The sequence below is a fragment of the Pinus tabuliformis genome, chromosome 8 (genome assembly GCF_031772625.1).
Source record: "Pinus tabuliformis cultivar Carrire ecotype Pingquan chromosome 8, CPIR1, whole genome shotgun sequence".
NCBI classification, from domain to species: Eukaryota; Viridiplantae; Streptophyta; class Pinopsida; order Pinales; family Pinaceae; genus Pinus; species Pinus tabuliformis.
In genome coordinates, this window is record NC_142294.1 from 550,956,076 (window position 1) to 551,028,164 (window position 72,089).

The following is a 72,089-nucleotide window of genomic DNA, read 5'->3' on the forward strand; positions in this document are numbered from 1 at the left end:
AAGGTCGAGACATCTAATGAGGAATGGTATGATTGTCCATTCCTCATATGTCCCCACCACCTCTCATGAATGTCGCCCCAACTTTGGTTTTAATGTCATTGAATTTCACCCCCCGACACCTCCTCGAGCCTCTCCCTTCTTATCCTTCCATTTACTCCTTATCCTTTCATTAACCTTCAGGTGGTACATCTCCAACCACCCCTTATTAATCCAATAAACGTTGCCATTCCATATCATTATTTTAATAAATTATCATCATTAAATAACATAATGTTATTATAATAAATATCATCATTCAATAGTACCTATTTTAATCCATATCAACACTTAATAAAATATTGTTATTCTAAAAAATATCAACATTCAATAATAGTATTTTAGAAATATTAATCAAACTTGAAGAATGTTATTAATTTAATAATTTAAATGAATCATGTTTAAATGTAATCAGTAGATATAAATAATTTTTAAGGTTAATTAATCACTAATCACAATTAACCATTTATTTAATCATCCAACACTTTAAGATTTAGAATACTAATGTATGTGTGAGAGGTGTGGGTTTATAGCTAGCATACACATACCTCGTACATATACTAATAATACTTGGTGTGATTAGGCACAAAATCAATCACTTAGTAGGGAGGCTAATAAGATAATGTAAGATAATACGTTCAAGTAGGATATTACATACACCCATCCTTAAAAAAAAAAAACTTTGTCCCAAAGTTAGACTCAAAGGTTACCAACAATCTATAAGTAGTATGACAACAAGGCATATCAAAACATAAATAGATATGGTAGTCAAATTAAGTAATTCAAGCAAGAATTCCTCTTCCCCTCTAGAGTCTCCAACTAACCTATAGCCTCCTATCCTCCCTAACCTACTTCCGCTCCCATCCGATCCACCCTCTGCTGCAATATACTATGGCATCAACTATATCGATCTAACCAATGATAGAACCAAGATGATAAAAGCATCGACTATATCGACCTAACTACCCCATCAAGCAACTGGAAATCATCATCACACTATAGGGTAGTGTGTCCATCACTTCCCTCCCATGATTCCATGCTTGGAGGTTACATGGTGGGAAATGTATCCACCCATCCTCAAAACTAGGGTCAACACCCTGATATGGACCACACTACGACACTGGTTAGATACTTTTCATCGAACAATTCAGCCAGGAAGTCATATCACCTACAATCTTCATTGTACCGATTTCATAATAGTGCATGTCAAGTAGATACAAAATGTAATAAAACATTGTACATAATACCATTCCTCGGATTTATCGCCATCCCCCAGTTACTAGCATGGATCTTAGTTATCAGATAGTACCTTCCAATTCTGCAAGTTAGTTCTCATCCATGCATATATATAATAAAAATATATATATAGAAAAATGATCATAATCATCGTTTTATTAAGTCTGGTATCTACATACGCATTTTGTAATTAATATCAATACACTAGAGGTAAATCTTTCATCAAATAAATCATGACTTCGATTTAAGTCATTCACTAAATAAATCATATCCAATTAAGCCATACATCAAACAAATCATAAATTCGATAAGTCACGCACTAGATAAATCATATCCTATTAATCCATACATCAAACAATTCATAACTCTGATAAGTCATGCACTAGAAAAATCATATTCAATTAAGCCATACATCAAATAAATCATAATTCTGATAAGTCATGCACAAGATAAATCGTAACCAAGTAAGCCATGCATTGGGTAAATCATACATCAGATAAGTCATACATCAAATACTTTAATCAACAAAACCTAATCCATCAAGGTTTTGTATAAGTAAATATCATTTGTCCAACTAAAATGTATCAATATTACATAGTGTTCATAAATAAAACAACAGGGAAATACAATTAGAGCCTCAATATAGGTAGTTATTTAGGGAAAAATAGACACAACAAATGGTCAAAAAGTGAGGGTTAGTATTGTATAAACACTTCCAAAGAGGCTAAATATCTTTCACGTCAACTCCTAATTAGATACACACCTTATATCGTACATAGAATATTTTCTTTTAGATGAATGGAATATAATCATTGATAAACCTTATCCACCCATATTCGTCCAATGGACTACAAGCACATCAATATGGATAAAGTATGTATTGCATTTCACTCCTATCAATGCTAAAGTTTCATTTCTAGTTCACACCATTCTTAGTGGGTTGGCATTTAGTAATCATCATTCCACAAAACACACAATCTCCTCCATATGAATGAACTTAGAAAGTTTCTCATCACTTGATCATTATAGAACCTAATCACTTGTACCTCACTAGGATAAACAAACATATTCACGTGGGAGATGTTATTTTTTTATCTTAAAACACTTCAATACCATCTCAACCTTCAACTAGTTAAAATTTACCTAATATTTCATGAACATCTCAATGCTATACCTTTCACTAATAAATAAATGATCTACCTTATCGTGGATTTATATAACATCTATTCAACCATAACATGATTGTTTCTAAGTTCCATGTATTGTAGAACCATTGAAATTAATATCACTAATTTTAAATTTGGATGTGATCTAAGTATTAAAATGAAGACATCAAATATTTTTTTGATACACCTAAAGTTTATATAATCTATACATTCAACTATATTATAATGGACTTTCCTTAAATTATCCCTTTAAACTAGTAGGTATCTAGTTCAATGGTGGTTTGAAATTTCAAAGTGGCTATTAATATTATATATAAGTAGAACTCATGTAACAACCCTCATTAAAAATTGATGTAAAAATATATAAATACCATGGATGATGGGACACGTATTTCAAGCTAAATGGTGGGCAGGACATCCTAGTGGGTGTTCATTTGGTTGTTTATGTCTAAGGAAATTGGCAAAGGCAATGGCTAAGACATTGAAGAGGCAAAAAGATATTTTGGCACATTTATTTATGAAAATAATGGAAATTAGGAGAAAAAGAAGGTGAAAGGTCACAGGTTGCATGTGAGGAGGAAAATAATGGAAATTGAAGAAAATAGAGGCCTCGTCCATAAAGAGGCTTTTGAGGATCAGTTGGCAAGCTTGGTCAGTGTTATGGCTTGATCAATTCAGTTTCGAAGCATTCTCATTATTCTCTCTCTCTCTCATACTCTTAGACACTTAGAGTTTTCTTGGAACACTTTGGCATTGGAGCAAGAAAAGAAAATAAGGTAAGAGGAAGCAAAGATCAATCAGGGAAAAGTAGGATCAAGCAACTACAACAGGCTTCATTGCAGGTATCGACTTGCATGTGTATTTTCCTTGCTATATTTGGCATGCATGGGATTGCATGTGTTTCTTTTCTACCATGGCATGGGTTTTTCCAGGTGTGACAGTATTTTCAGCCTAGCCTTGCCATTTCCTGATAGCTTTGATGAGATGGGTTCTCTCATTCAGTTTATGTGGGATGGTTGGATTGGATTCAAAGTTGAGTGGGGTGGATATCCGAATTGACAAACACATGGTGTAGTGGTCCCTGAACTAGACTGAGGATCATGAAGCCACTGGCCTAGTAACCCCTGAACCAGACTGTGGGTTGCGGTAAAGCCAGATTGTGTGCCTCAGTAGGCCTAGGAATCCTTGTTGGTGAATGGCGAGATATATGGTAAAGCAAAGAGGTGGATTTTCTTTAACTTCCTCCTCTTTTGTACTATGTGAGACCCTTTCTTCCTTCAATAATGATGCACATAAACATAGTGCATGTTCAAGCTCTTCGTGAAAAGTTTAATTTAAACGGATGACATATTATTTCATCAATTGGTTCGTATTCTTCTTTTCCTTAAAGGGGAGAATAAACATTCAACATAATAAATATATAAGGTATTTCAGTATAGATTCATCTTAACTTTGAATTTATCATGTGCAAAGAGGGATTATTGACATGCAAATATTAATATTCATGTTATTTCTAATAAACATTAATAAGCATATATATGTGATTTTTGTAGGTTACAAGTTCTATTATAAAGAACATGGGTATGTATAGCTCCATAAATTAAGTATCTAAATTGCTACACTAAAGAGGTTTATTGTTAGACAATTGAAATATCTCATGCATCAGTGTAACAATTTGACATTTAACTATTTTGTAACCTTAAACCATTGTAGATCCATCTTAAATATGGATCTATCTTGTATTGAGGAGGATCAAATCGCTTAAGGTGCAAATATTTCTTCAAGTTTTTGCAATCGAAAATGGGGTTGCACCTTGAAGGATTTGATCCTACTCTATGCATATTGATCATGCTTTGGAGCAAAGAGTTGGTGTTGTGGCTCATTTTAGCTTCCACCAATGTTCCCTACTCTTAGGTTATTCTCCAACTTTGCATTGTGTTGTGGATCTAGTCTTTATTATGGTACTTGTAGTCATTGGCTCGAACCAACTAGTTTGCATTACAAGCAAACCACAAGGGTATCACATTGCATGTTTGGACGTGCTTAAATGTAACGTGCTATATGTGTGTGTGACCATGTGCACTATATATATATATATATATATATATATATATATATATATATATATATATATATATATATATATATAACGTGCTATATGTGTGTGTGACCAAAATCAAGAACATTTGAACTTGGCAGAGGCTCCCAAAACATGAGTTTTAAGTCCTATTTTCAGATCAAAAGACTCAAATGTAGAATATGGGATAGATTTCCATGTTAGCAATCATTAGAGTTATCATGTAAAATGAAATCAACTGTATCAACTTACATTTAGCATATCAAAAGTGCATTAAAACTTAAAATAAGTAGGTAGAAAATAGCAACAAGTTTTGATAAGAGTAGTTAAGAGCATTAGCAGCTTCAAATTAGGAAGTCATGCAGATTAAAAAAGGGAAAATCTTTGAATGGGCTCATAAAACAATTAAAATGCCTCAGCTTCAATAGATAAGAAAACAACAAAATTGAAACTCAATGTAGTGTAAAGCAACTAAAATGCATTGCTAGACAGACTAAATTACAATAAAGGCTTTATATTGACAGATAGTGGCCACTGTTAGCAAAAATTGTAAGCAGCTATACTATGATCATTGAAAATTTTTCAGCAGACAGTGAAGACCTTCCACCCTTTGGTGAGAATAAGCGTATATAAGAGTCATAGATGCCCAAAGCATGGACTTGTGTATGAGCACTAAACTTCACCAGCTCAAATTCAAAATCACAAGCATTTTGGCAGATTCTCAACATTGTAATTATAAGATGGGCAGGTGATAACAGAGTGAGGATTCAAGGGTATATGTTTAAGTTGGGCATGATAAAAATAACATCGGAAAATACATAAAACATTCCAGATCCATAGATCCTGTCGCCCCAAAAAATGTGGTTAAACTGGCAGGGACAAACAAAATGAACAAATTATATTAGGTGTAAAGCTATGAGAAGTCACCTCTATGAATAGGATGGTTAGGATACATCGTCATGAGATCTAATTTTGGTTTTAGAATTGATGATCATATTCACTTCTTCTGTCTCAAACATAGGAGGTGCCATTATAACCCTCTCATCCACTTCTATGTGCAATGTTTTCTAGGATTTTCATTCTCACAGTTAATTGTAAGCATGGGTGGACATGTATGTTTATGTATTTATATGAGGCATTCTTCTATGTTCCCACAAAATTTTCTATGTTCAATGTCAGTAAGTGGTGTTTGCCTACAAACATCTAGTCTCTAGTAGTTCCACCCTTCCCAGACTCGAAAGGTCAGTGCGGGGATTTTCAATCATATCCCACATTGTCAAAACTAAATAAACAAACCACGAAAATTCACTCCATAAGGTTAAAGAGTAACTACTTTAACTAAGAGCATCTTAAAATTTCTTACATGTAGCATTTAAGCAATAAAATTTCTTTATCAAAAGTAGCATTTAAGAAATAAAATCAACGAGAATCGATCTCAGGTTGCACGGCTAAGGGCAGGAAACGAACCACGGCTTATTACTCGACTGGCCTAATTAGAGAAACCAAAGGCTTGTTACATGAATATCACAATTCATCCCAAGCTAGCCATAACAGGCATGATTCCTCGTGGTCATTCTGGTTCACATAAATCCAACAATATAAAATTAGTGAAAACCTATCTTTGAGATCTGCGTTTCCAAATTTTGCTAAAATATTGTTTCTGTGAAATGTAAACTGTAATAAGTGGAAAAACCTTTGCAATAGATCATCCTTGAGGCCTTTACAAATATTCTTTAATAATCTGGTTTAGCGACGTGACCTGTGCAGGAAAAATGCAGAATTTGGTCTATCTGTGAGTGGTGAAAAATGCAGAATCTGGTGTATCTGTGAGTGGTTTAGGCTCTGTCTGGTTGCAAGTTCTGAAGCACGATGGGGGCTCTCGAATAGTCCGGACGGGAGGATCTGTCAGACAGATACCAGTCCGAGTTAATGCAGAAGGGTGGTGGAGGAATGCGGAGTTGGCGAAAGTGGTGGAGGGTGGCGGAGAGAATTCCCGATTGTCGGAGCTGGAATTTTTTTCAGGCGGCCCCAGAAACCGGGCAATTCCTCTGCCTAGTTAGACTCTATGCATATTGATCATGCTTTGGTGCAAAGAGTTGGTGTTGTGGCTTATTTTAGCTTCCATCAATGTTCCCTACTCTTAGGTTATTCTCCAACTTTGCATTGTGTTGTGGATCTAGTCTTTATTATGGTACTTGTAGTCATTGGCTCGAACCAACTAGTTTGTATTACAAGCAAACCACAAGGGTATCACATTGCATGTTTGGATGTGCTTAAATGTAATGTGTTATATGTGTGTGTGACCATGTGCATCATATATATATATATATATTGGAGAAAGAAAATTTCTTATTTTGCATGTGAATGCTTTGGTGCTTTTTTAATTTAGGAGATGTGTGATTCTTTCAGTTTTTAACATGGAGTTAACAAGTGGCATTTAAAAAAATATTAATAAGAAAAGGAAATTTCAATATTCACTTTATTTATTTATCTATCTAACTACATATAAAGAGATTGAAAGTGACAATTTTCTTATTACACCAAAAGATAAACAACCTATTATGAGAAAGATGAAAGATTCCTTTTATATTCAATGTGGAATTAACACGTAACATTTACAAAAATAATAATGGAAGATAATATTTGAATGTCCCCATAAATAAATAGTATTTCTATGTCCACTTTAAGTTAGTTATATATATATGACTTGAAAGTATATATATATATATATATATATATATATATATATATATATATATATATATATATATATATATATATAACTTTGGGATGGGTAACCCTCAATGCTTCTAAGTGAAATTAGAAAAAACATATATTAATAACAAAAAAATTATTTGAATATCCACATCGAGTATATATATATATCATTTCTTATTGATCATATATGTACTTTTTACATTTAGTATGAGAGGTGTGTGTTAGTGTTTAATATATAGTTGAGGAGTGACATTTAAAAGATATATTAATAGCATTTTTTTTTTAAATGTCCACCATAAATAAAATATTTCAATGTTCAAGTTAAGTAAAATATTTCAAAATCCACTTTACACACACGTCAAACAACTAAAAATTGGAAATTTCTTATGGATAAAACATTTTAATAGTGAGTTATAATATATAACAACTATTTGTAATATATGTATAAAGAGCCAACATAAACCCATTTTAACTTTATGTGGAAATGGATCAAATCTTTCAAAGTGAAAAATAATAATAATAATAAATAAAAATAAAAATAAATAAATAAATAAAATGAAAAAAGAAAAAAAAAAATGAAAAACATGAAGAAATATATGCATCTCTATAAATTTGATCCATCTAAGTACATGATAAATATTAAGATAAAATTGCAAATAACAATCTCATAGACACATTTAAATTCAAGTTCACACAAAATGATTTTCAAAAATGAAATACAAAAATTTTAAGATAAATGGACAAATATAATATTAATAAGATATAAACTAAGACCATAAAGTTATTGCCATTATATTTTATTTCACTTAAACATTAAAATTACTATTATTAAAAATTATATGTTTAGTAGAATCATACCATTATAGAAAATTATATATTTAATAAAATCAATTTTCATACAATTATATTTTTCATATAGTAATTTTTAAAATTTATTTGTATTAAAAATTTTTTATTAATATTTTCCACAACATGTTTTGGCTTTCTAACTATTTTTTAAATATTATTAATATTTTTGTTGTTAAATTTTTCTAATTTTCTTTATATTTCTTAAAATAATATTTTTGTTAGAAAATACTAAATATTAACATTAATTTACTCATGCAATGACTAATGACTTATAGATGCGTTTACTCATTCGAACAAATAAACATAAAAATTACTCATATAAAAATAAATATATTCATTTATTTCCCTTACTTTCCTCCGAACCATAATTCTCACCCGAAATAACTCAAATAATAATTTGATTAAGAATTAAAAAATAACGATATATATATATATATATATATATATATATATAAAATGTTAAAAACAAATGAAAATATAACGCAGCTACTATGTTTATGACCCTTCATGGACCGTTGATGTGGTCAATTCGTAGAACCCCCTTGTAGCAGCATATAGTCAAACCCTCACATGTCAGAACCCTCATTCACTTCCTCGTCACCCCATCCCTTTGGCCACTCGCTAACGACGGCAATGATATCTAAATGGGCCCTTTCCCCTTTGATTTCACGTATGTAACGACATCTAACATTGCATGTTTTATGTTAGGATTTTTCACTATAGCGTAGTATAGAAGAGATTACATCTCTTGTATGGGCTATTAAATATTTTAATTTAGTTGAATTATATAAATAAATCAAATAAAATATTTATATTTATATTTATAAATATAATTAATAATTAAATTTATTTTTAATTTCAGATTTATTAAGTTTAAAGAGATCAAATTTCCTACAGGCGAGTGCATGACGTGATGGTCGGGCGGTTTGGTTTACTCGCCCTCGGTCGCGTTTCGATTCCTGCCGAGCTGCAGATACTGCAGCGTATTTGTTCCATGGCGACTCCAGTGATGTTTAGATGTGACGGCTGTCAGGTTCTGACGCACATTTGTACCCATATATATGTAAAAAAAAAGAGGGCCCATAATGCTTCTAAAAGAAACTAGCCCCTCCCATTTTTTGAAAAGAGATCAAATTTCCTAAGACCTAATTTTTTTTAGAATAAAATTTATAATTTAACACCTAAAATTACAATGTATTAAGTTTATGATACTTCATAAATACTATACAAAACTTCCTCCTTTCAAAATATTTTATAATAAAAAAATAAATCATTAATATTTGGATTATTAGAAATTTTGTATTAATAAATCACTTAATTTATATTAATAAATAATTAAATTTTAAATAATTAAGATTTAATACTTAATTTTTGTTTATTATAATTTATTAATTTATTTTAATAATTAAAGATTAATACATTATCTATTTATTAATAATGAAAGAGTGAAATATATTTATCATTGCTTTTTTTACTCACTCTATATTTTCATTGAATTTGGTTTTCTCACTCACTCTATGTTTTTATTGAAATTGGAAACAAAGCATTACCCATATCTGTTTCATTTTGATGTTTGTAATGGTTTTTTTATTTTTATTTTTATGTAAAACGAAAATATTATTTGACATATTAAATCATAGAGTTTTTAATTTAATATTTAAATGTTATATTATTATTTTTGATATTATAATTAGAAGAGATATTATTGTTTTTACATATTAAATCATAGAGTTTTTAATTTAGCATTTAAATGTTATATTATTATTTTTTATATCACAATTAGAAAGAGATGTTGTAATTTCTTGTTTTGTTTATTAAATATTTTAATTTAGTCAAATTATATTAAAAAATAAAATAAAATAAAATAAATAAAGTGTTTATATTTATAAGTATAATTAATAATTACGGCCTGGAGTATGCCGTAAAACTGCTTCTGCTTGGCTAAGAGCTCGTCTTCCTCGGACGTAAGGAAACAGGTTAACAGCCCAAGACCCAGAGGCATCTGGCAGGAGTGAAAGCCTGCTCCCTTACGGACCACCAGCGGGTTATTACAGGTGGCGTGGTTTTCCTTGATAACGGTGATGAGTCAAATCGACATTCACGGATAGCAGCCAGAGATGGTTGTCCTCACTGTTGGTTTGACACCTGAGTTTGATAGGTTTTGCCACCTTCGGAAAAAAAAGTATAATTAATAATTAGGTCGGCTCCTATGATGGCAATTTATCCTAGCTGTGGATACAGTTAACTGCGGACGGTTTACCTCTGTTACTGCAGACATCATAACCCGCAACCATAACCCGCACTCGTTGTCACCCTCCGTTACCTGCTGCCCTCCCTCAGTGCCCTCGGTTCGCTAACCCGTTGGTTACAGTTCCCCGTTTCTGCTGCAACGTGGAAGAGATGGCTTACAAGGCGGTGGATTACTCATCTAACCCTAATCCCGACCAACCAATCTTTAGACACCCTAACCCTACGCCAGCCCTAATCGCTCATTGCTCCCCAACTATACCTTCTCACTTCCCCTCGTCTCCTGTGATTACTCTACCTGGGCTGTCTGCATCCACTCTCCCATTTGCAACCCTCTCCATCAACTCCCCGGAGTTACACTGCCCCCCGCTCTCTCCAGCGACCCTCCACCTTCTTGCTGCTTGCTCGCCCCCATCTCCGCCCTTCGAACCCTCACCCCCCGGCGACCTTCTCCACTCGGTGCACATAGCCACTTCCCTTGGTCTAGATCTGCCCGCAGTGTCTGTGCAACATCCCTCAGCGTCTGGCTCCCCCCTCACAACTGCGGCTGCGGTTTCCTCGGCTCTACCACCTGGGTGTTTCGAAACCCTGGTCATCAAGGTCCGGCACGCAACGCAACATCTACAACAAGAGCACCTGAGTCCTACAGACCCTCTGCAAGACCATCCTACAACGCCCAGATCTGGCAAAAGAAAGACAAAGTGTGTGAAGGCCTCTGGGAAGGATTTCACCCTCAAATTTGGGGAAGGATTAAACATGGGAGAGGTCGTAAACATGGCGGGGAAGGTTCTGGTCGATAGAGTTTGAGGCCGTGCCTACTCTGCAGAACGTCTCATCCTTTGGGTAAAGGAAATCTGGGGCAATATCTTCAAAGAACTCCCTGAAGTACAGACCCGGCCTCGAGGCTGGTTCGCGCTCCATTTCACACAAGAGGAATACAACAACATGGCTCTCACCCGATACTGGCACATAGAAATGGCCTTGGTCATGTTGAAGTGATGGAGCCTGCTCTTCGATCCTGAGAGAGAGCAAATTGGGGCTGGACCATTATGGGTTAGGCTACCTGGCCTCCCTCTGCACTATTGCTCCGAAGATGTATTTGTTCGTATCGGGAACGCTCTGGGCACATACTTGGACTATGACAAGTCCTACATTCAATCCAGGAACCGAACATTTGCTCGCATCCTGTTGCACCTTGATACATGAGAAGGTTTGGAGGAAAAAATAACCCTGCAATGGAGGAACTACACAAGGATACAAATTCTGGATTATGAGGGTGTCCCCTTCAGGTGCCGCAGATGTCACAAGGTGGGACACCTATACAAGCAATGTCCATTAGTGCGAAAGGCTTTGGATTCTCTACTGGGTCCTTAAGGCGTGGCGGACAAGACTTCAACATCCATCCCTGAGCAGACTCCACCAGTTGTAGAGACCCCGACCGGGAAGGAACCTCCATCTCACCGGGTACCTACCAACGTTCCTCGTCCTCCCTCCCTGTCGATGACCAGATCATGGGCTGCTGCAGAGGCTGCTTGCACCTCGGGGAACATAACGAGGGTGCTGACAAGCTTTCCAAGGAGGCCACGACACTACCTCGAGGCCTGTGGATGATCCAGGAGTAGAATGGCGCAGAACAATACCAATTCTACCATCGACCCTACATTGACAGAGCATATCCAAGGGTGAACATGCCCTAAACTTTTTGGAAACTTTTCAGTGGATGCATAGTATCGTTTCATGTATATATTTATGTTTTTACTTTTTCTATGCATACCAGACTTGATGAACACCCTGCGAGGTGAATATGTATAGCTTTTTTGGGAATGGCTTCGGCCATAACTTACATTTTTTGACAGATATCTAGACTTGGCCATGGGCCAACAGTTGTGCATATGCCATGGGCATCTACTATATGTAATTTTCCAAATTAATGAAAGATTGCGATTTTCCCCGGGAAAAAAGTATAATTAATAATTAAACTAATTAAAATTTATTTTTAATTTCGGATGTACCAAGTTTAGAGAGATCAATTTTTTTGAAATGTAAATTTAATCATCTCATAACTTAATACTTAATATTACAATAGATCTAATTTTATAATGCTTCATAAGTATTATACAATTTTATTTTATTTAAAAAAAATAAATAATAATAAATAAATAAATTATTACAAATTTTGTATTAATAAATTACTTGATTTATAATAATTTATATAAATAAATAATGACATTTTAAATAATTAAGATTTAATACTTAAATTTTTGTTTAATAGAAATTAAAACATTATCTATTATTAATAATCAAAGAATGACATAGGTTTATCATTTGTATTCGCACTCACTCTATATTTTCATTTAATATGGAAACAAAGCATTACCTATCTCTATTTTCATTGAATATGGAAACAAAGCATTACCCATGTCTTTTCTTCTTCTTTTCTTCCTTTTTTTCTTTTTTCTTCTTTTTTCTTAACGAAAATAATAAATATTATTTCATCGATTAAATCATAGAGTTTTTAATTTAGCATTTAAATATTATATTATTGCTTTTGATATCACATAAACACTATGAAAGAAATATATTCTGACTATGAGAATGAATTTTTTTTGAGAATTAACTCTTTAGACATTACTTAAAAGATCAGTTTTACTTCCACTTAGAAACCACCGACGTGAATTCTTTTGAGAAGCTTGTTCGGCCTATCTAAAGTGGGGCAAGGGATTTATGGCTCACTTGACATTAGGAAAGCAAGGGTCATTAATATTCATTAATCAATCTTATGAAATGAAATGAAATGATATTTTAAGGTCCATGAGACTAAAAATAGTATATGAGACCATTAGTTCCCTGTTTTTCGCTCTTTGCAATTCAGTCCTTTTCCTATTCAAATTGATGATGAGCTGACCCAACCTTCCAACAATCCCCTCGCTAAAAAGACAATGCCAAGAAACTGATGCTAACATGTTCTCATAACTTTCTATGATGTCTTTGAATGTATCACATTCCAAAATGAAATGTTTTTCCGATTCCACAACCTCAGACGTGCAAAATGTACACACACTTTCTTCCCAAGCTTCTTTAGGCCTTTTCCATCGTCTTGTTTCACACCGAAGTTGATGTGAGTTGGTCCTTAATTAAGCAATAATAACCTTTGCCCTCCACAAAATGTTAGCTCCAATGAACTCTTTTTGTTGTAACTCACACGTAGGGTTGAATTCCTCAATGTAATATTTCTTCTTTCTACCCAACTCTTTTCCCCATACCTTTTTATGAAACTTCTCCATAACAAAATCCTTTAGCTCCTTGCTATTTGTGGGACAGGCATTGAGGTAGATATTCCATTTTTGCTTCCATGTGTAGTTTTGTTTCATCCATGTTTTCTTTCTTTCACTGATGCCTTCATTGAAGATAACATTAGGTCATCTACCTACTCTCATTTGTTCAATTCTTTTTAGGTATCTTATGAGTCGCACCATAGCAATTGCTTCAATGGAAGTTGCTCTTGTTTCAGTCAACATTATCTCATAAGGTACCGAACTTTTTATTTTGAACTTGCTCATGATCAAGCATTTTTGGATTTTCTCAATTTGTTTCCATTTTGAGATGGGAGTGCTGCTAGCCCACAAATCACACCCATATAGCATCACTGGACAAACTAGGAGTCCAAAAAGCACTTTAATCGTTTTGAAATCCCATAACTCTGCCTCTCTATATCTGTTTTGAAGAGCATATAATGCTTTCCACCTTCCTAAAATTCTCTTCTTTCTGCAGTCCTCCCATTTGAGTTTGTTGTTGAAATCAATCCCAGGGTACTTGTACTCCTTTACTTCTTCAAGAATGTTGTCTTCAGAGAAGAAAGTATGCTGGCTCTGCTTTCTTTTATTAGAAAAAATCATTATTTTGGTCTTGCTAGTATTGACTTGCATCCCCACTGCTCTACAAAAATGCTCAGGGGCATATAAGTGCATTTGCAATCCATGGGACGATTTAGAAATAAATACAATATCATCAGCATATAAAAGAAGCTTTATCACAAACTCCCCCAACTGAACACCATCTCCACCTTGCAGATTTAGCCACTCTTCCAATTTATCAATATATAGACCAAAAAGAGTGGGGGATAGAGGGCAACCTTGCTTGAATCCAATGTCAATTCTAAAGCTTTCTGAAATACCTATTGAGGTTCTAATTTTGACTTTCACTTCTTCATAAATTCTATGGACATCGACTCTATAATGCACAAGAATTTCAAGTTCTTCCATTCTACGCCACAACTTATCCCTAGGGACTGTGTCAAATAATTTTTTGAAGTTAACAAAGCAGCAAAATACTTCTTCTTTGTCCTCCCAAACCTTTTTAACAATGTGTCTCAACGTGATACCATGATCAATTGTAGAATGTTTCGGCCTAAAACCCGCTTGTCCTCTTGCCCTCTTTTCATTTACTTCTACCCACTTGCTAATTCTATCTTTTACCATGTTGCCGAAAAGCTTTGCAAACAAAGGATTGATCATAATTGTTCTATAGTTGGATGGATTATTAATGTCTCCACTTTTAAAAAGGGGTATTGCTAGGCTAGTTGTCCAATCTCTTGGGAATCCTTGCTGAATGATGTTGTTGAATATTTTCATGATGTGCGGTGCAAGAGCGTTCATTCCCCATTTTAGATACTCTGCTTGAAGTTCAACCAAGTCCTTTGCCTTTCCTGTTTTCAACTTCTTAATTCCATTCTCCACCTCCTGTAATGTGAAGAGCTTTGAATTTGTGTTGATCCTAGGGGGGACTCTGCCTCAGATTCTTTCTCATAGAGTTGCCTTGCATATTCAAACCATTGATTGGCTGTAATATTATTTTCAATTTGCTTCTTCCTTGGTTGCAGTTCCTGCTAGAAAAGCTTTGGATTATTCTTGCTTAAATATATTAACTCTTCTCTCCTTGTTTGCATGAACTCATCTTTTTTCCTTTTTAGTATTTGCTTATATAACTTTACATTCATCTTCTCTTTTCCTACCTTTTTCAAGGTTCTCCTTGCCATTTTGCATTCCTCATCAAACCAAGCATTTATAGGAAAGAAATTTGATTCTGAATTCCTATTTTTTCCTCTTTTGCACTTCTCAAGTGCACTTTGGATTATATTTGTTAACTCATGGCTGCTGAAGCGTTTGAAACAAATTTTATCCTTCTGAATTAATCTCTCTAACATTGTCTTGAAGATAGTACAATTTTCTTATGTTAGAAGAATTTTGCCCCTTGATAGTGATTGTCGAGAGCATGGGGTTTTCCTCCTATGCTGCCTTTCTTCTAACCATAATAACCTTATAAAAATGGGTTATGGTTTGATTTTAAGTCCCAAATATGCTCTCCAATACTAACTTCATCTCTCTTTTCTATTAAGCTTTGTGAACGCATCACATAGTCAACGACACTTGCCCCATTGTATGTGTTGCAAGTGAAGTTCCCAAACCTTTTCCATCTATCTAGACCATTGCAAATAATTAAGTTGAAATCCCCACACAATGTAAGCAACTCATCTCCAAAATGATTGCTAACTTTGTCATCTTCTGAACACCTCACCCATTGGGGATTCTCCTCTTCAGTGAGCCAAATAGGATTGTTATCCTCTTTGCAACAAAGAATGCTAGCTTGATTATTTGTTGTTCTAGCATTGGAATCTCCCACTAAAATAACTTCTCCCTGTTGAGAGTACACGACAATATCTTGTTTTAAAGCTGCATATGGATCCTTGTTGTCAAGCCCCTTAATTTTGTAACTTTTTGAGACTTGAGGGGCAAAATAGCATGCTACAATTCTTATGTGATTCTCATTCTCTGATATTTTCAACCATAGATATTGTTTATTTGCATCTCCTTTAATTAATTGAATGTGACGGCCTTATTTTTCCTTCACTAAAACTAGTATTCCCCCATACCCTTTCCATTAACTTTTGAATAATATTTCTTTCTCTATTGATTTAGTAGCTTGAGCAGGTAGCACCTCGCCTACAATGTAACATTGTTTGTTTGAAATTTTCAAATATATATATATATATAAAATAATAATTTTAAAATATAATATTATTGATTTGCAATTTTTAATTTTTTTTTTATTACACCATTTTTTTTTATTGGAATTTTGAAATTTCATAATATTTTTTATTTATTTATTTATTTAAATAAATAAGATTTTTGTTTATATTCCTAAAATAAAGTGTTTAAAATATATATTATGTATTATACTGGTTAATAAATATGTTATATATATATTAGTTTTGAGGATTAGTTTAATTGATCGAAGTCAAGTCGCTAAAGCACCTTGTTATTGGGAGGTCACAGTTATTGGAAGGTCACAGATTCAATTCTCTTTAACGCTCTCGTGGTTAGCCTTTGATTAATTTAGCTAGTGGTGTGGTCCCTTCAGGAGGGCCTCACCTAATTTTAGGCGGAAAATTTTAAAAAATATAATAGATTTGATGTTGATCGATTATTAAATGTTATGTTTTAAAGGATTTTAGCAATTCAACATTCAGAATATCATTTTTGAGATAAATGACCTATTTTATACATATAATCACAAAAATAATAAAATCAATCTAGATAATATTTTCGAGTAAGTCAATATCACTTATAAATCATCACCAAGACTAATAAAGTGGGGAAATTATATGCTTACAAGTAGCATTTAACATTAAAATCATATATAAACCTAGATACCAATCTTAATTGTAATTTAACCTTATATCAGAGAGATAGTTTGTAAACTATCTATTTACATATCATTATTTTATTATTAACTTATTTATTTTTTATTTAATTATTATTAGTATTATTATGATTGTCTTAAAAGGTAGACAATGAATTTTCTTTTAAAAGAAAAATATACTTGAGTTGAGGAGAGGATAACAAAAGCTTTAACCAAATTGACAATTTATGATATTAAAATTTATGCATTGAAACAAGTTAGGTCTACATAATATTCCCCTTGATGTATTTATATATTATATTCTTTTTATTTCTATGAATTAATTTGTAGTGAAAAATTACAAACTAAATAGCAATATAAAATGGTTAATAGTTTATCTATAATAAAATATATGATGACTTTTTATTCACTAAAAACTTATATTGAAAAGTTGAAATTCATTTTATAATAATGTCAAGCACAAAAACCTTACCATGTAAAAATTCCAACGTTCACATGATTGGGGTTTAACAAAAATAATGAAATCGAAAAAATTGATTTGTGTAAGAAAAAAGCCTTATTATTAAGATTATAAGTTTTTAGTAGAAACTATTATTTGTATCTTCTTTAAAAAAAAAAGGAAAAAAAAAAAAAAAAATTTACTCTAAAAACATAACTAACTTAAAAATATATACACAAAAAAACTCTTAAAAACATACATAAATAAAAAAGTTATTTTGACATAACCTTAGATGATGACTTAAATCAATATTACCCAAACCTTAGATGATGACTTAAATCAATATTACCCACTAACTCTTTTTTTATACCAATTAAATTACATTAAAATAAATTTAAAATTGAAATTATATCTCACTTAACTTAATTATTCTACCATTATAATAGAAATTTAAATAGAACTTGAATCCCTTATGGGTATACCATAATAGTGACTTTGGTATGATATGAGTGAAGAAAGAAACTAAAATTCATTTGTCACAAAAACTCATATCGAAAAGAAACTAAAATGCATTTGTCATAAATTATTTTTAATGGGTTTAGTAGGTTAGTATGTTTTTTTACGTGTTTATAACCTTTTGGTTTTTTCTTAATTAAACAACACACTTTCATCCCAAAAAAATAGCCATTTTCCTTAATTGATATGTGTTTCGAGTAAATTTTCACTCATACAAAACATTAAAAATGTTTAAAATCTTTAGCTTAATTATGGAAAAATTATGGAAAAGGATAAATATCATTTAACAAAGAGCATTAAAAATGTTTAAAATCTTTAGCTTAAGGAAAAGGATAAATATTTTTTAATATCTTTAGCTGAAGGAAAAGGATATTTAACAAAGAGTATTATTTGTACATCAATAATCTTAAATGTATGCATGATAATATAAGGCTTAATATAATTTGTATTATTTTTTTAATGTTTTATTTAATTTTATTATATTAATTTTTATTAGTGTTTAATTAATCTAAAAATATTTGCTTATAATTATTAAGAAATATTGGTATATATCTACATTTGTGAAATTATAATTTTATTTTACTCATATGACTTTTATTATTGTTATTATTCAAATCTCAATTTGTCTTTTCAAATTTAATTTTGGATAGGATATGGTCTCCTCCAATTAATTTCCAAATTAAATATCCATATCCCAAGGTGCCTTCTCAAATCTACTTGGGAGAAGATATGGTCTTCTCTAATTTAATTCTAAATTAAATATCTATATTTTATTCCCAAAATGTCTTCTCAAACCTACTTTGAATAATATATGAAAAGTCAAGGATACTAAAATTAAAGGATGAGGGGGTAGTCATGACATTAATGATAGGTGGCTCAAGTAGATGGGAGGAAGAGACATAAAAGGGGAAGGATGATGGGAGGAGAGGGGGGAATCCTTGGTCTTAGTTTTGGTTTTGGATGATTTTGTTTTGGGGAAGAAATGTGGAGAAAGAGAAAGGAGAGTGTTGCTTTAACTTGGACACACTACAGTTGGTTGGACTTGGGCTCAGAGGGCTAGGAATCCTGCGGAGGTTTAGAAAATCATTCCTAGTTCGCTGGGAGGTAAATTCAGTCGGGTAGCTGAGAGGAGCATCCCAACAGAGTTGAGAGCATCTCAACCAAGCTATTGGAACAGGTATTTCTCCATTTATTGGTTACTTATGTAAAATGTTGTAATGAACAAAAGCGGTGGGAAATTCTGACGAAAATGCTTGCACAACACCACGTTCTCCAACAAGATTATCTTTGACAAAATACGTTATAATTGAACACGTGTTGCTCACATGATTTTTTTATATATGTCCTGCAAATGCCGCATACATCATTGAGATGTGTAGTTTTAATAGTAAATTTATTTGAAAAAAAAAATAATTTACAGAATTAATATATTATTATTATTTTAAAAATGAGGTTCATAAGTATTTGGTTTTAAATATGAAGTAATTTCAAAATAAATAATTATATTGTTTCATAATAATAATATGGAATATGAGTAATTAAATTCCGTTTAAGAATTTATATATTTGAAAATTTATTCACATATGTTTCAATTATTTTAATATAAACATTTTGAAATGATTAGAGTTCTTCTAAAATAAACTAATTGCACATTCCAGCATAATGAAAATCATTAATGTTGAGCCATTCATACCCCTGATTCCCTTGACACAGTAAAAAATAGTTCAAGTATGAAATATGGTGGGAGGAACCACTTTTATACCGTCTTGGATAAATGTAATGTACTTCTTTCTATTGGTAAGGAAATGTTATATAAGCTAAAAATAGTTGAAGAGCTAAAATTTAGTAAGAGGAGCAACTTGTACACAACCTACTTTCAATGGTAGAGTCCAAGCAAATAGGATCTGAGGGAGATTTCCATACAGTTGGAACATGAGAAAGATCAAGTATGGGTAACAGGGAAAACGGGCACACTTGCTTTCTAAAAAAATAGAATTATATTTGAATATATATATATATAAAATGTGTTTTTAAATTAAAAATATTTTTTCACACATTTTAATGAAAAGAAGCAAGGTATACATTTATATTTTTAATATATAATTAAAAAGAAGTAAAATATGTATTTAAATTTTTAATGAATAATTAATTGTAAGTTAGATATTAATATTATTATAAAATTTAATATATTATTTTTATAGAATTAAAAAAAAATGAAAGAACTTCATTTAATTAGAATTAACAAATTTATTCATGGGTATTTAAGGAACTAATTTACATTAATATGAGATTATTGATAAGATGTTAGTTAATTACATCTTTCGTTAACAAAATGTTAATTAATTGTAAATTTAATTAAGATTTAATTAATATTATATTTTATTAATATTAATTAAGGTTACCAAAAGGTAAATTGATGTTAGGAAGGCATCTAAGGGTGACTAACTAGTAATGTATCATAGTGCTCGCTTAGTAAGCGATGGAAGAGGATTTAGTAGATCCATGAGGATTTTCTTGGTATTAGTAATGCTCGTTTACAAACATAATAAAAGGAAAACTTACGCCTATCATTTTGCAAAACATGTGTGAGCCGATTAAGAATTGACAAGTCCTGAGTAGCATTAATAAGTCTCGTTTGGGATATATAATTGAACATTTAAAAATGGTGAAGACGCGGGGAAATCGAGGTTGAGGAGGATCATCCCAAAGACCTCCTACAAATAACCCATTGCCATCGCCAGAGCTAGCTCTCATCTTGCATTCCCTAGAAGCAATTAATGAGACTTTAAGAGGGTGTCAAACAATTGAAGTGGAAGTGGAGCACCTTCCATTAGGGTTGGGAAATCTCGAGGGATCAAGAGACTTTGATAGAGGACCTCCAATCAAGGACATTACTAGGGAGATCCAAAAGATTAAGCTCCTAGAGTTTGCTAGAGGTCGTGCCAGTGAACGAGCAGAAGCCTGGTTAGAAGGAATGAGAAGGTGCTTCGCACTAAGAGATTATGCTTCCAATTCAAAAGGTAAAATAACAATATTCCAACTCAGAGATAGTACTCTGAATTGGTGGGGTAACTTAGAGCGTCAACTACACCTCACTCCGAACACGGTTACCTGGGAGTTATTTGAGGAGAGATTCAGGAAAAAGTACCTACCAGCATATTATGAAGAACAATAGGTAGGAGCCTTCAATGCTTTGATGCAGGGAAACTGAACGGTAGAGGAATATGAGATTAGATTCATGGAATTGGTCAAGTATGTCTCCTACATGGACATTAATCAACGTCAAGCAGATCGTTTCATTTACGGATTGAACCCTAAAATTAGCGCAATGGTGTGGATGTGGAAACCATCCTCAGTTGCAAAAGCTGTTGAACATGCCCGTTATGTTGAAGAGCACTTAGACTTAAAAGGTGGAAACAAAACCATTTTTCCACAACAGCCAAGTTTTACGGGTAAGGCCCCTCGTACCTTCCCCAGGGGAGGAAGTTTGAGGCCATCGCCATATGGAAACAGGGTTGTACCTAGAACACTGACAGTGGGGATTTCAATGGTTACTAGTGCAACTTCACCCGCAACTTCAAGGACGCATGCAAATCAAGGTCATACGCGAGGAGCAACAAGTAGGGGTAGGGGTCCCAAGGGAAGGAACTCTTTCCAAAGAACTCCACAACAGTTTGTTCGAAGTCTACCATGCATCACTTGTTGGGGATGCGGGGGACCTCATTAGCAGCGTGGTTGTCCTGAGTTACAAACTGGTAAAAATCGTAGAGAAGGAAAAGCACCAATGGGAGGAGCAAGTAGCCACCATCGAATTTATGTAACAGTTGATAACCAACAAGTTGAACACCAATCTGTCGTGGTAGAAACCTCGGGTATGATAAACAAAGTAAAAGTTGAAATTTTGTTTGATTCGGGTGCTACAAATAGTTTCATTTCACCAGTTGCATTAGAAAAATGTGGGTTGGCAGCATATGAGCACGATGACTTTAAGCAAGTTGAGATGGCTTCTGGGATAAAACAAGCAGTAAGACCTAGTGTTGACCAATGTGAGGTAAACCTCAGGGTGTGTATAACTAATTTGAAGGCATACGTCACAGCATTGGGGACGTATGATGTAATTATTGGAATGGACTGGCTAGAAGCTCATCGAGCTTTGGTAGACTATTTCAAGAAGAAGGTTATTTGTTTAGATGATGAAGGTAGGTCAATTGAGATTTATGGAATCAAGAGAGGAGTGTCCCTACGATTCATATCCATGATGAAGGTAAAACATTGCCTCCGACAAGGTTGGAAATTATATGTGGTCGAGGGTGTAAGTGACCAAAAAGGACCGTCCCTAGATCAACACCCAATTTTGTCAGAATTCAAGGATGTTTTTCCTAAGGAATTGCCTCGATTACCTCCTGTAAGGGAGATTGATTTCACAATCAACCTAAAACCTGGTGCAGAACCAATATCTAAGACACCCTATAAGATGAAAACTCCATAACTTTGTGAGTTGCAGATGCAGTTAAAAGAGATTTTAGACTTGGGATTTATCAGACCTAGTATTTCACCTTGCGGTGCAACAGTGATTTTTTGTCAAGAAGAAGGATGGTCCTTAAGGCTATGCATAGATTATAGGGACTTTAATAGAGCCACAATAAAGAATAGGTACCCGATAACTAGAATAGATGACCTATTTGATCAAATGAAGGGAGCAACGATTTTCTCAAAGATCAATCTATGATCTCGATACCACCAATTGAGGATTAAGGAAGGTGACATCTCAAAAACTGCATTTCGAACTCAGTTTGGGCACTACGAGTTCGTAGTTGTTCCATTTGGTTTGACCAATGCACCAACAGTATTCACGAGCCTCATGAATGGTGTGTTCAGGAAGTATTTGGACCAATTTGTGCAAGTCTTTCTAGATGACATTCTTGTGTATTCTAAGAATGAAAAGAAGCATGAAAATCACCTAAGGGTTGTATTGACCTTCTTAAGGGAAAATCAATTGTGTGGAAAATTGTCAAAATGTTCCTTCTTTCATAAGAAAGTTCATTATCTTGGGAACATAATTTCAGGAAAAGGGATTTCAGTTGACCCAAAAAAGGTAAAGGCCATAATGGATTGGCCAGTACAGAAAAATTCTCATGAAGTGCATAGTTTTATGGGGCTAGCAGGTTATTATCGCAGGTTTATGGAAAGGTTTTTGAGGATTGCAAAATCCATCACCACAATACAGTGAAAAGGGGTCAGGTATGAATGGGCATATGAATGTGACACTGCATTCACTGAACTAAAGAGGTTACTAACTAGTGCACCAATCCTTCGAGTACTAGACATGGAAAATACTTCATTGTTTGCACCGATGCTTCGAAGCAAGGATTGGGAGCAGTATTGATGTAAGAAGGTGGAGTAATAGCTTACGCATCTAGAAAATTGAAGAAACATGAAGAGTTGTATGCTACCCATGACTTAGAGTTAGCAGAAATGATGTTAGCTTTGAAATTGTGGAGACACTACCTCATTGGGAGAAGATTTGAGTTAAGAACATATCATCAAATCCTGAAGCACCTCTTCACTTAAAGGTATTTGAATGCTAGACAAAGGCGGTGGAGTGAATTCATGAGTAAGTATGATTTTGAGATCTCATACATTAAGGGAAAGGAGAATGTTGTGGTCTATGCACTAAGCAAGAGGCCACGAACCTTCTCCATAGTACCCTTGAGGGTCAATTTGAGGGAACGTGTGTTGGAGAAATTGTTTGAAGATAGTTGGTATCTAAAGGTTATATCAGCACTCTAGAGTGGGAAGCAAATAGAACCAAAGTTTGAGGGATATGTCCTTGAACTAGATGGACTATTGAGATTTCAAGGGAAAATGTACATACCTAAGGAAGGGGGTATAAGAAGGACCATCCTCAAAGAGTCACATAAAGCACTCTATTGTGCACATCCTAGAGTGAAGAAGATGTATGCAAACATGAATAAAGTCTTCTTTTGGGCAGGCATGAAGCACGACATAGTCCAATTTGTCACCAAATGTCTTGAATGTCAAAGAGTGAAGGTTGATCATTGCCATCCAGCAGGACTCTTACAACCACATGACATCCCTATGTCTAAATGGGAGGTAATTTCTATGGATTTTGTTGTGGGTTTGCCACTCACTTCACAGAGGCACAATGCTATATTGGTTGTAGTTGATAAATTGAACAAAAGTTCCCATTTCATCCCAGTAAGAGACACTTATGATGTTACCGATGTGGTATGAGTTTTTATAAGTGAAGTTATTCGACTACATGGGTTACCCACAAAGATCATTTCTGATAGAGACTCTTGATTTACATCTAGGTTTTGGACAAGTTTGCAGTCAGCACTAGGGACTCAGTTGAACCTGAGCACTGCATATCATCCAGAAATAGATAGGCAAACTGAAAGAGTAAATCAGGTTATGGAAGACATGCTTAGAATGTATGTCATGGATAATCAGACTCAGTGGGAAAGGTACTTACCATTGGTAGAGTTTTCCTATAATAACAGTTACCACAGTTCAATTGGGATGCCTCCTTATCAAGCTCTATATGGGAGGCCATGTAGGACACCATTGAGTTGGGAAAGTTGGAGGATCGAGTAATAGTTGGGCAGGAATTAGCTCAAGAAATGGAGGAACAGGTAAGATAGATTTGACAAAGGTTAAAGGAAGCACAAGATAGACAGAAGAGTTATGTTGATTCACATAGGACTGATTGAAGTTATTAAGTAGGAGACCAAATTTTTATTCGTATCCGACCCAACAAAAGCACCATTCGGTTTGGGAAAGGGACGAAGTTGTCACCTCGGTTTATAGGACCTTTTAGGATCAAGGAGAAGATTGGACCAGTTGCCTATCGTCTTGTACTGCCACCCCATTTGCATAAAACTCATGATGTTTTTCATGTATCTATTTTACGACATTATGTTTTTGATGAATCTCACAAACTGGATTGGAGGGAATTACAAGTCTCGGACATGGGAACCATAATGGTCGAACCATTATGCATATTGGACTGTAGGGTTTGACAGCTCAGATGTCGCATGGTGGACCAGGTTAAGGTCCAGTGGGACAAGTATAGCCCAGGATCTGCTACCTGGGAGGATGCAGAGACTATACGTCGTGACTACCCCTCACTTTTTGAGCATCTGTGATGCCCATTTTGACTTAGATAACTACCTATGCTAAGGCTCTATTTGTAGTTCCATGTTATTTATTTATGAACACTATGTAATATTGATGCATTTAGTTGGAAAAGTGAAACTACTTATATAAATCATTAGATGGATTAGGTATTGATGATTGAAATGTTTGATGTATGACCTAATGTATGACTTACTTGGTTATGATTTATCTAGTGCATGACTTATCAAAGTTATTGTTGTTTCATGTATGGCTTAAGTGGATATGATTTATCTAATGAATGACTTAGTGAAATTATGATTTATCTAATGTAATATTTATTTCCAGTATGAACTATAAAATTGACATGTGGATACTAGACTTCATAACATGATGTTTAAGATCACTTCTCTATATATATATTTTGTTGTTATATATATGCATGAAGGAGAACTAACTTGTAGATTGCAAAGAACTATATGATAACCAAAATCTACTCTTCCATTGGGTAAGGTCGATACATCTAATGAGGAATGGTATGAATGTCCATTCCTCATATGTCCCCACCACCTCTCATGAATGTCGCCCCAACTTTGGTTTTAATGTCATTGAATTTCACCCCCCGACACCTCCTCGAGCCTTCCCCTTCTTATCCTTCCATTTACTCCTTATCCTTTCATTAACCTTCAGGTGGTACATCTCCAACCACCCCTTATTAATCCAATAAATGTTACCATTCCATATCATTATTTTAATAAATTATCATCATTAAATAACATAATTTTATTATAATAAATATCATCATTCAATAGTACCTATTTTAATCAATATCAACACTTAATAAAATATTGTTATTCTAATAAATATCACCATTCAATAATATTATCTTAGAAATATTAATCAAACTTGAAGGATGTTATTAATTTAATAATTTAAATGAATCATGTTTAAATGTAATCAGTAGATATAAATAATTTTTAAGGTTAATTAATCACTAATCACGATTAACCATTTATTTAATCATCCAACACTTTAAGATTTAGAATACTAATGTATGTGTGAGAGGTGTGGGTTTGTAGCTAGCATACACATACCTCGTACATATACTAATAATACTTGGTGTGATTAGGCACAAAATCAATCACTCAGTAGGTAGGCTAATAAGATAATGTAAGATAATACGTTCAAGTAGGATATTACATACACCCATCCTTAAAAAAAAAAGCTTCGTCCTGAAGTTAGACTCAAAAGGTTACCAACAATCTATAAGTAGTATGACAACAAGGCATATCAAAACATAAAGAGATATGGTAGTCAAATTAAGTAAGTCAAGCAAGAATTCCTCTTCCCCTCTAGAGTCTCCAACTAACCTATAGCCTCCTATCCTCCCTAACCTACTTCCACTCCCATCCTATCCACCCTTTGCTGCAATATACTATGGCATCAACTATATCGATCTAACCAATGATAGAACCAAGATGATAAAACCATCGACTATATCGACCTAACTAGCCCATCAAGCAACTGGAAATCATCATCACACTATAGGGTAGTGTGTCCATCACTTCCCTCCCATGGTTCCATTCTTGGAGGTTACATGGTGGGAAATGTATCCACCCATCCTCAAAACTAGGGGCAACACCCTGATATGGACCACACTACGACACTGGTTAGATACTTTTCATCGCACAATTCAGCCAGGAAGTCATATCACCTGCAATCTTCATTGTACCTATTTCATAATATTGCATATCAAGTAGATACAAAATGTAATAGAACATTGTACATAATACCATTCCTTGGATTTCTCACCTTCCCCCAGTTACTAGCATGGATCTTAGTTATCATATAGTACCTTCCAATTCTGCAAGTTAGTTCTCATCCATGCATATATATAATAAAAATATATATATAGAAAAATGATCATAATCATCGTTTTATTAAGTCTAGGATCTACATACGCATTTTGTAATTAATATCAATACAATAGAGGTAAATCTTTCATCAAATAAATCATAACTTCGATTTAAGTCATTCACTAGATAAATCATATCCAATTAAGCCATACATCAAACAAATCATAAATTCGATAAGTCATGCACTAGATAAATCATATCCAATTAATCCATACATCAAACAATTCATAACTCTAATAAGTCATGCACTAGATAAATCATATTCAATTAAGCCATACATCAAATAAATCATAATTCTGATAAGTCATGCAGAAGATAAATCGTAACCAAGTAAGCCATGCATTGGGTAAATCATACATCAGATAAGTCATACATCAAATACTTTAATCAACAAAACCTAATCCATCAAGTGTTTTGTATAAGTAAATATCATCTGTCCAACTAAAATGTATCAATATTACATAGTGTTCATAAATAAAACAACAGGAAAATACAAGTAGAGTCTCAATATAGGTAGTTATTTAGGGAAAAATAGACATAACAAATGGTCAAAAAGTGAGGGGTAGTATTATATAAACACTTCCAAAGAGGCTAAATATCTTTCACATCAACTCCTAATTCGATACACACCTTATACCGTACATAGAATATTTTCCTTTAGATGAATGGAATATAATCATTGATAAACCTTATCCACCCATATTCGTCCAATGGACTACAAGCACATCACTATGGATAAAGTATGTATTGAATTTCACTCCTATCAATACTAAAGTTTCATTTCTAGTTCACACCATTCTTAATGGGTTGGCATTTAGTAATCATCATTCCACAAAACACACAATCTCCTCCATATGAATGAACTTGGAAAGTTTCTCGTCACTTGATCATTATAGACCCTAATCACTTGTATCTCACTAGGATAAGAAAACATATTCACGTGGGAGATGTTAATTTTTTATCTTAAAACACTTCAATACCATCTCAACCTTCAACCACTTAAAATTTACCCAATATTTCATGAACATTTCAATGCTATACCTTTCACTAATAAATAAATGATCTACCTTATCGTGGATTTATACAACATCTATTCAACCATAACATGATTGTTTGTAAGTTCCATGTATTGTAGAACCATTGAAATTAATATCGCTAATTTTAAATTTGCATATGATCTAAGTATTAAAATGAAGACATCAAATATTTTTTTGATACACCTAAAGTTTATATAATCTATACATTCAACTATATTATAATGGACTTTCCTTAAATTATCCCTTTAAACAAGTAGGTATCTAGTTCAATGGTGGTTTGAAATTTCAAAGTGGCTATTAATATTATATATAAGTAGAACTCATGTAACAACTCTCGTTAAAAACTGATGTAAAAATATATAAATACCAGAGATGATGGGACATGTCTTTCAAGCTAACAGGTGGGAAGGACATCCTAGTGGGTGTTCATTTGGTTGTTTATGTCTAAGGAAATTGGCAAAGGCAATGGCTAAGACATTGAAGAGGAAAAAAGGCATTTTGGCACATTTATTTATGAAAATAATGGAAATTAGGAGAAAAAGAAGGTGAAAGGTCACAGGTTGCATGTGAGGAGGAAAATAATGGAAATGAAGGAAAATAATGGAAATTGAAGAAAATAGAGGCCTCATCCATAAAAAGGTTTTTGAGGATTAGTTGGCAAGCTTGGTCAGTGTTACGGCTTGATCAATTCAGTTTCGGAGCACTCGCATTATTCTCTCGCTCTCATACTCGTAGACACTTAGAGTTTTCTTGGAACACTTTGGCATTGGAGCAAGAAAAGAAAAGAAGGTAAGAGGAAGCAAAGATCAAGCAGGGAAAGGTAGGATCAAGCAACTACAACAGGCTTCATTGCAGGTATTGACTTGCATGTGTTTTTTCCTTGCTATATTTGGCATGCATGGGATTGCATGTGTTTCTTTTCTACCATGGCATGGGTTTTCCCAGGTGTGACAGTATTTTCAGCCTAGCCTTGCCATTTCCTGGTAGCCTTGATGAGATGGGTTCTCTCATTCGGTTTATGTGGGATGGTTGGATTGGATTCGAAGTTGAGTGGGGTGGATATCCGAATTGACAAACACATGGTGTAGTGGTCCTTGAACTTGACTGAGGATCATGAAGCCACTGGCCTAGTAACCCCTGGACTAGACTTTGGGTTGTGGTAAAGCCAGATTATGTGCCTCAGTGGGCCTAGGAATCCTTGTTGGTGAATGGCGAGATATATGGTAAAGCAAAGAGGTGGATTTTCTTTAACTTCATTCTCTTTTGTACTATGTGAGGCTCTTTCTTCCTTCAATAATGATGCACATAAACACGGTGCATGTTCAAGCTCTTCGTGAAAAGTTTAATTTAAACGGATGAAATATTATTTCATCACTTGGTTCGTATTCTTCTTTTCCTTAAAGGGGGGAATAAACATTCAACATAATAAATATATAAGGTATTTCAGTATAGATTCATCTTAACTCTGAATTTATCATGTGCAAAGAGGGATTATTGACATGCAAATATTAATATTCATGTTATTTCTAATAAACATTAATAAGCATATATATGTGATTTTTGTAGGTTACAAGTTCTATTATAAAGAACATGGGTATGTACAACTCCATAAATTAAGTATCTAAATTGCTACACTAAAGAGGTTTATTGTTAGACAATTGAAATATCTCATACATCAGTGTAACAATTTGACATTTAACTACTTTGTAACCTTAAACCATTGTAGATCCATCTTAACTATGGATCTATCTTGTATCGAGGAGGATCAAATCGCTTAAGGTGCAAATATTTCTTCAAGTTTTTGCAATCTAAAATGGGGTTGCACCTTGAAGGATTTGATCCTACTCTATGCATATTGATTATGATTTGGAGTAAAGAGTTGGTGTTGTGGCTTATTTTAGCTTCCAACAATGTTCCCTACTCTTAGGTTATTCTCCAACTTTGCATTGTGTTGTGGATCTAGTCTTTATTATGGTACTTGTAGTCATTGGCTCAAACCAACTAGTTTATATTACAAGCAAACCACAAGGGTATCACATTGCATGTTTGGACGTGCTTAAATGTAATGTGCTATATGTGTGTGTGACCATGTGCACCATATATATATATATATATATATATATGTTTGGAAAAAAGAAAATTTCTTATTTTGCATGTGAATGCTTTGGTGCTTTTTTAATTTAGGAGATGTGTGATTCTTTCAGTTTTTAACATGGAGTTAACAAGTGGCATTTAAAAAAAAATATTAATAAAAAAAATAAAAAATTAATATTTACTTTATTTATTTATCTATCTAATTACATATAAAGGGATTGAAAGTGAAAATTTTCTTATTACACCAAAAGATAAACAACCTACTATGAGAAAGATGAATGATTTCTTTTATATTCAATGTGGAATTAACACGTAACATTTACAAAAATAGTAATGGAAAATAATATTTGAATGTCCCCATAAATAAATAGTATTTTTATGTCCATATTAAATTAGTTATATATATGACTTGAAAGTAAAAAAAAAATTCCCATATATAAATACTTTGAAATGGGTAACTCTCTCAATACTTCTAAGAGAAATTAGAAAAAACATATATTAATAACAAAAAAAATTTATTTGAATGTCTACATCAAATAAAATAATTTATGTAATATAAATAAAATATTAAAAAAATATACTTAAAATATTAAAAAAAATTGAAAATATAATGCTTTTGTCCCCTCTGGCCCTCTGACCTCACATGTCAGAACCGTCATTGACTTCCTCGTCACCCCATCCCTGTGCCCACTGGCTAACAAAGACAATGATATCTAAATGGCCCCTGCCCCTTTGATTTCACATATGTAACGGCTCTAATTTCTTGTATAGGGTGGAATATATTACACACTTAACCTTGCATGTTTTATATGTGAGGCATTTTTAGTCGAGTTTAGTATAGAAAAGATGAAAAGATGTAATTAATTTTTTTGGTAAGAAATATTTTAATTTAATTATATATTTTTTTTTTATAAGGAAAAATTGTAATTTTATTAAAGATAACAAAATTACATTTTGTAGACGTTGAGGCGCATATGCATAAAGCAGATCAAAAGACTATTGTCAAAAGAAAAACCAGAAAAAAATAAAGTACAAATGGGGAGGAGATCATGCTCTTCTCCCTTTTTTCTTCTCAACTTTTCGCCATTCCCCTTGTGTTGGTGAGGACGAATAAAGTATGAGAGAAGTGCCCTCCACAGGGTGAGGATTTTCCTTGTCAGAATCGGAGTGATCTGGTGTATGCTGTCTTTTGGCTCCACTGGTGTCCGTTGTTTCTGGTATCTTCTCCGGCAAAGAGTCCATCAGTTCCTGTGCTACAAATTCCTCCGTTTCTGGCGCCTTGTGTGTCTAATTGTTTGCTTTGGGGATGGTTCCCATAGCTTCCTCCTCAATAGGGACATCATCATGATCTGGTGGAGGGATAGTTGCCTCCTCATCCACTACTGCTTCATATGGGTTCATTGTGCTCTGCCAGCCTCTTGGTTTTTGCGTTTGTTTCTTGTTTCGTTTGGTTTCTTTTTTGGCTTGTGGGCAATTACTAAGAAGGTGACCTGTTTTTTGACAGCCACGACACCTGAAGGCCGTGTTCTCATAATCTAGTGGTTGATTCCACCATGTGTTGTTATGGATCAGAATTATGTTCTCAAGTAAACCTTGGCTAAGATCTACTTCTACACAAATTCTGGCAAAATTATGTATACCTCTTGTAATTCTTTCCATGTCTTGTTTGAGGTATTTTACCATCGCATTCCCCATTGCTTCGAAGACTTTGGGAAGCTAGAAATGTAGTGGGAGGTTGTGTAACCTGACCCATACTGGCATCTTGGAAACCACCATAGTATTGGCGTCAAAACCTGGGAACCAGGGAGTCATGAAGAGTCCTGCATTGCCCCAGAACCATGGGCCCTCATGGAGGGCATGTTCCCTTTCCATGACCATGTCGAATCTGACAATAAAAAAACCCTTGGAGCATAAATGGATATCACAGTTTGTTGTCCATGTGGAGTAGATCCATTGTTGTAATGCATCAGTTTTGGGCCAAAAGCCATTGAATCTGCATATGACAGCCTTTGTAAAGAAATCATTATAAAAAAAATTTACCTCAGGCAAAGCGATTTTTAGTACTGGAGTTTGTATTTTTTGCTCCACAATATAGGGTCCAGGTAGATCTTGTGTTGGTGTTTGCTTGTTGTTGGCTTCCCCCTTCCCTTTGATAACATCCTTGAAAGAAGTTGTACCCTTTGAGCTGGATCCGGAGCTTCCACCTCTTAGCCTCGTGCTTAGTATGATGGTTGAGTCTCGCACAATTTCATAGTCCTGCACTGTGTATTGGTCCTGTAAAATTTTTCCTGCATATATCAAGCTTTGCATGTTTGCTGATATGCCTGTATGTGCTTGTATTTCATACTTTATATCTTCTATCTACTTCCCCTTCTAGGTTTGCTTGCAAATCGTTTTCCCTGACAGGGTTCTGATAAAAATTTGTATCAGTTCCTGGCCGGAGTCCTTGGTGGCTAGTGTTGTTCTTGGCCAGGATATTTCTGCTATTTGGGCCACCAAAGCAGTGAGATGTTCAGGCTCTCTGAAGTAATTTATCAGATGCTCATTCATTATGCCCAGAGTTCCTGTTTGTATCAAGGAAGCCCTAACCTCCTGATGTATGGCAGATTTGCTAAGGAGAGTTCCGGTCAGGAGTTTCATTTTCCCCTTGATGTTATCATCCCTCGTCTGTCCGGAGGAGAGCAAGGGTGCAACAAGCTGCTTGACCCCCGACCCTTTACTCACACCCCTTTCATTCTTGTTGGCCTCTCCCTTATTGATTTGCCTGAGGAACGCAAATCAGTCAACACGGGATAGTTTGAAAGGGGGCAGGGGTTCAACAAGCCGCATAGCTTTCCACCCATCGCGTGCAGCCGTACCCTATTTGACTGATCCTCCCTCGACGTTTTGTACAACAGCTCGAGCAAGGGTAGGGTCTGATCAAACCCTTGTAGCTCTGATCCATTACGGCTCAATTCCCTGGTTTCCTAAGCAGCGACGACACAATACGTTCCCTTTGAAACCCTAGCCATTGCGTGTCCTCTTTGATGACCACCTATGTTACAATGATTCCCTCCAAAAATTATTTAATTATATTAAATAAGAAATAAATAAAAAAATATTTATATTTATAAGTATAATTAATAATTAAATTTATTTTTAATTTTTGATTTATTAAATTAAAAAAATAGAATAAAAAATAAAAAAAAATCTCTCACAATTTAATATCTAAAATTATAATATATCTAAATTTATGAGTATTATACAAAACTTCCTTCCTTCAAAATAGTTTATTAAAAAAAAAAATTAATGTTTAGATTATTACAAAGAAAAAAGTGTATTAATAAATCACTTGATTTATAATAATTTATATTAATAAATAATGAGATTTTAAGTAATTAAAATTTAATATTTAATATTTTGTTTATTAATTTATTTTAATAGTTAAAAATTAAAACATTCTCTATTATTAATAATTAAAGAGTGAAATTTGTTTATTATTTGTTTTCTCACTCATTCTATATTTTTATTGAATATGGAAACAAAACATTACCCATGCCTATTTCATTTTGATGTTTGTGGTGGTTTTTTAAATTTTTATATAAAATCAAAATATTATTTGACATATTAAATTATAGAGTTTTTAATTTAGTATTTAAATGTTATATTATTGTTTTTTATATTACAACTAGAAGAGATATTATCTTTTTTACACATTAAATTATAGAGTTTTTAATTTAGCTTTTAAATGCTATATTATTATTTTTGATATCATAACTAGAAGAGATGTTGTAATCTCTTATCTTGTTTATTAAATATTTGAATTTAATCAAATTATATAAAAAATAAAATAAAACAAATAAACAAAATATTTATATTTACAAGTATAATTAATAATTAACTAATTTAAATTAATTTTTAATTTCAGATCTACTATATTTAGAGAGTGATCAAATTTTTTGAAATGCAAACTTTTTTTAGAGTTAAAAAAACAAAATTAATCTTCTCATAACTTAATACCTAAAAATACCATAAATCTAAACTTATAATCTTTCATACATACTATACAAAGTTTCCTTTCTTCAAAACATCTTATAATAAAAAAGATAAATAATTAATATTTAGATTATTACAAAATTTTATATTAATAAATCACTTGATTTATAATAATTTATATTAATAAATATGAAATTTCTAAGAATAGTGATGGTTCCCTCTCCCACCAAGTGTTTCGAAAGAAAACACATATGGAGCAGTATCTTCATGCCAATTCCCACCATTTCCCGGCTCAGAAGTTGGGTGTTCTCAACACCCTTGCTACTCGTGCCCTTAGGATCTCTGATGAAAAGAGCTTCGAGAAAGAGAAATCCCACCTCCTTAATGTCTTTGTTGAGAATGGTTCTAGTAGATACCTGGGTCAGAAAGCTTTCCTCAAAGCTACCAAAAATTCATTAACTAAAAGATAACTGAAAGAGCGGGTCCCAGGTGTCCATCTTCCATTTGTGCAGGGGACTACTGATAAGATTGCAAGGATTCTTAAGAGGCATAATATACCCTCGACCTTTAGACCCCTCAACACCATTCGTAAGTCCCTCAGATCTGTGAAGGATCCTATCGACCCTAAGGACATGAAAGGGGTATATATTATTCCTTGTTCCTGTGGGACCCCCTATATTGGTGAGACTGGTCGCTCCATTAATCAAAGGATTAGTGTGCACGCGGCTGACCTGAAGCATAGGAGATCCAAGTCTTCCGCTTTAGTTGAGCATGCAGAGAATACCAAACATCATGTTTGTATCGAGGAGGCGAGTGTTATTGCTAAAGTTTCGCAGTTCCATCACCGCAAATTTAGGGAAGCCCTTGAGATTGAAAAAAGACCAAACAGTCTCAATAGAGAGGATGGATGGAAGATCAGTAGTTGCTGGATCCCAGCTGTCACCCCCCCCAGGCCTGCAGTAGTCTTTCAACCGCACTTGGCGAGGTGCGGCACCACCAAACACTTTCTTTTCACTAATACTTATGTTCATGGACTACGCTTAACCACTTGTCTACTTAGTTTGTTTTTCTCAACCAAGTACTATTATTGTTCCTTTATACTAATGAACACCCATACACATTCATTATCCACAACAATTATACATGAAGAACATAATTGCACAGTATAAAGGGAGGGGCAACTCCCTGAACAATGAGTCTGCCCAATTTCAATATATTATACAACTTTACAATATTTACAAGTATACTTGGGAAACACCAAGTTTCATATTTAGCCAATTTTACAACAGGCAACACCTCCGTGTGCCAACAGAGTTCCTTGCCCGAGTTGGGCGGGCGTGCCCTCACACAGACCGCCAAACGCACTCCTCAACCGAACTTCGTGTCGTGTCGTTCACCTTTGCACGACGGGCGGGCAACCTCACCCGAGTCTCCACTGCGTTCACCTTGCACGACGGGCAGGCGACCTCACCCGAGTCTCCACTCGTTCACCTTGCACGACGGGCAAGCGACCTCACCCGAGTCTCCACCTGTTCACCTTGCATGACGGACGGGCGACCTCACCCGAGTCTCCACCCGTTCACCTTCACCGAATAGTGGGCGCCTTCACCCACGCCTTCACTCGATACACAAAACTCATGCTGCCCAAGAGCAGGCGCATATGTGCTCGCCTCCTTGTTGCGACTTAACACCTCTTTGCATTGCCTTTGTGTTCACCGAATGATCATCGTTCGAATGCTTTTCTTTCGCTCCAACACATCCGCTTACTTATACAAGTGGTTGGGCGAGTCGAGCTGCCCAAGCCGACTCGTCCACCGCGTGCCAAACGCCCTCATATTACTTGCAACTTCGTTTCTGTTGTTCGTCGGCCAACAATCCATCGCCCAAGTCGCTATAACATGTGAGGTCGGTCCGTGGGTTATGTAACTCGCTCCCCACGCTATAAAACATCCATCGCTCATCCACCTATGCGCGTTTCACATATGTAACTTCGCACATTTGGACTTAAGTTGCTCGCACTTCGCACGGAGGGAGTCAACCGGACCGTAGGTCCTTACACCAGCCCTCTCTTCCTAGTCGTTTTCTTCCCTTCCTCCCCTCCCTCCTTTTTTAGCTTGTTCTTGGTCTAGTTTCCCCTTGTTATCCTGTATCCTTCTCTTATTAGCCTTTAGTCTTTGATGCGTTATTTATATAATATGAGATATTGTATTAGTTATATTCTAATCATTTTAACTTAATTAATAAAAACAAAATTTGTCACTTTTGAAAATGATCTAAATTAATATTTTTATTAATTTATAGTTAAAATAATTAAGCAATTTATCAATTAACTAAACAACTAAATAAATCTATGAATTTAATACATTATAGTTTTATTCTATATAATACTTAAATTATTTTAATATTTAAAGGTATATATATATTTAGAATAAAAATTAGAACATATATAAAAATAGTTAATCCCTCTTATATTAATTTAATAATCATTTATTTTAATTTAATATTTATTCATAATAATAAATTATTAAAACTTTTATGTAAATTCTTACGTCCTTTTAATTGACTTATTTTAATTTTTAATTTTACCGAGTGGTGTCTAACTAGCCGTTTCCCAGTCAAAGTTAGCCGTTAGTCAATAAATCTATGAATTTAATATAATAGTTTTATTCTATATAATAATTAAATTATTTTATTTTAATAGGAATAAAAATTAAAAATAAATAGAAAATAGTTAATAGCTCTTATGTATAACTAAATATTAATTTAATAACCATTTAATTTAATTTAATATTTATATAGGTGTATATATATTTATAATAAACATTAAATTAATTATAAAATTATTATAACTTTTAGGACTCATTTTAATTTTTAATTTAATATAGTTATACCCTGGGTCTTATCTAACTATCCGTTTCTAGTCAAAGTTAGCCATTAGTCAATAGAGCCGTCAAAGATTATAGCCGTTGGATGTTTTGCTCTGAGTATTTAACATGCCTGGTCAAAGATTATAGCCATTGGATGTTTTGCTCTGAGTATTTAACATGCATGCTAGATTTGATTCTTCAACTTGTCGTATTAACCACACTAGTAGATTCGAAACGCGGTAACAAATGAAATTTCATGTGATTTATGCCAAAAGATTAAAACATTTTTTTATTATCAATAATTAAATAGTGACTTATATTTATTAGTTGTTTTCACACTCACTCTATATTTTAATTGAATACGGAAACAAAGCATTACCTACTTCGGTTTCATTTTGATGTTTGTGATAGTTTTTTTTAATTTTTATATAAAATTAAAATAATAAATATAATTTGACATATCAAATCATAGAGTTTTTAATTTAGCATTTCAAGGCTATATTATTGCTTTTGATATCACATAAAGATTCTGAAAGAAATATATTGTGACTATGAGAATGAAAAGTTTTCGAGAATTAATTCTTCACCGTGATATTTCATATAAGATCAGTTTTCCTTATACTTAGAAACCAGCAACGTGAATACTTTTGAGAAGCTTGCTCGGCCTATCTAAAGTGGGACAATGGATTTATCGCTCACTTGACGTTAGGAAAGCAAGGGTCATTAATATCAATTAATCAATCTTATTGAGGGGTGGGGATAGGCTCTTTCCATTAACTTTCGAATAATAAGGGCGATTGCTTTCTCTATTGATTCGGTAGCTTGAACAGGTAGCACCTCGCCTACAATGTAACATTGTTGGTTTGAAATTTAAAAAAAAATTGTTTTTATTTAAAAAGTATTTTTAAAATATAGTATTACTGATTTGAATTTTTTTAATTTTTTTTATTACACCTTTTTTATTTTATTGGAATTTTGAAATTTCCTAATTTTATTTTTTAATTTTATTTATTTAAGATTTTTTGTTCATATTGCTAAAATAAAGCGTTAAAAATATATATTTATTAATAAGCATTTTATATATATTAGATTTAATGTTGTTCCATTCTTAAATGTTATGTTTTAAAGGATTTTAGCAATTTAATATTTGAAATATTATTTTTAAGTATAATGATTTTTTTTTTCTAAGGAAAAAAATGAATTTTTTATTGAGCATAATAAAAGTTACAAGTATATGCCAAGGCATTCTGATTGCTGTATGATGATCTCATATAGCTGTTACAAAAAAGACAGTCTTTTCTGCATCTCAAAACTGGCTAAAATATCTTCTGAAAACGTATGAACTTCCTATCAGTTTACGTTTTCAGCTTAACAGTCACTGTAAACAGTCCAAAAATGTTATGCATCTAGAGATGTCAAATCTATTTCTTGGACCTCCTCTTAAGAGGAAAACAGCCCAAAACGAAAATAGATGGAACATTCAAAAAACTATGTGAAATATGTTCCCATAAAGCCTCAAAGTGTAAGTATGATTTCATGCAGGATATTGAAAATACATAAATGTCTTTTAGTACTATAATGATAACAAAAAAAAACCACTATGTGTGAGGTGGCTGATCCGACACACGGATCTGTCCATGAGATTCTTCCGCTATTTTCCAACTGCCCATAACCTGCTGTAAACCTTCCTTAGAAAGGTTGTTTGCTTCGACATTTCGCTCCCTGTAAATATGGCATATTGAAAACACATTAAAAGAAAGTTTCAAGGACTGAACTTCTTCTAATAAAGGTCTGAGCAAATAACTGTGACATCTACTTTGACCATTGACCCATTTTATGACAGATAAAGAATCTCCAAAGATCTGAACCGTGAGTATGTTTCTGTGAATGAGCCAGCATAAAAGGAGTTTTAAGGCTGAGAGTTCGGCGAAGTTGTTTGTCCCCGTGCCTAAACCCACTGAAGCTTTTAAAGACTGGTTTTCATTAATGTGGATGATCATCCCTGCTCCTGCTATGTTGTTCTGTGAAGCCCCTTCAAAAAAAGCCCATGGAATTCCTTCTTTGAGTTGTTCATCCCTTATCTGCCTAAGATTCCTTTCCGCCTCCTCTTCAGGAATATTTGACAGGATACTAGTGCGTTGAATCGCTATTGACTCCGTTGTGGTTTCCTTTTCCATAAATATGCTCATGTTCCTTGCAATCCAGATACCCCAGCAGATAATGGGTGGTAAATTTTGCATTTTCCCTTCAGGGTAATTGCTCCACCATTTGTCCCATACCTCCTGGAGGTTTTCCCCTTCCCAATCAACCTGTTTATCAATAAGCTTTCCGACCTCCGCCCAAACTTTTTTGACAGATGGGCAAGCAAGAAACATATGTCTTATAGTTTCTGATTTTGATTTACATAGAGGACATCTCCCCGGCCCTTGTTTGTACCTGGCTTGAAGTATATCCCATGTAGGAATTTTCCTTTTTAGAATACACCAAAAGAAAAGTCTGGCTTTTGCTGGGCATTTGAGTTTCCATATCAGCTTGACCCACCATTCCGGATCTCCCCATCCTTTTTTTGTCATTAGGAATTTGTACCCAAATTTTGGGGAGTAAGATCCATTTTCCGCATGTGCCCAAACCAGCTGATCCTGTCTGTCTTTTATCCTTACATTTGATCGAGTTAGCTCTTCAGTGTATACCTTCCATTCATTCCACCAGGCTGGCAGCAGACCAAGTTCTTCTCCAGATTTCCAAGCTTGCCCCCATATAGAAGAGAAGCCAATTTTCTCGACCTGGCTTAGATACAAGATGCCTTTTGAATCTAGTTGTCTGATTAACCCAGGGGATAGGGCAAAATTTTCATTGCATCCGACCCAAGGATCTTTCCCTATCCTCAGATTTTCCCCATTTCCAATCTGCCAGGCTAGACCTTGTTCAATCACTTTGAACGCCTCCACCGTGGCTTTCCAAACCACCGAAGCATTTTTCTCCTTCTTGATTGGGTTCCTAATCCATTCTTCTAAGGGAGAAGGGTCTATGTATTTCCTTTTTACCACCTTTGTCCATAGATTTTCCATTGTGATTATTCTCCAACCTGATTTTGCTGCCAGAGAGATGTTGAAGTCATAGAGATTTTTTATCCCCCATCCTCCCCATTCTTTAGGTCTCGCCACTTTTTCCCAAGCTACCCATGGGAGAACAGAGTCCTCCTTTGAGCCTGCCCAGAGAAATCTACTGCAAATTCTTTTTATCTTTTCTAGAATCCCTTTTGGGACCCATGTTAATGCAGCCCAATAGACTGGCATGGCTAGTAACACTGATTTGATTAAGGTCAGTCTTCCTGCTCTGGAGAGCCATTTGAAGCTCCAATGTGAGATTTTGGCTTCAATTTTTGCAACCAGCCAGTTCCAGTCTTGTTTCCTGTAAGCGTTAGGTTTCAGCCAAAAACCTAAATATTTGAAAGGATTCTCCATGCTGTGCACATCAAGGGGGAGGATTGAGGTGATCTGGTTTTTCTCATGCCTATCTAATCCTTCCGTGATTAGTTGGGACTTCCTGTAATTAATTTGCATACCAGTTTCTTTCAAGAAGAGGTCAAGAATGATTTTTATTTCCTTGATTTCATTTAGGTTTCCACTGGTGAACAGTAAAATGTCATCTACAAACAAGAGATGTGATATGAACATGTTGATTGCTACTTCCAGACCTTTTACTCTTCCCTCCCTTTTGGCCAAACGGATCAATTGACTTAGTCCTTCTGCCACCAGAAGGAATAGAAGGGGTGATAGAGGACAACCTTGTCTTAATCCCTTGTAACCTTTAAAGAAAGGAGAGGCTGCACCGTTTATTAGGATTGCGAAGCTGACACTGGATATGCATCCCATTATCCACCTGATGAAATCATATTTAAATCCTAAGTGGGTAAGGAGCATCCTTAGATAAACCTAGTTTATTCTATCATAAGCTTTCGACAGGTCAATCTTAATCACTGCTCCCTTCCTCTTCATCTGTTTGACACTGTGAATAGTTTCCTGTGCCACTCCTATAGCTTCGTGGATTTGACAACCATCTAGAAAACTGAACTGCTCTTCGGAGATACATCTTGAAAGGATTGGTTTTATTCGAACAGCAATCACTTTGGCAATGATTTTGTATATACAGTTACAGAGGGAAATTGGCCTGAAGTCTTCAAAAGAATCTGGATCTTCCTTCTTTGGTATAAGTGCTATGAAGGTTGCATTGAATGGACTGTATACCTCTCCTTTTTTCCTAGACTCTTCCACTACCTCTGTTAATTATGTCCCAATCTGATCAAAGAAGTGTTGGAAAAGTTCTATGGTCCACCCATCCGGGCCTGGACTCTTGTCTTTTGCCATTAATTTGATAACACTTTCAACTTCCTCCTTTGAAACTTCGTTCATTAAGATCTCTGCTTCTTCCTCCTCTACATACCTAGGGAAACATTGGGCAGTCCTGATTACTTCTGCTATAGTGATCTCACCTTGCTCAGCAAACAGGTTCTGAAAGTGATTTCTCCCCAGAATCGAGAGTTCCTCAAAGGTGTTTGCCTCTCTGCCCTCCTCATTCTTTAATTTCCAAATTGTATTCGAATTTTTCCTCCCTTTTGCATAGTTGTGAAAGAATCTTGTGTTTTCATCCCCGGCTTTCAGCCATATTGCCCTACTCTTCAACCTCCATTCCTCCTCTCTTGCCAGTAGAATTTGGTCCCTATGTTTTTCAAGCAGTAAGATTTTCTCTTTTGACTCCTGTGATGCGTAGCCATCTGCCTCTATACATTCCATCCCCCGAAGATCTTCATTAATTTGGGCTAATTCCTCGTTCTGTCTATGCCTCCTAGATTTTGCCCATTCGATAGTTTCTTTCTTTAGCCTTTTTAAGTTTTCCATGAACAGGAATCCTTTCCCTTCCTGAGAGCTTCCATCTGGATGGTTCCAAGTTTCAATAAAAAGCTTATTGAAAGATTCCTCTTGCAGCCACGATGCATTAAATTTGAAAGGTGTTGCTGGTTTCCTGGGAGGTTTGGATAGCTCTAGAAAGATTGGGAAATGATCCGAATTCCCTCCCTCTCCCACCCATTGCCTGAACATAGGGATATTGGTAGTCAGATCTTCACTTAAGAGGAAACGATCCAGTCTCTTAGCAATTCTGGCTTCTCCCACTCTCTGATTCCTCCAAGTTGGTTTTAGCTTGATAAGATTAACATCTATCAGGTTATGGGAATTTATGGCATTCAGAAAAAAGTCTGATAGAGGATCCTCTCTTGCCGCAGGTCCCCAGGCCTCGACGCTCCCTATTGAGAAATTTAAGTCACCCCCCAAAACCATATTGTGGCATCCCATTATAGATTTTGATAGAAGATCGTTCCAGAAATTCATCCTCCCCTGACAGGGCCCATAAATATTTAGGATCGTGAAAGGGATGCCAAATTCTGGAGATTGAATCTCCATTCCCATTGCATGATCCAAGCCCCATTGGTTTATGGTTCTCACTCTTCCTTCTCTGTATCCGATTGCCAGACCTCCCGAGTGGCCGACTGAATCCATTGCTATAAAATGCCAGCCCGGGAGCAGAGACATTAGTGCTGTTTCTACTTCTATACTTTTACCTAGGGTCTCTTGTAATAGAATAATATCCGGATTCGAACTCTTGACCATCTCCTTTAAGGCCAGTTTTCTGGGTTTACTGGCTAAACCTCTGCAGTTCCAGGATAACAAAATCATTTTATAACATTCTCTAGGGGATGCACTACTCTAAGCGCCCCATGGATTGACATCTGTTTCCCGTCTGCCACATCAAACTTTGCTCTAACCTGTGCTTTGGATAAGTTGGATTTCCTGCCCCTCACTTTCCTTTCTTGGGTAGATGTTCGACCTATTCCGCCAATGGATTCTAAAAGCACAGGTTTTTTATCTAGAGACCGAAGATTATAGTGGCGTGTTTGAGAGGTTGAATGAGGTTTAACTTCCTCATTCGGATCATCATCCTGGTTCAAATCTATGGATGGGATAGTAGCCGTGAGGTTTTCAACTTGGTTTTCAACATGAATATGGTCATTAAGCATTCGTTTTTTATGATGTGTACTAGTAATCAAGCAATCATCTTTAGATGTAGAAGGAGATAAAGATGGGTTACTTGAGTCTAGTCTCATACCCGTTTTATCTTCAATAGGGTTGGTACTTGTGGAAGCTGATGGACCTATGATTATCTCCTGGATCGAACTTTCTTTGCCTAGCCCTGTTCCAGTCGATCCTTCCCTGACTAGATGGATGATTGCGTCCTGATCTGGTTGCTTCTCCCCCTGATTTTTGTCCACCTCCATAGCCTCCACCTCTTGATTCTCCTTGGTCTCCACTTTCTGAAAAGACAGATTCTGATCTGCTTCCATGCTCTCCGCTTCATTCGACTTCTGATTCCTTCTTCGACGCTTCCCCAATGGGCACTCTCTTGCTAGATGGCCATAGGCGTGACATCTATGACATCTAAAAGGAAGATGTTCATAGTCTAAGGGCTGCTTGAACACATATTCTCTGTACTGAATGTTTATTTTCTCCACCAGGCCACCTCTTGGATTTAGATTGACCAGGATCCGGGCCATCGCTTTGTTTTGAGTTTGAAGGAAGGACATGTCCGCCTCCAGGTAGGTGCCTAACATATTCCCAATAGACTTAAACACCGATTCCACCCAGAGAAAGGAGGGCAATCCTGGAGCCCGAACCCACACTGGAAACACATCTGTTCTTTCATGCAATGCATCAAACATCGGGCTCCATCTTTTGAATAAAACTGGGAATTTTCCAAATGCCCAATTCCTCTCCATCACCCAATCCGCCGCTTCTTTGTTCTCAAATCTCACCATGAACCATCCCTTAGCTAAGACTGAGACCTTGAGATTTTTAACTAGGTCCGCCAGCCATATCTGCTCTCCCTAATTTTTAATGAATTGGGTTGTGTGTTTTTTACCCCTCGCTCTTCCAACAAGAGTACATTCGGCCACTTCTAGGGCCTCATCCGCCTGCACGTCCATTCCCAGCACTAAATTAGCTACGGTGTCCTTTTTCTTGATGGGTTTCGGATTTTTCCTTTTTTCCCCTGTCTTTTTTACCTCAAAACCCTCCTCTCTGGTTTGGGTACTCGCGACAATCTTGGTTATTCCTTCTTGCTGCTCCTGCACTTCTTTTTCCGATGTGGGGTTACTCTGGGCGCTAATGTCTGGATCTTTGTTACCTGAGTCTTTCCCTATCACTACAGATCTATCATGCACCACATCCTGCCTCTCATAACCTGAACCGCTGAGACTCGCTCTCAGATCCAAAAACCCTCCTGATTCAGGATCAACTCGAGTTACAGACCGACTAGGGCTTACCAGATTTTTGGCGGAAACGGTTCTGATGACAGCCGATCCCCTTTCATTCTCAGCACTGGTTTGAAACCCTCGGATCGACCCGAGATTTACAATATCTTCAAGACCTCCTGATAAGAGGCATCCCGATGCCGAGGTCTTCCCTTTACTTCCTTGGATCGAACGTGGAATTACAAAATGATGGGGCTCATTTTGAATACTCACCTCCTGAAATCCCTCTGCGACGGGGCTTTTTTGACCGGCCAAGTCTAGCCGCCCTTCCAGTGCTCCTTTGGATAGTCTGTTATCGTATGTATCTCCTGCAGATAGCTTCTCATGTCCATGGCTGCCTACGGTCCCAAAATACCATTCCAAATTTTGCATATTTATGTATTGCCCCCACACAGATAGTATATCCTCCGGAGCTGGTTCTAGGTCAACAGCCTCCCTTTGGTTAACCATGGTTAAAACTCTTCAGGCACCCTAAAACACCGTAAACAGTTTGCTCCTTCCCGCGCAAAATAGTGGCAGCTCGAGTCTTCCGGTTATGGTGGCAGCACATTAATTTTCGACTCCTTCTCCTGGATAAACCCTTCTTTTCACCAAAATTCTTATTTTATTCCCCAATTGTCTCTGTCACGCCTTTCAGTTGTCATGTGCCTCACAAACCTCCATGTTGACCTGTGTCGTACTGTAATCCTTTGTCATCATTTTCCATAACCCTGCCTGCCGGGGACTAGGCCCTCAGCCTGGTCGGCCTCGCTTTCTACGACTTATTTTATATATATATAATTACAAAAATAATAAAATTAATTTAGATAATATTTTTGAGTAAGTTAATATTTTTTATAAATCATCATCAAGACTAATAAAGTCTGGAAATTATATGCTTACAAATAACATCTAACCTTAAACACATATATAAACCTAGATATCAACTTTGATGGTAATTTAACCTTATACTAAAGAGATGGTTTGTAAACTATGTATTTACATATCATTATTTTAGTATTAACTTGTTTATTTTTTATTTAATTATTATTATTATTGTCTTAAAATGTAAACAATGAATTTTCTTTTAAAAGAAACATATACTTAAACTGAGGAGATGATAACAAAAGCTTTAATCAAATTGACAATTTATGATATTAAAATTTATGCATTGAAACAAGTTAGGTCTCCATAATATTCTCCTTATGTATTTATATGTTGTATTCCTTTTATTTCTATGAATTAATTTGTAGTGAAAATTTACAAACTAAATAACAATATAAAATGGTTCATAGTTTATCTATAATAAAATATATGATGATTTTTATTCATTAAAAACTTATTGAAAAGTTGAAATTCATTTTATAATAATGTTAAGCAAATTTAAAAAACAAAAACCCTAAAATGTAAAAATTCCAACCTTCACATAATTAGGGTTCAACAAAAATGAGAGGGAAGAATTAAACCAAGCCTTATTGTTGAGATTATAAGCTTTTGTTTAAAACTATTATTTAAATTAAAAAAAAAAACAAAAACAAAACAAAAACAAAACAAAACAAATTGGCTCTAAAAGCATAACTAATCCAAAAATATATAGAAACACTCTAAAAAAAGTATAAATAAAAATGTTATTTTCACATAACCCTAGATGAAGCTTAAATCAATATTACCCCTAATCACTTTTATACCAATTAAATTTAAATTTAAAATTATATTTCACTTAGCTTAATTATTCTACATTATAATAGAAGGTTAAGTAGAACTTGAATTCCTTTATGGGTATACCATAATAGTGCCTTTGATATGAGTGAAGAAAGAAACTAAAATTCATGTGTCATAAACTATTTTTAATGGGAGGTTAAGTAGAGCTTAATCCTTTCTGGGTATACAATAATAATGCCTTTGATATGAGTGAAGAAAAAAACTAAAATCCATTTGTCATGAATTATTTTTAATGAGTTTAGTTGATTAGTAAAGTGGGGTGGTAAAATAATGAGCCTCACTAACATATGATGTGATTCCTAATTATATATGTTAGCCTATTGTAATTTGTGATCACTATACAAATTAGTGAAATGTGGTGGTAAACAATGTTTTCTGTGTATTTATATATATATATATTTTTAATTAAACAACATTTGTAATTAAAATACATACCTTTGTCCCAAAATAATAACCATTTTCGATAATTGATACTTGTTTTGAGTAAATTTTCACTCATACCAAAGAAATAGATAATATCATTTAACAAAAAGCATTATTTGTACACCAATAATATTAAATGTATGCATGACAATGTAAGGCATAATATAATTTGTGTTACCTTATAAAATAATATCAAAAATCTATATGTGTTATTTTATTATTTTCTATACAATTATAATTGATGTATTATTTTTAAAGTTTTGTACAAGGCATTACTTTAGTAATCTATTTTTTTATTGACTATTATTAATTTAGCATTGATATTGATGCAACTTATATTGTTTGACTTTGAAAACTATTTTAAACATTTAAAAAAAAACTATTAAAAAAAAAAAAAAAACTATTTTTTAAACATTTTATTGGACCATAATTTGAAGGCCTTATTACATCCTTTGCACAATATAATGCCATGTGGATAATGTCTTACATATTTTATGCCACAATTTATTAATATGGTTGCAATATTCATACATGATTTTAGTTATCTAGATAGTGTTTTTTTATTCTTAACCAAAAGAGCCATAACAAAATCCTTGAAAATAGTTCATACTCATGTAAATAACATATTTCCCTCAGTTAATTCCCACCATAATTTAAGTAAGCATTTGCATAAACAATGGACAGGAATAAGATGTAAATAAATATACTTGTTAAAAGTTATGTCCCACCATTGTTTATATAGGAGTGAAGTTGTAAATGCGTAGACTTACTAGTGGTTACTATCCACCAAAATTTATGTAAGCACTTGTGCCTAAACAAGAAATTAATTTATCCACTTCACATCTAATTAATTTATCCACTTTGCATCTCAATTTATTAGTTATTGTCAAGGAAAAGCTATATGATTCAATTTTTCTATTTAACGCTATTAATTTAACATCGACCCATGTAGGTAATAATTTTTATGCAATTTTACCAACATAATTTCTAACTTGAGTGACAAGGACTAAGTTTCTTTATGATCTATTAGTGTGAAAAAAAAATCTAACTTATAAGGTGGGTACATCCATATACTATATATTTGCATCATCCATATGAATATAGGTGAAATGGTTTCTTTTTCTACCATTTTTTTTGTTTCAATACATATTGATAAGCCATGGTATTGGCCCATGACATTGTAACAAAGTCTATTTTCAGATTAAGCGTCTCCATGGTGAATATGGATAGAAAAATCTTGTTACATGTGTTTTTTTTTAAATATTTATATTTAACTCATATAATAATTTTTTTAATAATAATAATAATAATAAAGTTATATATATATATATATATATATATATATATATATATATATATATATATATATTGGTAATGTGAGATGTATTATGAAGTAAGTATTTTTATGTTTATTATGGATTGATGCCTATTTATATTTACAAGTCATTTTATTTATATGGTTATATAACTATTTCAATATAGTTAAACTGCACATATCACTCTAGCTAACATTAACATACAAAACAAAACAATTAATCAAAATCCATATTGTCATCAATTTTAAATAATTTTATAATGTTTTATTATATTATAATAATCTATATACTAACTATAAAATAAATATAGTTGTAATTAAATTGAAAGAGATTCATTTTAATTCTAATTTTATAAATAAATAGTATGAATGCATCATTGTCTAAAGTTAGTCATTAATAACTAGCTATTAATAATTAGTTAGAAAAAACAATCAATTAATTAAAATATTTTAAATTTAATTCTAAAATAGCTTAATTTTTTTTAATATAATATAAATAATTAAAATATATCATTTCCATAAAAGATCAAATATATCGAAGCAAAAAGGTTAGAGCGTATATAGAAAAAAATACACCAACCAAAAACGTATATATATAATCTGGGTAGCCCCACACAGCTACACTACTGAGCACCCACCCAAAGTTCAAGTTGCAAGACGTACTATTTTGAACTTACTTTGAACCATGCACAGAGTTAAACATGTTCGGCGCCCTCTGAGTAGAATATCTAACTAAAATATCAGGAGGTGAGCTCTTTGCATGCCCCATGTGTCAGTGAAAATGTCCAACCAGCGAAATGGCAGCTATGGAAAGTAATTCAGTAAAATCTCATGGCAGAGCATAACGAATATAGATTGTACAACAAAATTTTACATAATAATATCATACACAGAATATCAGAAATTACTTTTTATTAGTACGTACATACAAATCCTGATTCAGGAAGAAATAACGAAGTCGCTATATAATTATATAGGCTGTAATTAATTACAGGCGTATAACTGTGACAGTGCATTTGCAGTGTACACAAGAAATGATATTATCAAATCAAATTAGAACCAAAAGTAAATAAATTAGGCACATTCTGCACCATAGTTAATACATATCAGAGGAGAAATCAGGGGAAGCTCCAGAGGCTGCAGAAATCCTGAGAAAATCCTGAGAATGATCGGGACCATAACTCTCATCCACCCAGTTGGACAATGTAGTCAGATCAGATGACAACCATGCACAACAGATCATGTCATGATCATACCCATAATGATTGAAAATATAGCAAAGGCAGCAAGATCAAGATAGTAGACCCCATCAAGGAAGGGAAGATCAAGATAGTAGACCTCATCAAGGGAATGAAAGGAACCCAGTATCATGTGAACAACCTGCCAACACCAGCCTGGTATGTAGACCATTTTGAGGAGCAGCTATTCCAAGCTTGGACACCGCGTTAACAGTAGAATTATGTGCAGTGGAAATGTGTTGAATGGGTATTATATTCTTTTCAATATCACAATACATATACATACATGTTGAAGCATTCATAAGGCCCAATTCACTAACCATGAATTAGAACATAATTGTAGTTCCCTTGACCGTATCTACAAATACCATGGGAAAAAACCACCATGCCCAAAAACCATGTGGAAAAACCATGCGCAACCATGGGTAGGTCCGCCCACCATCTTTGGGTTCGCCCCCGAACCTCATGGCACCTGGAAAGAATATAACACACCCCCAATAACAAGACTCTTAATTATCGAGATTCACCCAATTTAATCATGGAGAGTCTTAATCTATAAATAGGTTTTGTTACAATGTCATGGCCCAATACCATGTGCCCAAAAACCCATAATACATTTCATATGACAATTGTTCATATGACATTTCGTTTTAAATTAAAAAGACAAAAAAAAACATATTTTTTGAGATAAATCTTAGCCATTGATCTATGACTATTACTAAGAATATTTTAGAATATTCTGTAGAATATTCTGTAGAGGTTGAATCCCTACATCCACTTAATAATTATTGATAATTAAATTAAAATTCTAAAAGCCCTGTTTCAAAATAGACATGTCTATCAACTTAATTAGAATCAACAATAAGATATATAATGAGACACAAGAATATGGTAGAAACAAGATAAACTAGTTCACCTACCAATGGTGCAATAGTGTAGTATGTGCTACTCAAGTTAGAAATTATCCTTTGGGAAATTTTTTATAAAAAATTATAACCTACATTGGTCAACGCTAAATTAATAGTCCTAAATAGAAAAATTTGAATCATATTTATCCTTTGGGAAATTTTCATAAAAAAATTATAACCTACATTGGTCAACGCTAAATTAATAGTGTTAAATAGAAAAATTTGAATCATATTGTATTTATTTGGCAGGAACTAATAAATTGAGATGCGAAAAAGATATATAATGAGACTCAAGAATATGGTAGAAAAAAGATAAACTAGTTCACGTGTCTTCATCTCAATGATGCAATAGTGTACTCTCTGCCACACAAGTTAGAAGTTATCCTTTGGGAAAATTTTCATAAAAAAATTATAACCTACATTTCATCTCAATGATGCAATAGGTACTCTCTGCCACTCAAGTTAGAAATTATCCTTTGGGAAAATTTTCATGAAAAAATTATAATTTACATTGGTCAACGCTAAATTAATAGTGTTAAATAGAAAATTTTGAATCCTATGGTATTTATTTGGCAGGAACTAATAAATTGAAATGCTAAGTGGATAAATTAATTACTTGCTAAGACACAAGGACTTGCATAAACAATTTACAATTTTACTCCTACATAATTAATGGTGGGAAATAAATATTAGAAAGTATATTTATTTACATATTTTTCCTATCCATTGACTAGATAAATTCTTGCTTAAATTATGATGGGAAGTAAATATGTTATTTACTTGAGTATGAGCTATTTTCAAGGATATTTTTTAATGGTCCTCCTAGTTAAGAATAAAAAATCATTATCCAAATATCTAAAGTCATGCATGAATATTGAAACCATATCTATATGTGGCATAAAATATGTAAGGTAGTTATCCTCATGGCATTATATTGTGTAAACGATGCAATAAGACCTTCAAGTTATGGTCCAATCAAATGTTTGAGAATAATTTCTTTGATAATATTGAAAAATAAATATTTAGTTTTCGAAGTTAAACATTATAAGTTGCATTGATCAATGTTAAACTGATAATAATTAATATAAAAATCAATTACTAGAATCTTGCTTAAAAAAAACTAATAAAAATAGAAAAAATAAAAATAAAATAAAACACGTAAAAAATGATACACTACTTATGATTATATAGAAAATAATAAAATAACACATATAAATCTTTGATATTATTTCATAAAATAAAACAAATTATATTATACCTTACATTGTAATACATACACTTAGGGTTATTCTTGTACAAATAATGCTCTTTGTTAAATGATATTTATCTTTTTCCATAATTAAACTAAACATTTTAAACATTTCTATGTTTTTTGTATAAGTGAAAATTTATCCAAAACAAACGTCAATTACCCAAAATGGGTAGGTTTTTTTGGAATAAGTGAAACGAAAAGTTATAAACATGTAAAAAAATAAATAAACAAAAATTAACTACATTTCACTAATTTGTATAGTGATTATATATACTTACATAATCACATTTTACTAAGGCTTATTATTTTACCCCCTTACTTTACTAATCAACTAAACACCCACTAAAAATAAAAGTGTATGACAAATGAATTTTGGGTTCTTTCTTCACTCATATCAAGGGCACTATTATGGTAAACCTACCAAGGGATTCAAATTAGCTTAATCTCCTATTATAAGTGTAAAATAATTACGCTTAGTGAATTATAATTTTAATTTTAAATTCAATTTGTATAAAAGGGTTAATAGATAAAATTTATTTATGTGGTCATTTAGGGTCATCTCAAAGAATTTTTCAAGTCAACTTTTCTTTATGCATTTTATAAAGTATTTTTTATATATTTTTGGGTTAGTTATGTCTTTGGAGTTTATTTATTTTGTTGATTTTTTTTCAAAAATATTTAAAGAAAATACAAATAATAACCCCAAGCAAAAATGTATGATCTCAACAATAAGGCTTCCATTTTCTTAAACAATTCAAATTCAAACCCTAATCATGAAGGTTAGAATTCTTACATTTTAGGGTTCTTGCTTCTTAGATTTGCTTAACATTATTATAAAATGTTTTTCAACCATTCATTATGTGCTTTTAGTCAATAAACATCATCCTATATAAATTGTCATTTAGTTTGTAATTTTTCACTACAATCAATTCATGGAATTGAAAAGAATACAATATATAAATACATCAATGGGAATGTTTGGAGACCTAACTAAAAAGAATGTTACAAAGACCTAACTTGTTTCAATGTATAAATTTTAACATTATAAATTGTCAATTTAGTTAGAGCTTTTAGTATCTTCTCTTCAACTCAAGTATATATTTCTTTTAAAAGAAAATTCATTATCTACCTTTTACAACATTATTAAAATAACAACAATAATTAAATAAAAATATTAAATAAGTTAATAATAAAGTAATGATGTGTAAATAGATATTTTACAAACTATATCTTTGGTATAAGGTTTTAAATTATAATTAAAGTTGATATTTAGTTTTATATATGTGTTTAAGGTTAGATGCAATTTGTTATAAAGGATATGGACTTACTCTAAAATATTATCTAAATTAATTATATTATTTTTATGATTATAGATATATAATAGATTTTTTTTATTTTTTTTTAATAAAAATAATATTTCATATGTTGAATTGCTAACATCCTTAAAACATAATAAATAGCATGCTTATTAACCAATATATAGCATGCTTATTGTATATAGCAAGCTTATTAACCAATATATAACATGTTTGTTAGCAAATATAATAAGCCATGTACATTTTAACCACTTTATTTTACAAATAAGGAAAGGAAAATATTTTTTAAATAAATAAATTTTAAAAGATAATAAAATTTCACAATTCCAAAAAAAAAATTAAAATATTAAAAAACATATATATTTTTGTTTAATAAAAAAATATTAAATTAAAAAAAATAATCAAATTAATATATATATAATTTCAAACTAACAATGTTACATTGAAGAATTAATTAATATATATATATATATATATATATATATATATATATAATTTCAAACTAACAATGTTACATTGAAGAATTAATTCTTGATAATTTTTCACTCATAGTTACTTTCAAAACACAAATGTTTATGTAACATCAAAGAAGTATTATAGCATTTAAATGCTAAATTAAAAACTCATTGAATATGTGAAATAATATTTGTGTTTTATATATAAGGTGGAATTGGGTTGGGAATTAAGGTGGTTGAAAAATAAATTTATTTTTTCATGACCATGGGGCTAAATGATGCAAGTATCATCAACAAACCTCTTCCATTGCTTGGGGCGGAGTTGAGTAGAAGCGAAAGATTTGGTCTCAAAATATTCCATGAATAAGTTGGCAACTATAGGGGAAAGGGGAGAACCTATCCCAACCCAACAAGTTTGTTCATAGAACTCACCCTAGAAGTTGAAAAAGGTAGAGGTAAGACATAGACTAACCAATCTAGCTGTGTCATCATCAATGATTCGATCAATGACATTGATGGCTTTTTGAATAAGGATATTAGTATATAGGGAAACAAGGTCAAAGCTCAATAACAGATCCCCAGGTTCTAGCCTTATATCCTTCAACTTTTTAACAAAGGAAGCAAAGCCTCTAACAAAGGAATCAATGCGGCCGACAAGAGGTTTGAGTTTCTGAGCTAGGAATTTAGCAAGAAGATAAGTGGGCACACCTTTTGTGACATCCTTATGAATCTTCAGAAGGCCATAAATTCTAGGGATGAGAGGGTTGCTTCCAATAAAGTTTTGGTTAAGATGATTAAGAGCATTATTAGATTTGATGCAAATGCAACATCTTTAGAAACTTTTTTAACAAAAATCGTATTAAGCTTAATGTAATTACCATTTTTATAAAAACAGTCATTTTATTAACATAATCAACTTTATTTAAAATAACAACAACTCCACTTTTAAAATTAAATTAATTAAATTATTTATTATAATATAAATATAAATATAAATATTCATTATCTATTTTATAATATTTATATAATTTAACTAAATTAAAACGTTAACCAACCACACATAGCATTACATCTCTTCTCTCGCAATGTGAGAGTGCGTACTCTATTCCACCCTATACGGATGGCAAGAAATTAAGGTGGACACATATAGTGAAATCAAAAGGGAAGGGGCCCATTTAGATGTCATGGCCTATATAAGCCACTGGGCAAAGGAATAGGTTGATCAGTAAGTCAATGACGGTTCTAACATGTGAGGTCAAAGGGCAAGAGGGCTCTATAAATTGAACACGTTAACGTTCGATGCAGTACGAGATACCCCAAGGCGTTCATATAAAATTATATTTCATATTTTTTATTGTGGTTATTTTATTACTAAAGTATGATTTTTTAGTTGGGTAATTGTAATGTAATGAATAATGGATATCATGTTTTTTTAGTTGGGTAATTGTAATGTAATGAATAATGGATATTATGTTTTTTTAATTAGTGTAATGTAATGAATTATATATATATTAATTATTTGAGTTATATGTATATAAATAATTTTTTTGTAAAATTATTATTTGAGTTATTTGAGTATGAAGAATGGTGGGGGAGGAAAGTAAGGGACTTGCATTTATATAACATAGCTTATATATATTTATATATATAATTAATTTTTTAGTAAACTTATTATTTGAGTTATTTAGAATAAGAAGAATGGTGGAAGGAAAGTAAGGGACTTGCATTGTTTTTAATTGAGTAAATTAATATGAATATGAATATATGTTTGAAGAAATTTATTTTAAGAAGTGTAGTGTAAATAAAGTTAGAGAATTTTAACAATAAAAATATTTAAAAAAGAAAAAAAAATAGTTACGAAAGCAAAAAACAAAATAACATGTGGAAAATATTAAAAAAAATAAATTAAAAATAAATAAATATATTATTATAATTGTATATGGAAAATATAATTATATGAAAATTGGGAAAATATAATTGTATGAAAATTGATTTTACTGAATACATAATTTTTAATACTAGTAATTTCAATGTTTAGGACACATCTAAATTCATAGACACATCTAAATTCAAGTTCATATAAGATGATTTTCATAAATGGAGTACACTAATTTTAGAATAGATGAGAAAATATGAAATGTAAATTGTTACACTAATGTATGATATATTTTAATTGTGTGAAAATAGACTTCTTTAGTGTAGCAATTTGAATACTTAATTTATTGATGTGTAAATATCCAAGTTCTTCATAATAGAATTTGTAACCTACAAATCATATATATATATAATTTCATCCCTTGGTTGATATTCTCATTTTCTTGAAAGGGGGAAATGAACATTCAACATAATAAACATATAAGGTGTTTCAATGTAGATTCATCATCACTTTGAATTACAATGTGCAAAGAGGAATCATTAACATGCAAATATTATTATTATTGCTAGTGATGTTATAACTATGTGTGTGTGTGTGTTTGTTTATAATGTTTATTAGCATGTCAATGATTCCTCTTTACACATAGTAAATTTAAAGTTATGATGAATCTACACTGAAACACTTTATATGAAACACCTTATATGTTTATTATGATGAATGTTCATTTCCTCCTTTAAGGAAAAGGAGAATACCAACCAAGGGATGGAATAATATGTCATCCATTTAAATGAAAGTTTTCATGAAGAGCTTAAGCATGCATGTGTTCTCTACCATTGAAGAAAGAAAGAGGCATTGAAGGAAGAAAGAGATAGAGCCATATCACCTACGTTTTTTTGTGCATCATTATTGAAGGAAGAAGAAGAAATATTCTCACATAGTACAAAGGAGAGTGAAGTTAAAGAAAAGATTAAAGAAGAAAGAGCTTAACCCCACACAAAGGAGAATGAAGTTAAAGAAAAGATGGAGAAAGAAAGAGCCTCACTTTACACAAATGAGAATGAAATTAAAGAGACAATGAAGGAAGAATTACAATTGAGGGTTGATGGGGTCTTATTTTCTAATCAATTGACATTGGTTGAATGCCCCAACTCACCAAGTGGGGTTAATCCTTTGTTTCTAGTTACTTGTACCAACCTTAGGGAAGTGGGTGACAAAGAAGGATTTACATTGGAATGCTATATGTTCATAATGTAGAGGTAACTTCCATGGGTAATCCTTGGCTATCACATTTATCTTTATTAGGAAGTCAATTTGGAGAAGTCCATTTCCATACAATGTTGGAAGAAGTGATAATATGCGAGTCTATTTTTCTTGATTCCTAACATGGAGCTTTCTATTGGCATTTCTATAAAACTCTTAGTAATTCAAAACCCCAAAATTATAGGGGAAGATTAGGGATCCTTACCCATACTAAAATTCTAGAAAGGGACTTTTAAGAAGGTTAAAAAATGATAGCTTATAAAACTTAAATTCACCTCAATGACTTAGATTATAACAATTAGCAACTTTGTTTTTATTAGCTTTTAGGGTTTTAAACAAATAAGACCTCTTGGATTGTACTTTAAAAGATTGAAATCTCATTGCGACAGTTGAACCTATTATTCATAACAATGATTTGGATTGAATAAATATCTCTCATTTTCTTTGTAATGTAGTCTATATAGAGTTTATAGATCTTGTATCATGGTATCAGAGTGGAAGCAAGCCTAGGACTAGTCATTCATATTAGAGATATATTTTCTTTTTCTTGAATAGTTAAGCATGCTCTTCTACTAGAGTGAATTATGAACAACAAAATTTAAAAGGCTTCATAAAAAGGCTAGATTCTCACAAAAGTCTTTTAAGGGGCCAACTCATGACCAATTTATGTAGGTGTTCATGAATCAAAGGAGATTAAGGTCAATTCTCTTTGTTCCTCCATGCAAGATTAATCATATTCTTTTATTTAAAACACGAGGTAAAAAAATTTAATAATATGAAGTTGTTATGATACCAATCTATTTGATCCATTATCTATAAGTCACCATAATATTTCCTATTCAAGCCCCCATACTTAACAATTTCCAAAGGAGCTACTATATGGCTTGAGCCATTGCCATGACTTGTTAAGTCACCAAAATATTTTATAGTTGTCGCATCAAATACAAAAACTATGAATTGAAGTATTCAAATCCCTAGTCAATGGAGTCACCATGCAACATTGAAGGAGTTGAATAATTGAGTCATCTTTCATGTTTACAATGCCACATTGCAAAGAAAACAATTGTCATTGCCAAGGGCATCATGATATTAGTGGAAAGAAGCTTCCAAATCAAATTGAATGCCAAAGGTGGTTGAGTTCCTTGATTTCTCATCATTATTAATTGTTTTAGAATTGCTTTTTGCATTCCTTATTAAACCGTTGATACATACAAAAAATTAATCATATATTTCTAATTTCACAAGGGGAAGATATAAACATTGAGGTTTGTAATAATTAATTTGATTTCAAAAATTTTACAATTCAATGGAAATTATGTTACAAATTTTAGTTTTCGGAGAAAGAAAAAGAGTATTATAGCTTTTTATATTTTTATTAGGATGTTAACCATGGAAATTCCATTATACAAATACTCAAGTTTCAATTTCCACACCTATAAAGTAAAATTTAGATGTAGCTAATGAGAAAAAGCCTTAGGAGAATAGTAAAAATGATTGAGCAATCATCAAAAAATTTGACTAGAGTACTAGAATTGCAAACCAAATATGATAAATCTAATGCAATTATTGACCTTACCCTCTTAGTTTCAAACCTACATCACAAAAATCTAAAAAAATCATCCAAGGAAATATGGGATATTTTGAATTCATACTTTGAAGCAAAAGTAGTAGATGAAAATTTAACTCTAAAAGTTATTTGGTTTCAAGATGGTTAACAAAGTCACTATGTATACTACACATAAACAATATGATATCTAACCTAATACATCTAGTAGAATTCAATGTGATGGTAGATAAAGAGGATACCAAAACCATTCCATTAAATAGTCTACCTACTAAATACACCATTGTTCTTAAGTTTACATTCTATAAGATACCTTATCAAACTTTATAAGATATGATTGTTGGTTTCTTTCTGAAGAAAAGTGAACTATTGTAGTCAATTCAAAAGGTGATCCTTAGTAGAATATTGCATTGTACTCAAGCTACAATCATACCATAACAGCTAAAGACAAATGGGAGATAAAATGTCATTATTGAAAAGAAATAGGTCACACTTCCTGGAACTAAACATTTTGATCTAATGATTTTCGCACTGGAAGGATCAAAGGCAAATCAAATGTAACAAATATAGCCATTGTTGGAGATCCATTAAATGCTAATAGTAGTGATGACCTTATTGTAGAAAGGGTATTTTACCCACTTTAAGAAGCCCACACTTTGAAGACATGAAGGTATCTATGTAGATATTATTTAGTATGAATGGTTGATTAGATAGTTCATGAGTATGTCAACCTTGGGAATTATACTCTCATAAGGGTAATGAGATGGCCAAATGAAGGACCATGGATGTCACTCAATATGAATGGTTATCTAATAATTTAGGAGATCTGTAATTTGGAAGTTTGGGGAGGTGGAATCCAATAACTGGAGAATTTCACCTCTACAAGGGTTACAATGTAGCATGATGGAGCTCTCCCTAGTCCAATAGCTATTTTCCAATAAACAAGATTTTGAAGAATATTTGGTTCTAGTTATTTATGATATTTTATTTTCAATTATTATGTCTTTGATTTCAATAACTTTTTCTTTCATTATTGTAAGCCTTAAGAAGTGTGGTCATAATATAAGGCTTACATGTGTAACAAAATCATTAAGAGGATTAGGTTACAAAAGTTAAGGTTTTTGTTGTTTTTAATTATTAGGGTTTATATATAAGACCTATGAAACTCTTTATAAGAGAGATCAAATTTATAGTATTAATTGTAAAGAATATTAATAATATCAATTAATGTTATTGCATAATTATCTCTCATGTGCTTTTATATGTAACTTATCTATGGTTTCTAAGTCTTATAACAAGAAGTTGGGAACCATGAATTCATGGAAAATTTGTGTAACAACCCCTGGTTGATTTTCCATGTAAATAAAATAAGACCAAGGTGATGGGACACGCATTCCAAGCTGAATGCTGTGCAAAACATAGTGATGAGTATCATTGGTGATTAATTAATGGCTATGGAAATCGGCAAATCCAAAGTGGTAATAATTGACATTTTATCTATGAAATAAAGGAAAATAGGAGAAAAGGAAGATGAAGAGACATAAATTTGCATGAGATGAAATTAGAGGAAAAATGAAGGAAAATTAAGAAAATAGAGGCCTCAATGATAAAAAGGCTTCTGAAGATTAGTTCACAACTTTTTGTGGTTAAACTTTTGTCAATTTAGCTTTGGAGCTCACCTATATTCTCTCACTCTCTCATACTCTTGCACACTTAGAGTATTCTTGGAGAATTCTTGGAGCACTTTGGCATGCATTGGATTTGGAGAAAGAAGGAAAAGAAAAGTAGGAAAGCACAAGGGAATAGTTGGATCAACAACTACAACTAGATTTCTTTGCAAGTAACAGGTTTCATGTGTGATTTCCTTGTTGATTTTTGGATGCATGGTATATGCATGTGATTTTTTGGTTATATGTTGTTATTGAAATAGACATTTTCCTGGATTGATAGTGGTTTTAGCCTTGCCTTGTCATTTCCTCGATAGCCATGGTGTTGTGGGTTTTCCACTTGTTGTTTTTTGTTGGTGCTTAGGTTCCTTGTGGTAGTGGGTTGGAACAAACACTCTAGAACATCTTGGGTTGAGTTACTGGTCCTGGAGCCTGGGTTGGAACAAAAACTCTAGAACATCTTAGGTTGAGTTACTGGTCTTGGAGCCTAGGTTGGGACAAACACTCTAGAACATCTTGGGTTGAGTTACTGGTCCTGGAGCCTAGGTTGGAACAAACACTCTAGAGCCCTAGGTGGGTTGAGTTACTGGTCCTGGAGCCTAGGTTGGGACAAACACTCTAGAGCCTTAGGCAGGTTGAGTTACTAGTCCCTAGAGCCGGGTTGGACAAACACTCTGGAGCCATGAAAGGTTGTGGGTTGAGTTAATAGTTCCTGGAGCCCTTGACAACTTAGGTAGATACCAATCTATTTGGTTTTAGTGATGTCTAACCGTAGAGGTGAAATCACTGTGGTTGAGGGTTGAAGTGGTTTGGCCTTTGGAAGTCCTTGGTTGGATTTGCTTTTATTTATTCCATGAGATCCCACATTCATGCTTGGAATATGACATGGGGGTGATTGGCTAAAAGAGAGATTTGATTTAGCCCAATCTATGATTGGATGATACGTGGAAGCCCCTAACTTGGTTGGTATTTTCATATGTTAATATGAAACATTTCCTTATTATGATCTATGAGAATTTGTAGTGTTTATGTTGATGATATTATGGCAAAGTTTCCATGGTTTCTATGTTGGTTATATGATGTGTATTATCTATGGTTCTTGTCATGAATTGTTTAGTTATTGATTGGTTGATGAATGTATGGAATAATAAGTGTTATTGCAACCATATGGAGAGGGAATAAAGCCTTATTGGTTATTCTTAGATGAATCATAGACTATTACGATCATATATGCATTCATGATTTGTATCTTACATGTCTTCCATGTGTTTGATGAAATGCCTAGTATGTTCAGGTCTGTATAGGTTAAGTTCTTGATTTGAATTTGAATGCTTATCTTTTTCCTCATGTCAATAATGATTCAGGAAAGTCTCGAGAAATTTTGGGTAGTGGTCTGGAGGTTGTCCTAGAATTGTGTCTCAGATCTTGGGAGCACGCCCTCTGAACTGAGCAAGTTGGGTCACAACCACATGGAGGCAGTGTTTTGCATGTAGTTGGAGGCCTATAACCACACCCAAGCCTTGTCATGCATGCGATTGGGGGTCTAGGTTAGTAGAAAAGAACCCGAACTCAGGTTTTCGTCACCTGGAGTAGTCCTTCGGCCCCGAGTGTCCTGTAGCCCTGAGGTATGTTGTGAGTTGACAGTTTGTGGTTAGCTTGTATGCCCCACTTCCTTAATTGGATGTTGGAGGTTGGGTCATGTCATAATAACTCTTCATCTCATATTTACCCTGGAAAGCCAGTGAAATTGGGTAAATGTGGGAGGGGGGTGGTTACAGGGTGGTATCAAAGTGAGTTTCTATTCTCTTTGGGTGATATCTGATACCACAGGGTAGTATTAGAGCTTCCAGGTTCAAACACTTAGATAGGATGGACGTGACGTGATTGTTATGAATGCATGTTAGTTTTCGACGTGTTTTTTATGCATGCATTGTGATGGTCATTGTTATAGTTGTGTCGTCATGTAGAGGTTGATTATGTTGATGTTGAGATGATTGATATGTTGATTTAATTATATATACATATGTTGTGCTAATCCAAATTGATTGTGCAGATAAGACAACCTCCCGTGAACTTCACTAAGGTATGTTCATTATGTTTATATTTGATTTATTTGACATGGTATGTTTTCAAGAAGAAGATCAGAGATGTAAAGTAGGATGGTGGATTATAGTTCACGTGAATCTTCTTATAGATCGGTTGAGCATCAAGAAGATGAGTACTCTCCTGACATAACACACGCCTTGAGAAGTTTAAAGGAAAAAATCATGACTTACAAAGCAAATAATGACAAGATCATTCAGTCACAAGAAATACTTGTAACAGCACATGAAAAGCAAGTAGAGGTCAATGCATTGATCCTTCAAATTTTATCATATTTACAGAGACACGGATAGAAACAACTCAATTATGGATAGGAGGAAATGACTAATAGGTAATATGGTAGTAGGTATTATGGAGGACATAGGTCGGGCATGGATGAAACTGTCAAAGGTGGTAGATGGATGTATACACTTGACAAGAGAGCTAGTGGTTATGGGTTCTATTCTAGCTCTCGATATGAGAGACAACATGGTCATCATTGTTATCATCCTTACAAGAGGATTGAGAAGAGATACTTTCTGAATGAGTTTAAGAAAGACAAGCCTCCTACCTTCGATGGAGAGCTGAAGAAACTGGAAGATGAAAAAGCATGGTTACTCGGGATGAAGAAGTTCTTCGAGCTGCATGATTATACAAAGAATACGAAAGCCGAGATAGTTATTTTCAATCTTAAGGGAAAAGCATACATCTGGTGGGAAGATGTGAAGTGTGTTAGAGGCGTCAAGATAGAGGAGATGAGTTGACATGAATTCAAGGGACTCTTCAGAAAGAAGTACTTGTCAGAGAGATACTATGACGGTAAGGCTAAGGAGTTCTACAAATTGAAGAATTGATCTATGACAAATGAAGAGTACATGAATAAGTTCTTGGAGTTGTTGAGGTATGTAACATATCTTAAGGATGATAAAAATAAAGGTTCAAAGATTTGTTAGTGGATTTCCTTTAGCATTTAAAGATCGGATTGAGTATGATGAGCCTCGGGCATTGGAGGAAGTAATTGGGAAGTTGAAACATTGTTATGAGTAGTCTAAGCATAATTTGAAGCCTAACCAAGGTTGGAAAGGTAATCACAAGAATAAAGGAAAGTGAGATAAGAAGCGAGTAAGACCTTAGGATGTTGGTAACAAGGAGAATGTAGCACCATACAAAAAATTCAATGCAGTTGACAGAGGACAAGGATTTTAGTCTGAGGAGCAGAACAAGGGTGATGACAAGAAGCCTTTGTAGTGTTGGACTTGTGGAAAGGATCATCATAGGAGATATTTTCCATAACATCAGGATGGAAAACCTTAGATTTACAATTCAGGAAGCACATATAGTTGGGGATGTTAGATATAATACTCCTCGGATTTATGAAACATTAGATAATAGGTAGGATGATCATCAGGCATCTATTATCGAGGTGTAAGGTAAGCTTTGTGATCAAGTTGTTTCTAATTTGATTGACCCTAGATCTAACTATAGTTATATCAATCCTGACCTGGTGGATAAGTACTGCTTGAATAAAATAGTGCATGTTGAGTCTTGGTTGGTGCATTTGGCTACAGGTACCAAGAAAAGAGTTCATCATTGGTGATCCAGGTCCGGGTGTGACGAAGGACCCTTCCAAGACCTTTTACTTTCGTGATGTGTTAAATTGCATTTTTAAAAGGACATAAATGAATACATGTGCATGTTGTAAAGAAGGGGAACATGTCAATCATCAGCAACATAAAAACATAAGCCATTGATAATGAAGTTCGTCCAAGAGGGACTACGTCTCCGGGCCCCGGTGTCAAGATGGTGTAGGCCACTGCATTAAGTGTTGTCAATAGTAATGATGTAAAAAAGAGATGTGTCGCGATCATACAAGGAAAATTCCCTCACGCTGGAGTGGCTCTAAGGGATGTTCCACTACAGGAACTCTCAGTCAAAAGACTCTTATAAGTGTGACACAAAACTCATGCACGATGAGCATCTTGCCAACATGGCATAAAAGGGATCTTAAAACAAACATGCATGGCAACACATGAGTATCCCATCAACATAAAATAAAGTGATCTCAAAACACAACATGATGAATCATGACAACAAGTACATCACATAGGCGATTCCGCATCACGTCAAGCAGGAATCATAAAAATGAGTAAGAAACAGGATCCCACATCAAACATCAACAAGGATCTGTGCAGCACAATGCATAAAGAAGAAGTACATGAACACTGCATATACCTCACAACCAAGGGCCATCTGAAGAAGCGGATGTCAAACTATTGAAGTTGTTCGTGCCATCGATCTCACGGCATCAGTCACATGACTGCTTGCACATGAATGTTGACACCTGCATTCCACTTAGAAAAGTGGCTGAAGAATAGAATGAGATAATGATAAATCTGAATGCACCATCAGATTTGTGGCGTCGCATAGTGCAAAATCGACTGTCCAAAATATGAATTCTTAGAAGTTGAGAATCTGGGGCTCAAGGAATCATTTAGATTCCCCCTAGATTCCTCAAAGATTCAGCTCCATGGGTGGACTGGAAATCTGCAACTCAAATGGTGAATCTAACCTCGCCATTGCGATCCCTGTGGAAAACCGTGAAAAACGAGTATAAACTTGACTATATTCCGGCATGGAGAAAATTTACCTCCTCGAGAAAATTTCAAGGCTCATGGTTCCGCTCCTTGTTTTTACAACAATCATGGTTCCACCTTCATCCTAAAAATGGCCGAAAAATGCAGAACTCTGATGGAGACATGAACATCACCATTGCGTTCGTGGCATCGAGAAGTGCTAAATCCATATAAAATTTGTCAAAATCTGACAACATGAAATTTCACCCCTCCTGCAAAATGTTGCCTCGAACTGCATGCACAGTGTCCACCTACCTCGAAATTCGTGCCTGCTTCTGGTTCCACCATCTACCTATGCACTGAAGAAATCTAGCTTATATAAAATTTCATTGGCAGAGTTAACAAGAAGGCAGTTAGGTGGGTTGGTTTAGGGCCTATTTAATAGGGAGGAGGTCGGGTGGTCAAATCCCACCTCCTCCTTTTTTATACCTTATAACCAAAAAAACTTCAATTTCAAATTTTCGTGGCCTGTCATAAATTTCATTTCGAAATGCGTGTTGTTGGTTTTGGATTGGCTGTTGGTTGTAATTTAAGGTTGGTTGTTATTTTATGGTTACGTTTTGTTTTGGTATGGGGCCGCCCGCTCGGGGGCTGACCCATGTGGGTCGGGCGGGTTCAACCCCTGTCGGCCCCAAATATAACATATATTTTGTTGCATTGGTGGTATGGGGGGGTGGTTGGGGTTGGTGGCCCCCATCCCCCTTAATTTATATATTTTTTTGTTTTATATAACTAATGATGCACGTTTTTGGAAATTTGGTTTTTAAGTTGTAGGAGACAATTTAACAACCCCACAATTTCGCCTAGAATCTAGCCGGTGTTGACCAGAATCCGGGGCTGGAAAAATTCCAAATTGTGGCCTCCTTAAGCCTCCCCAGTGATAAAAATGTAAACCCAACTTTGACTGCTTCTAACTTTCGCATCCGGACTCAGATTAACGAACCGTTTGCACCACTGCGATCAGGAAGACGAGATATATGCTTTGGTTCTAGTTTGAAATCATTCTGATCACTTTTATTTTTGAACTTTCCTGAGTCCTCTTTGTCCGATGTGTCTCTAGAGCCACCTGGATCAATCCTCCCCACTGAGGAGCTTTTGGTCCTCCAAAAGCATGAAAAAATAATCTACAACTTTTTTGTACCTTTTCTGCATCACGAGTGTCTTGAAAGGCCTCGCTTCCATATCCTTCACCTTTGTTCTTCAGAGCCTTAAGCGATGAGACGACGCCTGCAACCTCTGCAACCTGTAGTACGTTGTTTCGCAAATTACATGCTTGACTTTTATGACCAACTAATGACCCAAATGTCCCACACTTGCCACGAGTTTATAACACATACTCTGTGGTCAAGTTTACAACAAGATGTACAAAATACCCCAACTACAAAAGCAAGGCCAATATATCATTGTTGCTTCAACAAGCGATGGAAAACACATCATCACTGCAACACATGATTTACAATCATAAGACCAAGCACTATTGTTTTAACAAGTGATGGAAACATAACATCACTTGCAGAGTTTAACATGCGACACCAAATAAGACCAGGCATCATTGTTGATGAACAAGTGATGGAAAACACATCATCACTTTTACATCTTATAATGCAACAAATGATTTACAAAAGCATGACCATGAAATGACAACAAGTCTAGAAACCATTTTTCACTTATCAATGTGAATGGGTCACCTCCTTGAGGTGGTTTTGCTTGTTGAACAACTACTTCACCTGGTTCACGCACCGACACTTTATCTTTAAGGCGCTGCTCTGGATGGAGCCTCCAACAAGTGCCTCTTTGATGGCCACTTCTATTGCAATGATTGCATTAGGTTTTCTTCCTCCATATCTGCTTAACCTTTTTCCTTTCATGCTATTGAGATGATCTTTCACACCTCGAGAGGATCTTTCACACCTCATCCTTTTGTGTGTTGCCATTCTTTTCCAACACTTAGAAAATGTATGGTTATGTAATCCACAAAAGGTACAAGTTTTTCGATGCCATGTTTTAAGTTCATCATTAACAACATGATTATAATGAGCATTCGAAGATCAAAAGTGGTTATACCTTCCCTTGATGTCTCTGATGTCATTATGATGATGAGATCTCGCCTCAGCTCTTTCCTTGTAATGGAAACTTCCATGGGATGATGGGGATGTGTTCCCACCATTCTCTTTCCTCGATGATTTTGATGATGTCTTGGAAGAACCTGACACCTTCGAGCATTCTCCTTTAGTGTATCTCGAGGCTGCAAATTGATGTTTATGCACAACCTCTAATGGTTGAGTTATGCCTTGGTTATTAACACCAAGTTCTTTTTCCTTCTCATGTTCATCCTGGTAAGGATCCTCATGTTTGTCCTTGTAATTGGGATCTACAAATCTCAACTAGAAATCATGCTATGTGACGACGAAATTGAAAGGAAATCAACATTTTTTACCTCCTCTGTCGATTTGGAAAGAACTGATGAGGGATTCTCATCATCTGTTGTTGGTGGTTTGCTAGTTGTCTCGGCGCATTCCCCAACTTCCTTTCTGACATACCCAAGTCTTGTTCGACATGGTAATTCCTCTACTTTGATGGGGTTGACAATGCCTTGGCCATTAACACCCAAGACTTTTCCTTCATACCCCATTTTCTTCAACAATTTGGAGCCGATTCCTGTGGTATGATTTTCAAAAATAGTGAAATCATCATCAGGACACATACATGAATTCAGAGAACTACTTTTTACCCCACATGGGTCACGCTGTAGTTTTTCTAAGGCCTCATCCTTTGCTTGCAGCTGTCATAGCAAACTTTGTTTTTCCTCTTTCTCTTCATGTAGGCGCATCTTCAATTTAGTGTTCTATGTTTGAAGATTATGTTTGTTTTGCTTCAGTTCTTCCAGGGCCTCTTCCGTGGCTTGCAACTGAGGCTGAAAACGCTTCTTTTCCTCTGTCTCTTTCTGTAGAGTTTCATACATTATTTCCACTCTTTTGGAAATGTTGAGCATGGTCTCGTACATCGCTTTTTCATCCTCTGTCGATGCACGTTCCATTGTTCACGCTGCAATTCACATCAAAATAAAGACCGCTCCGATACCACTTGATCCAGGTCCGGGTGTGAGAAAGGACCCTTCCAAGAACTTTTACTTTCATGATGTGTTAAATTTCATTTTTAAAGGGACATAAATGAATACATGTGCATGATGTAAAGAAGAGGAACATGTCAATCATCAACAACATAAAAATAGAAGCCGTTGATAATGGAGTTCGTCCAGGAGGGACTACATCTCCGAGCCCCAGTGTCAAGATGGTGTAGGCCGCTGCATTAAGTGTTGTCAATAGTGATGATGTATATAAGAGATGATGTCACGATCATACAAGGAAAATGCCCTCATGCAGGAGTGGCTCTAAGAGATGTTCCACTACAGGAACTCTCAGTCAAAAGACTCCTCAGGTTATACAGTGTTTTCCGTAGAAATAATTTATTCACCAGAGACTTAGATTGGTACAAAGTCCCTAACTTGTCCCACAAAGCCTTCACCGTAGCTTCCCTTGATACATTCAGAAATACTAAATCTGAGACACATAATTGTATTGTGCTCTTTGCCTTCTGATCCAACTTCTTACATTCTTCATTGGACACTCTTGTTGGTTTAGTACCTGGATCTACCGCGATCCACTAATCTTTATCCACCAACAGATCCTCCATCTTGAGTTTCCATAACTCAAAACTCTGACCATTAAATTTCTTGATCTCTATCTCCACAGCTCGCCATATTCTTTCACTACCAGAATCGATCCCGCAGATCTCCCACTGAACAGGGTCTACCACAGGCCCGAGCGAAAACCCTCAGCAACAAAGGCGTCCCCTTGAAGCCAAAACAGCTCTGATACTAAATTTAGGTTTTAACCTTGTACAGAAATTACCTGCATACGAATTCTAAAACATAGAAAATAAACAATGCGAAAGCATAACACATATACACAAATATTTTCCCTTGGATGCCAAAACTGGGACTCCCAGCTTGATTTTTCATTATATTCCTTTCAATGTTACAATACATATTTATACATGCCGAAGCATCCAATACCATGGACCGAAAACCATCGCATCCAAAACCATGGACCAAAAACCATAGGTAGTTTCGCCCAACCTAATATAGGGTCCAAAAAAAATTTCCCCAAGGCACTGCCCCGGACCCCGTAGAGGGGGGATACCCGCCCCCCTCTAACCCCCCGGTTCACTATGTAGGTTAGTCATGGAAAGAATATAACACAACCCAACATTCTCCCACTTGTTGTTTTCTTTCCACAAGGGGCCACAGGAGAGCTTAGTCATTTTTCTAGCCCGGAAACACCCATTGTTTCTCTACACTAGGAGAACTTCTCAGAGCTCATAGATTTTGTCAATGCATCTACAGTATTCTTCAAAGTGTCAACCTTTACCAGCAACAACTTTTTGTCTTCTATCATATCCCTCACAAAGTGATATTTAACATCAATGTGCTTTGTCTTTGAATGATAAGTAGGGTTCTTTTCCAAGAAAATTGCACTTTGGCTGTCACAATCTATCCTTATAGCTCCTTGTACTAACCCCATACTTGAACATAATCTCTGCAACCAAAATACTTCCTTTCTTGCATGAGTGGCTGGCATGTATTCTGCCTCTGTAGTTGATAGTGCCACTACAGATTGTTTCTTACTCAACCAATGGACTGCACCTCCAAATAGGTTAAACACATACCCACTTGTAGATCTTCTCTGATCCAAATATCCAGCCCAGTCTGCTTCAAGAAAGCCACATATATCCAAAACTCTGTCCAATCCTGGTCTTCCTTGGTAGCACAAACCATAATCACTAGTGCCACACAAATACCTGAAAACCCACTTCACTGATGTCCAATGTTCCTTCCCTGGTTTTGACATAAACCTGCTCAATACTCCCACTGCATGTGCAATGTCTGGTCTAGTACAGACCATTGCATAAATCAGGCTACCGACTGCACTTGCATATGGAACACGGGACATATCCTCTTCCTCTTCTTGTATCTTGGGATACTGTTCAGTAGATAACTTTACACCTACAGGAATAGGAACCTTCACTGGTTTGCTATCCTGCATATTAAACCTCTGCAGTATTGTCTCGACATACTTCCTCTGGTTTAACCAGAGCTTCCTTTTTGCTCGATCTCTTTTAATTTTCATGCCCAAAATATAGTTTGCAGCACCAAGATCTTTCATGTCGAATTTGGAGTACAATTGGGTCTTCAAATCCTGGATAATTTCTTTGTCATTTCCAACCAGCAACATATCATCCACATACAAGACCAGATAAATAACACGGTCATCAATTAATTTAATATACACACAGTGATCTGCTTTGCTTCTGGTGAAGCCAAGTCCCTGTATAAATGTATCAAATTTCTGATACCACATTCTTGGTGATTGTTTTAACCGATACAGAGACTTCTTTAACTTGCATACCAATTCTTTCTTACCCTTCACCGTAAAGCCTTCAAGTTGCTTCATGTAGATCTCCTCTTCCAGATCCCCGTGAAGAAATGTCTTCACATCCATCTGTTCTACCTCAAAATCAAAAGCAACAACAACAAATAAAAGTAATCCAATAGAAGCTACGTTGGCAACAGGAGAAAAAATATCACCAAAATCAATTCCCGACACCTGGGAATAACTTTTTGCTACCAACCGAGCTTTGTACTTCTCCACCTTTCCTTATGCATTTGTCTTCTTTTTGAACACCCATTTGCTTCCAATGGGTTTCCTTCCAGCCGGCAACTCCACTAAATCCCAAGCCTCATTTTTGTGCAAAGATGTCATTTCATCAACCATGGCCTCTTTCCAAAATTTTCCATCCTCTGAGTCTACTGCTTTCTTCACAGTTCTGGGATCATCATCAGTAATAGATAAAACAAAATTTGAACAAAAAGTAGATGGACTATACCTTTCTGGCTACCTTCTTTCTCGAACTGATCTTCTCACACCCGGAGTTTGTGGCTCTTCATCTTTTGATTCCTCCTCTGTTGAGAGTCTGATTCTTCCTCCTTTAGCTCAAACTCTATCTTCTCATGTTCCTTTGGTTGGACTTCATGTTTAATTACATATTTCACCTCTCTGAACACCACATCTCGACTGTAAACAACCTTCCTTGTTATTGGGTTCCAAAGCTTATAACCCTTTAAACCATCCTTATACCCAATAAAGATGCACTTTTCAGATTTACTGTCCAACTTGGTTTGTTTCTCCTTTGGAACATGTACATATGCATCACATCCAAATACCCTCAGATGTGAAAGAGAGGGTTTCTTACCAGTCCATACCTCTTGTGGAGTCTTATCCTCCAACGCTGATGAAGGTGATCTGTTGACCAGGTAACATGCTATCTCCACCGCCTTTGCCCAGAATTCCTGTCCTAACCCGGCACCACTGAGTGTGCTTCTTGCCCTTTCCATCAACATCTTGTTCATTCTTTCTGCAACTCCATTTTGCTAAGGTGTATATGGAGTAGTCTTCTGCCGTGCTATACCACACTTCTTACAGAATTCTTCAAATTCCTTACTACAAAACTCTCCACCGTTGTCTATCCTCAACACCTTTATCTTCTTCTCTATCTGGTTTTCCACCAGAGCCTTAAATTCTTTAAACCTGTTAAAGACTTCAGATTTCTTCTTAAGGAAATATATCCATGTATTCCTTGAGAAGTCATCTATAAATGATACATAGTACACAGACTTACCTAGTGATGGAACCTTTACAGGTCCAAACACATCACTGTGCACAAGCTCTAATATCTGTTTCGCCCTCTTACCACTAGAGGGGAAACTCACCCGATTCTGCTTCCCATATACACAATTTTCACAGAAATCAAAATCCAAAGAGCTATTACTCATACCTTCTACCATACCTTTACCATGAAGTATTCGAAGTCCCTTCTCTCCAATATGTCCAAGCCTTTGATGCCACAACGTGGTCTTCTCTCTAGAGACCACTAGATTTTGTGCTCCATTTTCAAGAACCACATAACTGTTGCACCCATCAACAACAGTGCTACCTTGCAACTTGTACAAAGTTCTAGTTCGAACTCTGTCTGGTTTTCCACCAGAGCCTTAAATTATTTAAACCTGTCAAAGACTTCAAATTTCTTCTTAAGGAAATATATCCATGTATTCCTTGAGAAGTCCTCTATAAATGATACATAGTACACAGACTTACCCAATGATGGAACCTTCACAGATCCAAACACATCACTATGCACAAGTTCTAATATCTGTTTCACCCTTTTACCACCAGAGGGGAAACTCACCCGATTTTTCTTCCCATATACACAGTTTTCACAGAAATCAAAATCCAGAGAGCTATTACTCATACCTTATACCATACCTTTACCATGAAGTATTCGAAGGCCCTTCTCTCCAATATGTCCAAGCCTTTGATGCCACAACATGGTCTTCTCTCCAGAGACCACTAGATTTTCTGCTCCACTTTCAAGAACCACATAACTGTTGCACCCATCAACAACAGTGCTACCTTGCAACTTGTATAGAGTTCCAGCTCAAACTCCCTGCATCAATACCAGTGCTCCATGAACCATCTTGTAGGTATCCTTCTCGAACATTGTTTTACACCTACATCATCCAGCTTGTTTATAGAAATCAGATTTCTAGCTAGTGCAGGAATATGTAGAACACCTAAAAGTGTTCTAACCCTTCCACCTTGCAACTTCAACTTTACTTTTCTGTGACCAACGATTGTAGCCTTCCTATCATCCCCTAAGAAGACATCACAACCATTGTATTTATCATACTCACAGAACCACTCTCTATGGGGATTGAAGTGAAAGGATGAGCTTGAGTCAATCAACCATGCCTCATGATCTACATGTGTACTTGAAGAAGCCAAGTACACATCCCCACCTTCATCTGAGGTGGTTTTAGCCTTTGGAGAAGAAGCATCATCAGATCCCTTTCCTTTATCAAGAGCTTTATATTTACAATCCCTTTTGTAGTGCCCTTCCTTTCCGCATTT